This window comes from Somniosus microcephalus, chromosome 10 (assembly GCF_052327205.1).
Source record: "Somniosus microcephalus isolate GS21.2 chromosome 10, FLI_Smic_1.0, whole genome shotgun sequence".
Taxonomy (NCBI): domain Eukaryota; kingdom Metazoa; phylum Chordata; class Chondrichthyes; order Squaliformes; family Somniosidae; genus Somniosus; species Somniosus microcephalus.
In genome coordinates, this window is record NC_140996.1 from 30,364,656 (window position 1) to 30,436,744 (window position 72,089).

Here is a 72,089-nt window from a genome sequence, read left to right on the forward strand (position 1 = left end):
AGACTCAGACCCAAACAACCAGGAGCTGGGTAGTCTGAGAATCCACAATGTGGGTAAAGAAACGGATCTACAGGCCATCTGGGTCATACTAAAAATAGCTGGAGTCCAAGTAAGAATGGAGCGGGACACTGGATCAGCTCTATCAGTCATCAACCGAAGGGACTACCACCGGCTATTCTCTCACATACCTTTAAGAAATACCAAGTTCGTATTACAGACATACACGGGGCATAACGTATACCCCGTGGGGAAAATAAGAGTCAAGGTGAGAGATAGGGGTAAAGAACACCCAAGAATGGACTTGTATGTATTATCTGAGGGAGGACCACCACTTCTAGGACGGGAGTGGATTAAGAAAATAGACATGGAATGGCATTACCTAAAAGCCATAATGAGGGAGGACTCGGTGCAAGCTATTAGCTCAGATTCTGAAATGGATGATGATAAGACCAAGTCGGAAATGGAAGACAAGGCTAAAAGGGACTTGCCGACGATGGGAAAGAAAACGAAGACATGCAGAAGGACTTATGGTACCAAGAAGAATAAAGCTGCAGAGCAGAACTCCAGGTTGACAGAGAATTCTGAGCCTGTTCAAGGAAAGGATTCATCCATGACGGAAGAACACCGAGCTCGGACGCAAACTTATGTCAAAGTACAACAACAATTAGAACAGTTGAGTGACCGTCTCGTACAGGAGATGAAAAATATGGAAAAGTTCTGGGACACCGAATGGGGGAACCTGGAAAGACTACAGAGACAGCTAGCTCAAGCAGAGAGCGACCATAGAGCCATCGTGGTCAAATACCAATCACATTCCCCTGATGCTGTTCAGGAACTAGAATATTTACAGAATGAACCAAAGAAAGAGGAATCTTCAGGGAGCCAGGATTTTATTCCAGTTCTTCTCTACGACTCCTTACAAGCAGAGTGTGAGAAGTTGAAAGAACAGTATGAACAGGCCCAGGCTACAATTCTGGAGGGGGTTAACTCGGCAGCCTCCGAAAAGCTAGTTTCAGTAGAAGCATATGAACAACTAAAGGTTGAACATGAGCAAGAAGTCCAAAGGCTGCAGGAAATTCTTGATGAACTCAAGGCCAAGACAGACTCATCGATAGAAGCTCCATCCATAGATGAGCAATTAGAGGTGAAAATCATGGCAGAGCATGAAAGACAGGATGTCCAAGAACTTATAAAAACATTGAAGGACACCCAAGACAAGTATGAGGCGGCAATGACCGAGGTTCAACAACTTGAAGAACAGATTCAACTGGGAATCCTTTCAGTGGAAGGACAGGACACTGTAAGAATGGTCCCTGAACATGAACTAGAGAGCATCAGGGCGCAACTTTGCCGAGCGCTGAAAGCCAAAGTTCAAGAGGAACGTAAGGTGGAAGTATTGGAGAAAGAGGTGGATGAAATGGAGAAGACTCTGATCCACCGTGTTCCCAGGGAAGAGTTAACGGTCGGCCAACTCCTTCATATGCTGAAGGACAAGACTCGGCAAGGGGAACAATCTGAACATGAGCTTCAATCTTCAGGGGGAACGAGTTCGGAGCTCTCAAAAGTCACGGAGATAGCTGAGGTGGCAACACAAATTTTACAAGGATGCCAAAAGTACATTGAATCACGTCAAGGTGAACAGAAGAATGTGGAAACCGTTATTTCAGTAGAAGGGTTAAATAGCCTGATAACGCAATTACCGATGGAAAGGAAGGTATTGAACTCACAAATGAGGTCCGTCGTGAAGGAATGGCAGATAACCCAGGAAGAGCGGGATGAATATGAATGCATGAAGAAGGCTTTTCAAGAAAGATGTTTAGGGAAGGAACCACCGTCAGCTAACATCCAGACGGGTGAGGAGGAAGAAGAAGTCTCTCTCGCTGGCCTAACTCAGGATGGACCTGAATATTACCATGACCTGTTGAGTGACACTGAATATTACGAGGATGTGGTCTGCCCAGCTTGTGATGAAAACTCTCAAAGTGCTGAAATCCGGATGAAGCACTTAAGGTCTAAGGAACATAGAGAGTTGGTGGCGCTACAGCTGGCAGCCGAGAAAGGAGCTCCGAGAGTTTCAAAAAGGCAGAAAAGAAAAAGAAGAAGCAGAAGATAATAACTGTCTAAAATATTAGCACTTCTACCATTCCAGGCGGGACATTACGAAAGGAGCTAAATTAATTGAAAAACTGGAAAATGTCAAGACAGCCAGTTGGTTGTAAAAGTCTGCACTGCTGGTTCAACAGGACGAAAGTTCAAGCTGTTACGTCAAGAAAAAGGCTATGGAGGAGTCACGCTAGCCAGGTGAACCGGCTACACCAAAGAAATGTTGTTCGGAACGAGTCAAGATCAGAGACTGAATCTATGAACTGTTTCCGCAGAGACTGAACCTGTGAACTGTTTCAACCGAGATTATATTTGTAAATTGTTTTATATGACATTGACTCCACCGAGATTATATCTGTAATTTGTTTTATAGGAATATGAAGATATGTATGTTTAACGGGGACTCTGTAAGTAATAAGCTAAAAAGGGAGGATTGTAGTGTATGTACCTGTCTATCTTTAAGGGAACTATTGAATGTAACCGTTCACCTTTAAGGGAACTACTTTAGGTGTGGCACTATTTGTTTGGCTTCTGTATACTGTAATACCGATAGTGACCACACCAGTATATAAGTGTTGTGGCATGATTGCTGGGACAGGTTCGCCCGGACCTTCGAATAGTAAAGACCTGTTTGTTTGTTACTTCTGAAGTCTGTATATTTATTAACTGCACAACCCACAGACTTTACAGCCTGCAGTAAAACCTGCAGTAAAGTAGAGGCTTCAGGCCTCATTATAATATTTAAATTGCCAACCCGCCTCCTGGCAGCGGGTTGGCAGGCCGCCCCCCACGCCCGTCCTACCTGAGTGAAAGGGGAATGTGGGTGGGTTGGGGTCGAGTTTTACATTTTTACAACTTTCACTCCCCCCCCACGCCTCCAACCCACCCGTTCTTACCTCTGAAAATTCCGACCTGCTTCTCTCTCCACGGATGCTGCCTGACCTGCTGAGTATTTCCAGCATTTTCTGTTTTTATTTCAGATTTCCAGCATCCGCAGTATTTTGCTTTTGTACCATCCCTGCTTTTGTTCAAAATAGTGCCATGGGATCTTATACGTCCTCCTGAGCGGGCAGACAGTGCCTCGGTTTAATGTCTCATCCGAAAGATGCGCAGCACTCCCCCAGTACTGCCCTAGAGTATCAGCCTAGGTTTTTTTGCTCAAATCGCTGGAGTGGGAACCCACAATCTTCTTGAATGCACAATCTTCTGACTCAGAGGCGAGAATGCTACCACAAAGCCACGGCTGACTCACAATCTAAGTATTGTTCTTGTTCTACAGCTCATTAACAATTGTGCCAGAGATGATTAGACCATCTCCAGGCATGTTATAATAATGAAGCAGGGCCAGATGTGAATCCTGACCGTTAACAATCTTCAACAAGTGTTGTGCAATTTTGAAGCATTATCTCAGCTTTTCCTCAGGAATTTTTGGTACTCAGGTTACAAGACTACAGTCCTGATTTTTCAGGGTACGGGACATAAGAACATAAGAACACAAGAAGTAAGAGCAGGAGTAGGCCATACGGCCCCTCGAGCCTGCTCCGCCATTCAATACAATCATGGCTGATCATCGACCTCAACTTCACTTTGCCGCCCGATCTCCATATCCCTTGATTCCCCTAGAGTCCAAAAATCTCTCTATCTCAGCCTTGAATATACTCAAAGACTCAGCATTCACAGCCCTCTGGGGCAGAGAATTCCAAAGATTCACAACCCACTGAGTGAAGAGATTCCTCCTCATCTCAGTCTTAAATGGCCTACCCCTTATCCTGAGACTATGCCCCCTAGTTCTAGACACTACAGTCAGGGGAAACAACCTCTCAGCATCTACCCTGTCAATCCCCTTCCGAATCTTGTATGTTTCAATTAGATCACCTCTCATTCTTCTAAATGCCAGAGAGTCAGGAATCCTCCACAGAGAGGTCAGCATGAGCCCCAGGCAATTTTAACTCCTGGTCCTTAGCTGTACTGCTTCCCGCTCAAAGTCGATGGGAATGACATCAGAGCCGGCGAGTGGAATTGGGAAATTGGGCAGGAGGCCGATGCTGCTGGGGACTCAAGGGAACAGTCTCCAGCATAAGGATAGTGCTGGAAGAGGAACTTGCTGGTGATGGGAGGGAGCGGGAAGGCTGGGGTTGTGGAGGCCCGATGATTCCTTGTGGGGCCCAGATAGCCTCCTGCTCCTCCCAGCCCACAAGGAATCCTCACTAAAAAAATGTTGTAAATACTTATCTTGACCTCTTCTGGCCACTCTGCTGCTTCCCGCTAGGTTTCACTGGCGGGGTTGGTTCCATGCAGACCTCCCGGGATTCAAATTAAAATTGTGGCATTGATGAGATCATCGGGCCTCATTTTCAGACTGCCCTCCTGTGCCTGAAATATTCCTGGTTAAAATGGAGGTGGTTGGGAACACATCGGGACTGCACCGTTGAAATGCAGGAGAGACAGGAAGGGGAAAAATTGGTAGGATTTATGGATGAATCCGATGCCCATCATCGTCACAGAGTCATTGAGTCATAACGGCACAGAAGGAGGCCATTCGGCCCATTGAGTCCATGCCAGCTCTCTGTAGAGCAATGTCAGTCCCATTCCCCCCGTTCTATCCCCGTAGCCCTGCAAGTTTATTTCCCTCAAGTGCCTATCCAGCCTCCCCTCGAAAACATTGAGTGTCTCCGCTTCCACCACTTCCGTCGGCAGTGAGTTCCAGGTTCTCACCAATCGCTGCGTAAAAAAGTTTTTCCTCACGTCCCCCCTGTATCTCTTGCCCAAAACCTTAAATCTGTGTCCCCTAAGTCCTTGTACCATCAACTAGTGGGAATAGATTTTCCTCATCTAGCCTATCCAAACCCGTCATAATCTTGTACACCTCTATCAAATCACCGCTCAACCTCCTTTGCTCTAATGAAAACAAATCCAGCTTCTCCAACCTGTCCTTGTAGCTAAGATCCCCCCATCCCCAGAACCATTCTGGTAAATCTCCTCTGCACCATCTAATGTGTCTTCACATCCTTTCTAAAGTGTGGTGACCAGAACTGGATGCAATACTCCAGTTGTGGCCTAACCAGCACTTTATAAAGGTTCAGCATAACTTCTCTACTTTTGTACTTAACACCTCTATTTATGAAGTCCAAGATCCCATCAGTTCTATCTACAAATGTGACATCATGACTGAGGAGGTGCAACTGGAAGAAGTGCCTACACGCCCCTCCCCAGTGGAATTTGTCAGCGTTTACGCTGTTTTTCCAGGTTTCTAGCACCCTTCTGACAAAGTTACAAAGGCCAAGCGGGAGAACCCCCTCCCCCCAGAAATTCACCCCCATTGTTTTCCTCCCAATTCTATCCAATTCTCTCCTAAGGATTGTGACTCATGTTGGGACTGTTTCGTAGTTATTGGCTGCCCAAACATTGATTCTTCATGTATGAGACAAATGGATTGTGGAGAACATCATAGCTGTGCCCAATGTTGTCCTCACACCAACACCACTGAGCAAGAATAACAACAACACTTTACGTAGTTCCTTTAATGTAGAAAAATGTCCCAAGATGCGTCAGAGGCATGTACACTTTTCAGCAGAGATCACTTGATAGCCATCAGAGCATAAAGCCTGCCTGATTTTCTTCTCCCTATTTCAGAGACTGAGGCGAATTGTAGTGCCTTCATCTCCAGTCAGCTGAGATCAGACAAATGAACAAAGGTCAAAGATCGAACCTGTTGCCTCCCTGGCATACATGGCTCATGTGCTGCATTGTGTGGTGCATTTACCTCCTAAGATATTGAGAAAGCAAAGGCTTGTAAAGCAGGGAAGCCTTCCAAGCATTAAAACACAAACACAGTTGGTGACTGTGTTACTCCAGGTGTAGTCACTCAACCTGGAAATGGTAATAGAAAGTCAGGAGGGTGCTTGCGTGAAACTTCTGTCCCTTCCCCCAATGTGTCCATATCACTAGTTCACCCTCTTTAATGTAGCTAAGATGCAGTTGATGGGGCCCAAGAAAGCTAACAAGAAGGATCGGCCTTCGTCTTAACCTCTTTGTAGCAGTGAAACCTGAAGTGAAATTAGCAGCATCAAGTGGATTCAGCTGGTGTGCTCAGGCCAAATCCTTTGAATTGCCCTAAGGGCAAAACAGAGCACACAGCTAAGTAATTCCTGCGTAGATTTTAGATAGGGAATGGGGAGAAGAGTAACAGAGGCTTAGTGTAGGATTAGAACTGTAGTATGGCGCTGTTCACTACCTATGCTGAATGACATCAGAGAGGGAATGGCCATTATATCACATACTGGTAAATTGTTTGCCATTTTTACTTCTGATTCTGTCCATCATTCAGTTTTTTGATTTAATATGGCACCACTTTGCAACTTCTATGACCTAGGGAAATGGCATATATAACCACCGCAGGGGTTCCAGCTGTGCCTGGATTTTATTGTTAGTTGCAGCAACGGTTTCACAATTACCTTTACTGTACACAATGGAAGGACCCAAAACGATTCCTATTTGTTTGCTTGGACAAGAATGCTCTGGGCAGATTTCAAATAGCCATTTGGATGTTGTTCCTTATGATCACAACCCTCTTTCAGCATTGCCATCTTCTCAACTTTGTAAGTGTTAATTCACTTGTTTAATGGATTTAAATCATCTAACAAACATCTATCACCTCTCAGTGCAAAATGTGGCTGTCTTTCTCTGTCACCAAAGGTTTGGAATCCTGGCATGGATTTCTCAGCCACGGCACATCTTAGTGCAGCTTCTGGGTTTTTGCCCATCAGTTGTGAGCCGCACTCTGACTTCATCAGAATGATTGCTGAGAATATTGACTCACACAATGAGATGCACCAGACCTGCCCCGCTCTCCATCCAGGACGCAGTTTGGAAACTGTTTGCCCTTTTCCCTGACGTGTCCTGCTGGAGCTGCTCGTTATTGGTTGGACTTGCTTTCTTCTGGCCTGGAGCAGTTATTCCGATTGGTCCATCTCCATACAATGTTGCTGGTGCTTCCATGGTGCAGAAATCTGGCGTTTTCACCCATGTTACACACCATTTTAGCAGATAACCAATAAGCAGTAACCAAGGAAGGAAAGCGCGCACAACAATCAAAAATCACTCGGACACTCGGCTTTACATCTTGTCATTTTGCCAACAAACGCATAAATAGATTAAAGTTCACATGCATCATGTCGTGTGAATATGATTATTGAGATCATATGCCCAACAATACTGTCTAATCATCATTTTTTATTTACTAATCAAAAATTCAATTAGCTACATGTGGCTAATGGTGAATGTAACAGACATCACTCTTCTAAAGTGCCAATCCCTGAAACTTGCTATAAGAGCATCAGACAGAGTGTGTGACTGACTCACGTTGGAATGTGGCCTGATGTGCTCTCAGAGACAGGTATACTTACATGAACTTCCACTAGTCTCTATCTGCCTCTTTTATTAGTGCCTAAATACTTCTTTCGCCTATACTGCAAATAATGGGGACGATGTAATAACTGAATCTTAAATAAGGAAGTATTGAACAGACAGGTTGTAAAAAAAAACAGCAATCTCCTGAACAGTAGAACAAGGTTGGGGGTCAAGTGCAGTTATATATCCAATCATAATTGTTTATTTTAGTGGCAATGACTGTCTGAAACCATTGTACTCATGGCTTCAAAGAAGTATTGGATAATGATTTGTTTTCTTTTCACTATGTGTGTCTGTTTGTGCATGATTCAAGCTAGAATTTAACAGATTAACCAGGAATAGAAAGTTGTTAGACAGTGAAGCTCGATTACTGCTCTGTTTCATTATACAGATGCACTTTGCCTTCCAATGTCACCATTCTCAGACTACAATACGGTTGCTGTCACTACATCTTTTAAATTGCATGGGGACATATTGAACATGTCATATAATAATATTGCATACATTTTAAATAGTTTATTCAAACAATTGTTTGAGTATTTTTGTCTGTTCTAATTTCTCACAGAGCATCGACTTTGCTTTAAATGAATTCTCTTGATGTACTGGTGGATTTTCTTATGTTGTTGCTAATATAATTGAGGGGCCTGCCTCTCCCTTATCTGTCTCTGTGTTGTTACTTCTCTCTTTCTCTCCTCTTCTGCTTGTCTTTATTCATTTCCATTTCTCTCTTCATCTTTTCTCTCTCTCTCTCCCTTCAGTCCTTCTAGGAGGGAGGTGATGGATGGTGTGGCGGGAAAGGCAGTATAAGAACATAAGGACATAAGAAATAGGAGCAGGAGCAGGCCATTTGGCCCTTCGAGCCTGCTCCGCCATTCAATAAGATCATTGCTGATCTTCTACCTCATCTCCACTTTCCTGCATTATCCCCATATCCCTTGATTTCCTTAATATTCAAAAATCTATCGATCTCTGTCTGGAATATACTCAACAACTGAGTCTCCACAGCCCTCTGGGGTAGAGAATTCCAAAGATTCACCACCCACTGAGTGAAGAAATTTCTCCTCATCTCTGTCCTAAATGGCCGACCCCTTATTCTGAGATTGTGACCCCTGGTTCTAGACTCCCCAGCCAGGGGAAACATCCTCCCTACATATACCCTGTCAAGCCCTGTAAGAATTTTGTATGTTTCAATGAGATCACATCTCATTCTTCTAAATTCTAGAGTTTAGTGGTGCTGGCTGCAGGTGGGTGAGTGATCCGTCCAGCACTGCAGGGCATGTGTCACGGTTGGGGGGAGGAATCCATATAGGCTGCATATTTTGGTGACAAATGTGAGGTACCATTCAGGAATAATTCTGGCCAGCGATGGAAGACTGTACAAGAAACAGGAATGTGTCAATAATGGGCTTTTTAATTGCAGTCTGTGACAGACAGGGGAGAAGGCATAGAGCTGGAGGCTTTGAGAGCCCGCAGTCCATTGGAAAAATGAGAAGTGTGGTGGAAGGGAGCCAAGGAGTGGGTGAAGGTGAGTAAGTGGAGTTGAGGTAGCAGAACAGGCTCGAGGGGCTGAATGGCCTACTCCTGCTCCTAATGTTCCTATGTTCCTAAGAAATTGGCCATATGCTGAGGATGACAAAGAGTGGAAGAACTGGGAGATGGGAATGAGAAGGTGCCACAATAGCACCAGTGGTGGGTTGCCTGCAACTATTGTGTGACAGGCCATTGTTCATATTGGAAATTCCCATAGACAATTTCTATTGTCAGTGTTGCAGAAACAGTGATGTCAATAAGCTGGCTAAGCAGCCAATCATATTGAAGAATTCTCACAGACAGCAAACCAGGAAGTAAAAAGCAGGTTTTATCCTTCATTTTACAGAAAGCAAAATAAAGATTGGGACATACACATGGGATTAAGGTAAAAACTGAAATATCATAAACAAACTTAAAAAAAATAAATTATAAAAAACCATGGCATTTTTATCATAATGGAAAAAAATTGACATTCCACAAATATAAAATTAGTTTTTCAGGGCCAGAACGGTTGTTGAACAGTAATTATGACTCAATATTAAAACTCAGCTACAACTCATTCAACAAGACTTACCTTTTTCAGGGGTTTTTAAGCACGATATTCCAGTGTAAAAGCTTACATTCTCGTCAATTCAGTGATTTCAATTGATTGCCGGTTCCGGGGAGTTCAACAGCGCACCCTGTGGAGGAGCAGAGAATGACTGACAGCAACTTCTGTATTTCTGCATTTAACTGCGTACGTCAGTACTCCAGAAATTGCTGTCAGATTCACAGAGGCAATGACGCTGAACGCTAACAGTTATGCTGTCATCACAACCGCAAATTCCAGGCCATAGCGTTAAGTGGTAACTATAAGGACGGTATTTCTCAGGGAGAGCAGCAAGAGTTGTTACACCAGAGGTAACTGTTATGTTATATACTGTAGGTTAACAATGGAGAAGGTACATATCTGCCCCCATTTTAAAAGTTATGTCCCATGCTCCATGCTTTCCAATTCCAGTAATCTAGAATTTATAATTTGCTAAACACTTTTTGATCAACCTAAACCATTTCTTGGGGAGCAGCAGTTAGACCAGTTTGAAACTGATGTGGTTGGTTCCAATCTGAATTAGATTCTTAAATTCTAAAACAAACATTAAGGCCGGGATTTTGCTCACCTCGGCGGGTGATGGTGGGTCCTGACCCCACTGCTGGCCCCATTCCGCTCTGGGAAATGAATTTCCCTTGATTGGGCTTGTTAAGCCCGCCCAGTGCATTTCCCAGCCAATTAGAGGAAATGCGGTCTGATGACGTCACTCGATGATGCGTCATTAGCCGGTTTCCTTAAAGGGACCATGCCCAAATTAATTTTGACATTTGACAGCATTAAGGTGCTGCAAACACTGACAAGCACCGCACAAAGGCACAGGGCTGCAGCCAGGCTCTCCCATGACTCCCTCCATATGCTTATGGAGGGAGTCACAGCATGTGGGCAGGTAATCTTCCCATCCCATGGGCGGAAGAGACCTCCCCAGGAGATCAGCACAGTCTGGTTGCACATTGTAGAGGAGGGCACAAGCAGGGATGTGGTCAGGAGAACTTGGGTGCAGTGTCATAAATGTTTCAATGATCTCAGTAGATCACAAAACATTAGTACAAAGCCACGCTCAACCTCATCCTGCTGCGCCTCTCATCACACCCCCATCACTCTGCCTTCCCTACCCTACTCCTGCACATCATTACTCACACCAACTTACCTTGCACCTCCACCTATCCCTCTTTATCTATATTATCACACCCCTATCTCACTAGCCACCCCTCACACTCACCCTCACCCTAGTGCAATTATACCAACTAACAACACCCAAGGGTAGCCGCTTGGATGTTTTATCCAATGTTCATGTCAAGTTTCTGTTAATGTGGTGTCAAACATTGAAATCTTTATTTTCAGCACTTTGCGTTCTTGGACAGATTTGTGTGTACCTTTGCAAGTGGCTTAGTGAGTTGCAGTGAATGGTGAGACATAATGGTACCCCTCGCAATGGTGATGAGTGTGAAAAGAATGGCTTGGTTATTGTAGGGATGTTTTTTGGTGTGGGGTGGTGCCAACCTGGCGCATCATGTGGCAGTCAGGGTGTACAGCGTCAAGTGAAAAAAATCTGGCCATGCTGAAGCCATTTCGGGCAGCAATGTGGTCAGGTGCTGATGCCCTCTATCCTGTGCAGCATCAGGTGATTGCGGTGAAGGTTGGTGATGCTTGTGTGCCTGGTGATGCTGGTGTTGGGTCAGAACATGGTGGGATTCTGAGGACCAAGGTGAGAGAGTATAAAGGGCACCCATGCTGATGGAATGCATGGCAGGTGAACTCGAGATGACAGAAGTGATCTGTCAATGGTGAGAGAAGTTGTTCCATTGAGGTGACACTGGATAGAGAGTTTGCTTCAAACACTTGCAACCTGCATAAAGCTCAATCTGTGTTCCAAATGCAGTAAGCAACAGCTTCTGAGCTTGGTAAGTGCAAGCTTTTATAGCAAATTTCAAGCTGCCAAGTAATCAACTGATTCAATGGCCATTCATCTCCCACCTCAGCTTAACAGGCGTGATCCCCGAGCAGCAAGGACCTCATGGGCTAGCACATAAAGTCAAAAGGTAAGCTAAAATGTTTTCTTAATGATGTCTAAACAAGGTCATAATGAGTTTAATTGGGTCTCCCGTCGCTGCGCGTCAGGTCTGCTCAGCGCTGACAGACCCGACATTGGGAATGGCGCGTGATGGCAGGTTCACGGCGGGGTCCCAACCCGCTGTGAAAAAAAAACACTTTCCCACCTGACCCGTCACCGATCCCACCCGCTGAACCCCCACCACCCCCCCGGAAAATTCCGGCCCAACTGTTTATTAAATAGTTCACAAGAGAGCCCTAGAACCATCAAGAAATGGGTGATAATGCATTAAAATCAGAAAAGTCGATTCTCTGGTTGATTTCCCTTCCATTAGATCACCTTTGAATGAACAGGCCAATTAGACAAGCATAGAAATGTAAGCCAGTAACACCGCTAGGCCACCAGGTAAATGTACATGGACTCAGAGAACACTAGGCAATAGTGAGCATAGTATAATATGCTTTAATATAATAATTGAGAAGGACATAGGAATGACAAAGACCAGGGCAATGGATTGGAGAAAAGCTGATTTTGAGGGGCTGAGAATAGAACTTGGGAAAATAAAATGGACGACAGTATTGGCAAAAAATGATGTAGAACAGCAATGGGAAACATTTAAAATGATGTTCAACAGAGTCCGTGAAAAATATATTCTGCTAATAAACAAGAACAAGCTAAACACTACTGAGACACCATGGATGAATAAAGCCGTAAGAGAAAAATTGAGGGGAAGGAAAGAGGCATACATTAATACATGGACAGCAGGGGAGAGCATGATATGGGAGAATATGAAGAGATTAGGAGAGAAGTAAAAAAAAACAATTAGGAAGCCAAAGAGGAACTATGAAATTAAATTATCAAGGAACAAAAAACAAAATAGTAAAATATTTTACAGGCACATAAATAACAAAAAGGAAGGTCGGGATGGGAATGGGGCTACTAGAGATGGCGAGGATAATACCATAGGTAGCAATAGAGAGTTGGCAGAGATATTAAATAGTCACTTTGCTTCAGTATTTATCAGGGAGATAGAGCAGGTGGAGATGACATCAGATGACAAGATTAGTAATGAGTTAACTGCATTTAAAATAAAATGAGGAGATATACTAAATAAACTAATGAAACTCAAAGAGGATAAAACCCTTGGTCCGGACAGATTACAATCATGCATTTTAAAAGAATCTAGGGAAGAAATAGCAGAGGCATTACTACACATATTTAGTAATTCTTTAGAAAAAGGTGTAGCGCCAGAGGACTGGGGGATAGCTAATGTAATACCTATATTTAAGAAGGGAGATAGAACATGTCCACGGAACTATAGGCCAGTCAGCTTAACATCGGTGCTAGGAAAAATAATGGAATCCCTACTAAAGGAGAAAAAAGAAGAACATCTAGAAACAAAAAATATAATAATAAATAGTCAGCAAGGATTTCAAAAGGGAACGTCTTGCTTGACCAACCTAATTGAACTTTTTGAAGAGGTAACAGAGAGAGTAGACAAGGGTAATGCAGTAGATGTAATTTATCTAGATTTTCAAAAGGCCTTTGATAAGCTACCACATAATAGACTAATGAATAAGGTCAGGGAATGCGGAGTCAGGGGATAAGTAGCAGAATGGTTAGCTAGCTGACTTCAAGACAGAAAGCTGAGAGTAAGCATAAAGGGTAGCTATTCAAAGTGGCAGAAGGTGGGTAGTGTGTTCCACAAGGATCAGTGCTGGGACCACTGTTGTTCACAATTTACATTAACGATTTAGACTTTGGAATCAAAAACACAATTTCTAAATTTGTGGATGACACCAAATTGGGGGGCATAGCCAATACTGAGGAGGACTGCAACAAATTACAAGAAGACATTAATAAACTTGCAGAATGGGCATATAATTGGCAAATTAAATTCAACAAAGATAAATGTGAGGTAACATTTTGGTAAGAAAAATAAGGAGGTTACATATTACTTGGAAAATAAGAATCTAATTGGGGTAGAGGAACAAAGGGATCTAGGAGTACAAATACACAAATCACTAAAAGTATCGACACAGGTTAACAAGGCCATAAAAAAAGCAAACCAAACACTGGGGTTTATTTCCAGAGGGATAGAATTGAAACATAGTGAAGTTATACTAAACCTGTATCGAACCCTGGTTATGTAAGATTCGAAATTTTCAGTAATAATCACGCAAGAAAATAGGGTTAATAAGACAGTTTTATTGACCAAAAGAAGCTTGTACAGAAAAACCTTTGATAAAAGGGCATACAAAATGGCCGCCGGACCTCGTGATCAGTTTCGGGGACCATTTGATTTCTGTTACTGCAAGCCAGACAGGCTTGTGGATTGAGGACAGTAAGCCCGCGAAAGCCAGTATCGGGAAAACGAAACTCAGGGAACTGAGCATACATATTAATTGGATTCTAAGTACAGGACAGTCTTGGGTTACAGGATGAGGCCCATCAAGAAATGGGCAGACAATTGAATGAACACTTAAACCCATTTACTGTACAAAGGAAAACCGTTTGACAGCCATCAAGGGCAATCTCCAGACCGATCAATATACGAACCGAGTTACGATGACAAAGTAAAAGACATTATCGGCCCAGGAAGGCCAGTTAAGCTATCACCGGCTCCCGTTACAAGACAAAGCGCCCCTGCCTGCCAGATTTCTGCCCGCCAAAAATATTACAAAGACAGGACTATGATCTGGCGGGAGATAAGACTGTCCCAAAAGGGTATAACTATGGATTTGAAAAGTCCATCAAGACACACTGGACGCTACGCTTCACTTCACGCTTCGCTTCGGAACTTCTACGACTCTTCAGTTAAGGCAGCACTTCGGTTTCGGAACGTGGTCGGTGTTCGGCCAGGCAAGGCTCGGCCACGACGGGAAGACGACGAGGGTGGCCCGGGTACTTTTGTCGGGAGATCATCGACGACCCAGGCCGAAGGAGAAGACACCCTCCAGCTCTGTTTCAAAGGATAACAATGACTGCATAAAGAAAGCAATTCAGTATCAGTGTCCCGTCCCGGGGAAGACCCTCAGAAGGACAATCATTATGATTGTATGAAAGGACACTCCAGGCCTAGCACTCCAGTGCCTCAACATCCCATTCGGTAACGGACCTTCCATGTGCAATTCTACAACATCACATCGGTAGCAGAGTCTACATGTGCATCCAGTTCTTCGGCAGCCTTTCAGTAAAGGTAACACAGGTTTAACGGATTTTCGTTCATGACGAGCGCTCATCAAGGCTGTATCTGCTGCTGCATCGCGTAAGAAAACAAACTGCGCCAGAAGTTTCCAAATCCACGTGACGACGGAAAGCTGTGCCAAAAAAGGCTGCGAACCCCCTTTTCACGAATCTGAAAGTGGTGAGCATGATCCCGAGTTCCTCAAGTCGAAACTTAGTTTAGGTCTAGGGGAGGGGGTTAAGGGTAATCGTAATGTGTTTCCCCTTTTACGATGCGCCGTGTGTTCCCCATTTCCATAGAGTTAAGTTTATAGATATGTGCATACTTGTAGTTACTTTAATCTGTGCTTATGACATGTATTTTATAATGCTGCAAACTGTTTAATAATAAAAGCATCCATTTCGTGCTATTCAACCTGGTCTATTGAGTTTTTCTCTGCACTACAGTTCCCTGCACCTAAGTCCAAGGTCTAGAACCGTAGGGAAGAGTGGGTCGAACCACTCAAGGGTAATTATTGCATGAAGCCTGGTAGGAGACCAGAACAAGCAAGAGAAATCCCCTACAGAGATGGCGACCGCGGCAGGACCTTGGCAGCAGGAATGTAGTGTGTTAGATCAAGGTCTGAATAAACGAAATGTGATGGATGAGAGAATAACAGATTATGTTTTTGGGAAGGTAAACCTTACAAAACAATGGATATCTGACCTATTAAGGGATAGGCGCCCGCTAGACGCAGCCATCAAGTGGACAGAAAGCAAAGAGCATAAGAAATCGGTAGAAAAGTCGGTTTGGCTGATGTGCTACAAGAAGCAAGTCCAGCTTTTGGACCAGGTCGTTGTAGCACAGACAGCCCAGATCAAAGGGCTACTAACAGAAGTAGAGGAAAAGGTTGCGGGAGGCCAGAAACTGATTCAATCGCTTAACGCGCTGAATCAGGAACGCCAATCCGTAACTCACCGCCATGAGACCAGGATAGATTACTTGGAGTGTCAGGTCGTTGAGGCCAAGGCCAGTGAAGGTAGAATGAGAGAGAGGTGTTTCCGCCTAGCTCAGCAGATAGCGGCACAGGAGGAAAGTATTTTGCGGGCTAGGGCAGCATATAAGATGGCCATGGAGGATAGGTCTGTGAACACCAACCATAGCGCTTGCCACAGGGAGCTAGAGGACCTGAGAGCGGCCCTAGCAAAGGCAAACGGCTTGGTGTGTCTCATAAACCCACCAGCGAGCCAGCTACTGTTAGCCAAGGAATCCAAAAGACCGATTCCACAAGAGGCAGTTGGGGTACCAACCCCCGAGCCCTCGGCACCTCCTGCCTATACTGAGTCTTGGACCCCGGGGAAGGAAACGGAGAAGTCAGACACAGAGGTTCTTGAGGTAGAGCAACACCAGGTAGTAGAGTCGGGACCGGCACCGATGTGTCCCACGCGACACCGGAGGCTCGGTCCAGGCGCCAATGATGGCGAGGACAGACCCCTTGTGAACCAGATCATAATGCCCCATAGCGCACGGCAGCTAAGGGAAATGATCAGTCACATCCCAAAACTCTCCGAGTCAGGAGATCCCTCCGTCCATTTTAGGGACGTGGAGCAGACCGCAGCAGTTAATGACTGTGACGGGGTTGAACAGTCCAAAATGCTGCTGTTCTCCCTGGACAGCTCGCTCCTCCAGTGTCTCCCTGACGAGAGCAAGAGAGGGCGCAAGACGTATGAGGAGTTACGGGACGAGATCCTGGAGATTATAGGGGAGAGTGACAGAACTCCGTTCCTCCGATTGGAAAGGACGGTACAGCTAGAGGGAGAACCCCCACGGGTTTTTGCCGGAAGGTTGTGGCTAGTGTATCAGCGCAGCTGTCTGGGCGGGCCGGACCGGAACGGGCTGAATAATGACCAAAGGGCTCATTGGCTCCGGTGTCTGGTCGCCAATTGCTTGCCACCGGTGAGGGAGCAGGCCAAAGCATGGTTTAACCCCACTAACCCCCGCTCCACGGAGGACGTAGTACTTGATCAGCTCACGATAAGTTACAGGAACAACAAGAGTAGGGGTGTGCCTTCCTCAAAGGGAAAGGTGCATGAGGCGAGGCCGGCAGCTCCTGCTAAAAAGGAATGGCATCAGGAGGGGAATCGCCCTCCCCAAGCCAAGAGCAGTTGTTACGGGTGTGGGAAGGAGGGTCATTGGCGCCGAGACTGTAAAAATCCCTGGAAGGATTTAAAGGGAAAAACTTCCCCAGCCCCAGCCCAAACACCCATCCGGGAGAAAGGAGCCGAGGGGTCGATACATCCCGATGCGATCGAGTCAATCATACGGACAATGCGGTCTCTGATGACCTCGCAGGGGAAAATAGCTGTCACCACCGGCCTTGGCGCTCCCGAAACTCCGATCGCTGTACCCAAGTGACTAGAGCCGGCGCAGCCTGTCTACCTGTGTCCGCTCCGCTATGATGCATGGAGACGACCCCTCGTAGAGATGGAGGTAGAGGAAGTGAAGGAAACCTATCTGTTGGACACGGGAGCATCGTGCACCGTAATCCACGCAGATAACCCCACCGCCTCGCCTCTGTCCACCGGGGTCCCATATCGTCTGTTGGGCTTCACGGGCGAAGAACAGGCTGGCGCACATTCCCTTCCCCTCTCCATTCGTTTAGGACCGCTCCGCACCACGTGGAAGTGTATCCTGATGAAGTGGGAGGTGGGAGGTGGAACGGGAGTCCTGGGGTCTGATTTCTTGGTAGCCCACGGGATCCATGTGGACCTGAGAAATCATTGTCTCTGGGGAGAGGGTACGAGTGTGAGGGAGATAGAAAGTGTTAAGGAAACCCCTACGAAGGCGCGGGTTGGCCGGCGAGAAGTAAAATTCTTGGGTCTAACCCTATGCGCTGGTGAGAGAACCATAGACCAGGAGGATGAGCCGGAATCGGTGCAAAATCCGCCGGTCTGCACCACTCACACAGTAGAGGTGTCCCGACGCAAAAGGTGGTTTAACATGAAGCGGTGTAAGCTGTTCAAGCCGGGTGCACAAGGGCCAACAACAGGGGCCAAGTCTGAGGACAAAAATCCTCAGCCTGTGACAGAGTCACAGACCACACAGGCTGGAACTGTAGCCTGCGTGAAGGGAGGAGTCATCCCAATGGAGTGGGAGGTCTCCCCTCTAATTTGGGATTCGGACGAGGAAGAGCCCGAATAGCTCGACCCCGCCCTTAACCCGATCACGGAGGAGGAAGAGTCAGAGGACGAAGAGCCCGCCCTCGACTCAAGCTTAGGGGAGGTAGGGATTGGGGGCGAAGACTCACCACCTGTAGGGGCAGGTGAGGTGGAGCCGGATGCCACAAATCCCAGCCCCGGGGGGGGCGGAGCCAGAGGGAAGGGAGCTGGAGCCGGCAGCTGTGGTGGAACCACAGGCTGTGACGGTGAAAGTCCTGACCCCCGGTCCGTCAGCCCTGGGAGCCTCGCCCAAGGCATCCCCTCGTAGGTCGACTCGAACGCCTCAGCCCAGAAAGCATTGGCCAAATTCTCCTTATCTTCCCCAACCTCGGTCCAGAGCAGCCCAGGAAAGGCACGGTTCCCGTTCAGCAGCGACAGGCTGCGGGGGATCAAAGCCGAAGGTCAGTGCAGCCCCGCCACAGGGAGCGGCACGCTGCAGCCCTCACAGGAATTAAGTAGGCCGCCCGAAGGAGGGCGGCACTGTACATAGGTTTAAGTAATGATAAGTTAAGCTAGGTAATTATAATGATAGTTTAAGGTATGTAAAGTTTAAGATGATGGGGATGTTTTAAAAGGTAGTTTTCGAAGTCTGCCCAGGATGTGTGGTTGTTTGGAAGCGGGGTCAAGGGACCCGCGCGTCCATTTAATTAAGCCAGCACCTATTGGGAGCCTGGCTACATCATCTTATCGATTACAGAAACCAGGGATACAATGGAAAGGATTCTCGTAGCGCTCGCGGTGATCGGGTGCGGGCTGGCCTACCGAGGCCGCACCAAGGACGTCATCGTGTTCGGATGCTCCGGGGACACAGCCCCCATCGCGATGGATGGGATGGGGAAGCGAGAGGTTGAGGAAACCGCCACCTACTGCCACCAAGGGAGATGGCCAGGATGGCTGGGGACGAATTCTATGGAATACTCCAGCAATTTCGGTTTTGCCTACCAAGAGACTTCGTTATCGTGCCCTCGGGTGAGGATCCTTGCACCCAGAGTCAGCGTTACCATGGGAAAGAGGATCTGTTTGGTGTGTAATGGGAATGTACCGCTAAGTAGATGGTGGTGGCTGCAAAAGCTGGGAAAGGACATGAAGAACTCTACTATCGAGTGGGAAAGACTGGGTAACAATACCCATCGGACAATTACGGGGACTCACGGACAATTACGTGTGTGTTGGGACAAATGGTGGGAACCAGATGAAGGGATATATGTCTGTATGTGGGGTTCAAAACGCGTTTGCCCCAAGGGCGTATCCATCTTTTTCCAGAGGCAGTGGCAGGATGAAGGGAAAGGGATGAGATGGGATGTCAGCACTCGGGCGTGCGGAGCCCCATTCTCCCCGATTCCGGTAAACGCCACTGAACTCATCACCCACCCATGCAAGCCCCTGCCCACGATTCCGGTAGCACTAGCCCAGAAGGAAGGGTGCCCCACCACCACAAAGGGACCCGGGAACGGTTTAGTATTGGTACCCACCGGTCAGGTGCTGTACCAAGGGGTACACTACGCGGTGGCCTCAGTGATTTTAAACCTCACTGAGGTACGATTGCCAGAGTGGTGTCCCAAGGAGACGGAACAGTTGTACCAGGTCCTGTTAACCCGAATGTTCAGACAATTTTACGAGTTTGACTTTGCCGATATCGGCAAGGCCCAATTATACACCACACCACAGGAAGTTTTGGATCGGGTAGGGGGGCAAAGAAGGGGTACTGTAAATGACATTTTCACTGCTTTTAACACCGGGACGTCTGTTGTCAACGCTCTAGACAACGTGGAGCTGCAGACACAGATCAATGGTTTAAAAACCCAGTTAAGGAACATACTGACTGACGAAAATAAGGTAGTGGGTTCTGAGCTACATGAGGACCAGGCCATGACACTACACTTAAAAGAAATAATTGCTGAGCTGGAGAAGCACGCTAGAACGGTAAATGCACTCATTAAGGAGGATCGGAATGCGTCCGATCAGGCTGCGCAGAACGAGGCCTGTGTGCTATACGGGGCGTGGTTACTGGGCGAGGGCCGCAGTAATCTGGAGGATTCAAAACAAGGTTTGGTCCCGTCCTGGATCAGCAACAAGCACTTGCAAGCACTCCACCCTTTTGAGAACGCATTAAGCCCGTGCCAGCTCAGACTAGCTGCAGAGGCATACCCAGTCCCAGTGGACTGCGAACGCTCAAATCACACTATCATGGGAATAGTGGTAAGGGTGCCGGTGTTGGGTCCTGCAGCAAAGCCCGCCCCGGTATACAGGGTGGAGAACATTGGAGTCATTCAGGGGGGTGCGCACATTCATTACGCAGTGGTCCCGCCTTATGTCATCAGATGGGAGCGTACGATGACAGGCACCGACCTCTCGGGGTGTCGTAGCCGGGGAGCACACATCATCCTGTGTCCCCAGCACTTGAATGCCTTTTTGAAACCACAGTGCGGGTTCAGAGCCGCTAGCGCGAAGCCGATGATTTGCACCATGGAGGCAATGGCAAAGGACCATGTGCCCCCACAGGTGGCATATATCGGAGGTGGGACATACTGTGTCACCACTGCAGCGCCTCACTACCGCCACGGACAGCACGAGTGGTGTCCGGTCAGTGACAGCAGTTTCTGTTTCAAACCCAGGGCTGAAGTTCAAGTGGCACAACAATGAATTGTCCCCATTCCTGCACCTTCCACCGTTCACCTAACTGTAAAAGAGAATTTCACGGACTTCTAGCGATTTGTCGCGCATTTTGGTTATGTCATTCCCCCTCTCCCCGAACACCTCACCAAGATTTTAAAAGCCGTTATAGTTTCACAGAAGCATTTCTACACACTGAAGCAGAAGACTTAAGAGATAGGGAAAGACATATTGGACATAGTCACCCCACCATGGTGGGACCTGTTCACTAATATAGAGATCCCGGCCTGGATTAGAATAGCATCCCACATCCTAGTGGTGTGTCAGGTTTTAATTGTAATATTCCTACTGTTCGTGCATTGCAAGAGAGGCAAACGCCTCCAGAGGCACGAGAACACAGGAGAATGGAGAGAACGCTATGTACGAGTGGGGGAAGAGGACACCCCAGTTTAAGCTGCTAAGTATTAAAAGTTAAAGCGTCCCTCCACTCTTGATTTTAGCCACTGCATGATTTAAGTGTGTGAATACTGTTGTGTTATGGCCGTTGATAAAATTTTCGGTTTTTGATTAATAAAAGGTGTATGCAGGTGGTGCAAGGGGTATTGGCCCCCTTCACATCTGAAAGATGAATGTGTTATAGTTTAAGATAATACTGTCTATGATTGTCCAATTGTACACAGGTAATTTTTCTGAAATGGGAACTGCATGTGTCGTGAGGGTCATAGATAGTTAATTACCAGGAATGTTTGGATGTGAGGAATCAGGGAAAATTTGCTCACCAAGGATTGTTGATACTTTAAGCAAGCTATCAGTATCACAGGGGGGACTATAAGATTCGAAATTTTCAGCAATAATCACGCAAGAAAATAGGGTTAATAAGACAGTTTTATTGACCAAAAGAAGCTTGTACAGAAAAACCTTTGATAAAAGGGCATACAAAATGGCCGCCGGACCTCGTGATCAGTTTCGGGGACCATTTGATTTCTGTTACTGCAAGCCAGACAGGCTTGTGGATTGAGGACAGTAAGCCCGCGAAAGCCAGTATCGGGAAAACGAAACTCAGGGAACTGAGCATACATATTAATTGGATTCTAAGTACAGGACAGTCTTGGGTTACAGGATGAGGCCCATCAAGAAATGGGCAGACAATTGAATGAACACTTAAACCCATTTACTGTACAAAGGAAAACCGTTTGACAGCCATCAAGGGCAATCTCCAGACCGATCAATATACGAACCGAGTTACGATGACAAAGTAAAAGACATTATCGGCCCAGGAAGGCCAGTTAAGCTATCACCGGCTCCCGTTACAAGACAAAGCGCCCCTGCCTGCCAGATTTCTGCCCGCCAAAAATATTACAAAGACAGGACTATGATCTGGCGGGAGATAAGACTGTCCCAAAAGGGTATAACTATGGATTTGAAAAGTCCATCAAGACACACTGGACGCTACGCTTCACTTCACGCTTCGCTTCGGAACTTCTACGACTCTTCAGTTAAGGCAGCACTTCGGTTTCGGAACGTGGTCGGTGTTCGGCCAGGCAAGGCTCGGCCACGACGGGAAGACGACGAGGGTGGCCCGGGTACTTTTGTCGGGAGATCATCGACGACCCAGGCCGAAGGAGAAGACACCCTCCAGCTCTGTTTCAAAGGATAACAATGACTGCATAAAGAAAGCAATTCAGTATCAGTGTCCCGTCCCGGGGAAGACCCTCAGAAGGACAATCATTATGATTGTATGAAAGGACACTCCAGGCCTAGCACTCCAGTGCCTCAACATCCCATTCGGTAACGGACCTTCCATGTGCAATTCTACAACATCACATCGGTAGCAGAGTCTACATGTGCATCCAGTTCTTCGGCAGCCTTTCAGTAAAGGTAACACAGGTTTAACGGATTTTCGTTCATGACGAGCGCTCATCAAGGCTGTATCTGCTGCTGCATCGCGTAAGAAAACAAACTGCGCCAGAAGTTTCCAAATCCACGTGACGACGGAAAGCTGTGCCAAAAAAGGCTGCGAACCCCCTTTTCACGAATCTGAAAGTGGTGAGCATGATCCCGAGTTCCTCAAGTCGAAACTTAGTTTAGGTCTAGGGGAGGGGGTTAAGGGTAATCGTAATGTGTTTCCCCTTTTACGATGCGCCGTGTGTTCCCCATTTCCATAGAGTTAAGTTTATAGATATGTGCATACTTGTAGTTACTTTAATCTGTGCTTATGACATGTATTTTATAATGCTGCAAACTGTTTAATAATAAAAGCATCCATTTCGTGCTATTCAACCTGGTCTATTGAGTTTTTCTCTGCACTACAGTTCCCTGCACCTAAGTCCAAGGTCTAGAACCGTAGGGAAGAGTGGGTCGAACCACTCAAGGGTAATTATTGCACGAAGCCTGGTAGGAGACCAGAACGAGCAAGAGAAACCCCCTACAGTTAGACCACACTTGGAGTACTGTGTGTAATTCAGTTCACCATATTATAAAAAGGATATAGAGGCACTGGAGAGGGTGCAGAGAAGATTTACAAGGATGATACCAGAAATACAAGGGTACACCTATCAGGAAATGATGAACAAGCTGGGTCTCTTTTCTCTTGAAAAGAGAAGGCTAAGGGGTGACCTAATAGAGGTCTTTAAAATCATTAAAGATTTTGATAGAGTAGATACAGAGAGAGCGTTTCCACTTGTGGGGAAGAGCAAAGCTAGAGGCCATCAATATAAGATAGTCACCAAAAATAAAATTCAGAAGAAAGTTCTTTACCCAGAGAGTGGTGAGAATGTGGAACTTGCTACCACAGGGGGTGGTTGAAGCGAATAGTATAGAAGCATTTAAGGGTCGATTAGATAAGCATATGAGGGAGAAGGGAATAGAGGGTTATGCTGATAGATTTAGATGAGGAAAGACGGGAGGAGGCTCGAGTGGAGCATAAATGCCGGCATGGACTGGTTGGGCCGAATGGCCTGTTTCTGTGCCGTATATCCTATGTAACCATGGAAATCAACTAAATTAGTCAAGTCAGAATGATACAAAATAAAATGTGAATCAAAATGTGCCATAACTGTCACTTACTCCCTGCCAACACTAGGGTTTTTAAAACATGGAAGTGGAATAAACACTGGGCGGAATCATTCTAATGTGCTATCATGTGTGTAGAATGGACAGAAATCATCAAGGTGTCCCACAAAACTTGCACATACTTTACAAAAATAAGGTTAAATGTTTTTGAACCCAAATCAGCTCAATTTAGGTAGATATGAATTTGAAATTTCTTTTACATCTCACTTTAACTTCCTCTCCCCCTGGAACCTTATGCACTCCTTCAAATTACCTCCAACTTAGCTGGTCAAAAAAGTTTGTTCATTTTTAGTCCTCTCACTCCACTCTAGGAGGTTATGTCCTGCCCTATCTGCAACACTGCTCCAGGCAAAGGCCAACACCTCTGAATAACTCCCAGGGACAGTAGTAGGTCTCCTTAATCCTTCAAATATAGGTCTTATTTATTTTGAATTTCATAACGGATCATATGTGAACCTGGTAAAAATCACACTACAATCATCCTTCATAATGTCTGCCTAAAACAACACCATCAATTTCTAAAACTTATGTAGCCAGATCTTTAAAAAAATAAGTCTGAACAGCTTTACTCTTGAGTTTGACCTCAATTTATTCTTACAACACAGATCATATTTCATGGAATAAAAACAGAAAATGCTGGAGAAACTCAGCAGGTCAGGCAGCATCTGTGAAGAGAGAAACAGAGTTAACGTTTCAGGTCGATGACCTGTCGTCAGAACTCATAATTCATGGTCTGCATCCGTTAAGTCTGCTCTTCCTTATCCTCCACTATTGCCTAAAATGCACCAGTGTTCTCAAATCTTTTCCATTGAGACAGATACTCAATCTCTGACAGCATTTCCCATCTTCTGATAACATCATTAAAGATAAGAATTTATTCATGATGTTGAACACAAACTCTTTCACAAGATGACATGTCAATTCAGCAAAATTAAATATAAGGCAATCAAAATTCACTTCCATTCACTAAGCAGGTAGGAAAATATTACTAATCAACAATACCAAACCATCACAACACAACACAAAGCAAGTCACACATTTATTTTTCTAACCCAGCAATTTTTCAAACTAATTTCAACTGCCATTTTCCTTCTTCACCGAGGTCATATTCTTATTCTGGCAGAAACCGGGCCTAGGGGACATGGGGGGGGGGCGGGTGCGGTCGGGGGTGTGGGTGGGTAGTTAAAATGAGACCAGTCATTTAACCCCCTCTAGTCCCATTGCCTTCCCGGCGTGTCCCAATCTTAAGCTACTGTTTTCAGCAGGCAAGTGGGACACCTGCGGGAAGGCAGCGGGGTCCTTTAAATATAGGAGGATGCCAAGAAACTCCAGTACGATTTGGACAGGTTGGGTGATTGGGCAGATGCATGGCAGATGCAGTATAATGTGGATAAATGTGAGGTTATCCACTTTGGTGGCAAAAACAGGGAGGCAGATTATTATCTGAACGGCAATAGATTGGGAGAAGGGGAAGTGCAATGAGACCTGGGTGTCCTTGTGCACCAGTCACTGAAGGTAAGCATGCAAGTGCAGCAGACGGTTAAGAAGGCAAATGGTATATTGGCCTTCGTAGTGAGAGGGTTCGAGTACAGGAACAAGGATGTCTTGCTGCAGTTGTACAGGGCCTTGGTGAGACCACATCTCGAGTATTGTGTGCAGTTTTGGTCGCCTTATCTGAGGAAAGATGTTCTTGCCATAGAAGAAGTGCAGCAAAGATTCACCAGACTGATACCTGGGATGGCAGGAATGACATATGAGGAGAGATTGTGTCGATTGGGCTTATACTCGCTGGAGTTTAGAAGAATGAGAGGGGATCTCATTATAAAATTCTAACAGGACTAGGCAGACTTGATGCAGGAAGGATGTTCCCAATGGCTGGGGAGTCCAGAACCAAGGGTCACAGTCTAAGGATAAGGGGTAAGCCATTTAGGACAGAGATGAGGAGGAATTTATTCACCCAAAGAGTGGTGAACCTGTGGAATTCTCTACCACACAAGGCAGTTGAGGCCAATTCATTAAATATATTCAAGAAGGAGTTAGATATATTTCTTAAGGCTAAAGGAATCAAGGGATATGGGGAGAAGGCAGGGACAGGGTACTGAATTTGGATGATCAGCCATGATCGCATTGAATGGCGGAGCAGGCTCGAGGGGCCGAATGGCCTACTCCTGCTCCTATCGTCTATGTTTCTATGGATCAGGTCCGATGATGACGTTGGGACTCGATCTGCCATTTTAGTTGAAGGCCTCAGCAGGAAGGGGGTAATGGCAGTGACGCCTAAAAAAACAGGCCCCAACAAATATAGCAGAAAGTTCAATGCCTGCGCCGATTGGGCGCAGGCAGTTCCAGTGCTAAATTGGTATGAAAGCACTAAGCTTTTGTGAAAAAGAAAGACTTGCCTTTATATAGCGCCTTTCATGACCTCATGGTACCAATGAAATCCTTTTGAAATGTAGTCACTGTTATAATGTAGGAAACGTAGCAACAAATTTGCACACAGCAAGCTCCCACAAAGAGAAAGGTGCTAATGACCAGATAATCTGTTTTTTTAGTGATGTTGAGTGAGGGATAAATATTGGCAAGGACACCAGGGATAACACCGCTGCTTTTTAAAATAGTGCCTTGGGATCTTTTATGTCTATCTGAGAGAGCAGACAGGGCCTTGGTTTAACGTCTCATTTGAAAGACGACACCTCCAACAGTGCAACACTCCCTCAGTACTACACTGGAGGGTCAGCCTAGATTTTGTGATCAAGTTTCTGGAGTGGGGCTTAAACTCACAACCTTTTTGAGTCAGAGGTGAGAGAGTTACCTGCTGAGCCACGGCTGGCACCACAGAATAACATTGCTGAGAATAAGATCTACCCTTCGATGTCATTTATCCAAGAGACATGTGTTGAATCCGTGATTCTTCAAGTATGATGTTTTCCAATAACTACACGGAGGCTGTAACTTAACAATCAACAGGTGTTTACTGGAGGAGGGAAGTCTAAAGACTGACTGTACAGAGGCATGCTCAAGGCTTATATACAGGTGTGGTCACTGCCGGTACTACAGTATACAGGAGCTGTAAAAGTAGTTCTCTCTTAAAGGTACATACACTACAATTCCTCCCCTTTTAGATTAGCAGTACCCATAATGTTCAACTAACAATTAACACTTTAACATGCACATTAAACTGAAATAGTCCATTTATAGATTCAGTCTTTGGGGCGGCTTCCTGATCCTTTCTGGATAGTGCCTTTCCTGAGGATCTTGTTCTTGGTGCGGAGGCGATTCTGGCCCCTTTTCGTCGGTTATTTCATCAGTTTCCACTGCAACTGTTTCTGAGGTAGATGCTACCGGTATGTCAGGTTCATCCCCAGGGACGCGAGACATGGGGTTGACTCGTCCCTGTGATGCTAAGATCTGGTCGACGTGGCGTCTCACAATGTTCTCCCCGACATCCACTGTGTACATTAATGGCCCCTGCCGTGTGCATATCGTTCCGGGTTGCCATTTCTCTGTTCGGTAGTCACGGGCCAAGACTGGTTGTCCTACATTGAAGCTCCTTGTCGGCTTCTCATTGATGTGCTGGAATTGTTTTTCCTTAACATTTCTTCGCACATTTGGTCTGAGCAAATCCAGACGAGATCTCAACCTTCGGTTAAAGAACATTATGGCCGGGGTCTGGTTGGTAACTGCATGTGTCGCATTTCTGTAGGCTAACAGGAAATTGTCCACCTTATGCTGTCGTGGAATTTCATCGTCGCATATGGCTTTTATCGCCTTTTTAAAGGTTTGTACGAACCTCTCAGCCAATCCATTTGTGGCTGGATGATACGGGGCGGATGTGTAATGCCTTACCCCATTCCTTCTCATAAATTTCCAAAACTCTTCGGACACAAACTGTGGTCCATTATCAGAGCAAATCTGCTCTGGCAAGCCGTTCCTGGCAAATATGGTCCGTAGGACTGCAATCGTTTTCTCTGTAGTGGTTGAGGACATTTATATCACCTCAGGCCATTTCGAGTGAGCATCCACTGCAATTAAGAACATTGAGTCCATGAATGGACCAGCAAAATCAATATGCACCCATTGCCATGGAGAGGAGGGCCACTCCCATGGGTGTAGAGGGGCATGTGGTGGTGCATTTTGGACCTTCTGGCATCCTGAGCAGCTCTTGGTTAGGTCCTCGATTTGTTGATCGATCCCCAGCCACCACACATAAGCCCTAGCAAGGCTTTTCATTTTCACCCCTCCCAGATGACCTTCGTGAAGCTCATTGAGCACTCTCTCCCTTAACTTGGGTGGAATTACCACTCGGGATCCACACATCACTGTCCCCTGGCATACTGACAGCTGTTCTCTTCTGGATGAGAATGCTGGCAACAGTGAGTCGCCATGTGTTGGCCATCCCCTCACCGTCAAATCATATACCCGAGACAGTGTCGGTTCATTGCGGGTCTCCTTCTCTATATCCGCGTTAGTTACTGGCAATCGTTCAATTATTGACGAATAAAATATCTCGATAGGGTCCACTGCTGGTGCTTCCTCCACAGTAGGCAGTGGCAGGCGTGATAGCCCATCAGCGTTTCCATGCTGTTTCGTGCCCTTATATTCTATTTCATATTGCTTCGCCCCTAGAAAAAGGGACCATCTTTGTAACCGTTGTGCAGTCATCACCGGAAAGCCCTTCTTTGGATTGAAGATGGAGACAAGTGGTTGGTGGTCAGTCAGCAAGGTGAACTTCTGCCCATGCAGATAGTGGTTGAATTTTTTTACTCCCCATACAAGGCTGAAGGCCTCCCTGTCAATCAGGGTGTAGTTGCGCTCGGCTGAGGTTAGTGACCGAGACGCAAAGGCTACTGGCCTCTCCAACCCGTCTGTGAATTTGTGCGACAGCACTGCGCCAATACCATAGGGTGATGCATCACATGCCAACCGAATTGGTAGTGCTGGGTTGAAATGGGCCAACACCTCTTTTGATGTGATCAATTCTTTGCACTTCTGGAAAGCTCATTTACATTTGTCATTCCACTTCCATGGTACCCCCGTTTGCAGTAGGGTGTTCAGTGGGTGTAATACTGTAGACAAATTTGGTAAGAACTTATGGTAGTTGTTGTGTATGTACCTTTAAGGGAATAACTGGTCTCAGACTGCAGTACCGGCAGTGACCACCCCTGTATAAAAGGCCCTAGCAGGCTTCTGTAGTTTCAGTTTCCAGGTTGTCTCCATTCAGTAAAGACTTGTTATAATCAACTCCTGCAGTCCGTGTCTCAATTATACACGGACATAATACTGGCGACGAGCAGATACGAACTTACCTACAATCTGCATCACCTCATGGGGATCCATCCCTGAAGCGAAGTTATCAGAGGTCGAGGCCAGAAGGAAAAAAGAAGCAGTAGAAACGGACGTCAACCGTGGGCATCCGCCTCTGAGTCAGCGGAGTTGAAGATTTGCAGGAGAGGCTGTCAAGAGCGGGGCTTGGTTATCCTGTCGATGGTGCTTCAGCTAATCGGGCTGGTGGCAGGTAGTACACTGATCCTTCCTGGGCTGCGGCAGTCTGGAGTTCGAGCGGGTGGCTTGCAACGGGGCCGAGCAGCGTTGTCGGGAAGAGGAGAGAGAGAGAGGGTGGAGCACACTGGGCGCGGCCGGTGCTACGAAGCCGGGCAGCGTACAGACCCGAGAAGAGGGAGGCAAGAGTCCCGCAGGGTTGTTCCGACGACGGGGAAATAAAAAAAAAATTAAAATTAAACGCGCAAAAAGCCGCGAGGAGCTGCAGTTTGCCACGGAAACCGCGGAGAGCGGTGTTAGCAGCAGCGCGGGGGGAAGTGCGCGAAGACCATAGGGCGTCGCCATCAAGGCATAAAAAGCCAGCAACAGCGCTAGCAACAGCGGAGAAGACAAAAGCGCGGGAGGCGCCATTTTGTTAAATCGGGGAAGAAGGCAAAGCGCGGGAGGCGCCATCTTAGATTTTCAAGATGCCAAAGACTGGTGATATCACTGCCTTCGATAATGCAATAGAAGACTGGACCACGTATGTGGAAAGAGTCGAGGTATATTGCGAAGCAAACGAAATAGCCGATGAGAAAAAGGCATCGGTATTGCTAAATATAATGGGCGCGAGAACGTATGGCCTATTGCGGGATCTGATTACTCCAGCCAAACCGAAGGCGAAGAGTTTTAACGAAATTGTTGATATCCTACAGGAACACCTAAATCCTACACCGCTGCTGATAGCAGAAAGATTTAAATTCCACAGGAGAAGTCAGCATAAAAATGAGAGCAATGCTGATTACCTTACGGAACTACGCAAGCTATCAAAGCACTGCCAGTTCGGAGCAGGACTGGCAGATACCCTACGGGACAAATTTGTCTGTGGACTCCTGAGTGAAGGAACCCAGAAGAGGTTACTCTCAGAGAAAGAGCTGACGCTAGATAAGGCTTTCAGCGTGGCAGTATCGTACGAAGCAGCAGCAAGGGGAGCTGCGGAAATACAACAAAAGCCACAGGAATACGGCACCCACGAAATGACACGGGGATTTGCAATATGTTATCACTGCGGCAGAACAACCCATGACCAGAAGGACTGCTGGTCCAAGGACAAAATATGCAGGCAATGCGGAAAGATGGGACACATTGCACGAGTTTGCAGGTCTGGGAAGAAGACCAACGACAACAAAAAGGCTAACAAGGAACCGTACAGGAAAGTTCAAAAGATGACGGACAGTAGTTCCGAAGACCAGATGAGCGATAGTGAATCCGGGAACAAGAGACTAAGCTGTCTCAAACTTCACAACGTAATCGCAAAAGAGGATCACCGAACCATTTGGGTCACCCTCACGATAGCAGGGTCCCAAGTCAAAATGTAATTGGATACAGGATCAGCTCTAACTGTCATGAATCGACGAGACTACGAGTGGCTATTCTCACACATACCCTTGAGAGAGACATCCATTGTCTTGAGGACGTATACGGGGCAAAAAGTATACCCCAGAGGAAAAATAAGGGTGCCTGTCGAACACAACGGCAAGGAAATACAGAAATTGTATCTCTACATTCTGCAAGATGGTGGACCACCGTTATTGGGGCGTGAATGGATCAGAAAGATAAGTTTAGACTGGCACTCCATTCAGGCACTGACGGTGGCAGGTAAAAAGGATGACGACGTCACTCTTGGACGATTGTCAACAATCTCAGCTGACGCCAAAGAGGTATTTCAACAAGAACTGGGCACTCTTAAAGACGTAACCGCCTTGATAAAAATAGAGGAGAATGCAATTCCCAAGTTTTTCAAAGCAAGACCGGTACCATATGCAATTCGCCCAGCCGTCGAGGCAGAGCTGGAGAATCTGGAGAATGCAGGCATGTTATCTAAGGTAGACTGGAGCGAGTGGGCGACACCCATCGTCCCTGTCATGAAGAAAACGTTAAACAATAAGTCTGAGGAGCCAAGGAAGGTTCGCATCTGTGGGGACTTCAAGGTGACGGTGAACCCAGACCTTCACACAGTACAATATCCTCTTCCAAGGATAGAAGATATCTTCGCCTCACTATCTGGAGGGAAGCGTTTTACAAAAATTGACCTAGCACAAGCATATTTGCAGATGGAGGTTGAAGAATCCTCTAGGAAGTATCTCACGATAAACACTCACAAAGGTCTTTACCAGTATAATCGACTGGTATTCGGAGTAGCATCAGCTCCGGCGATATGGCAAAGAGCGATGGAACATGTCCTGCAAGGGATTCCGGGGACTCAGTGTTACTTGGACGACATCCTAGTGACAGGTGAAGATGACAGTGAAAACCTTGCCAACCTAGAGCAGGTGCTCACTAGACTACGTGAACATGGGCTACGAGCCAATCGCCCCAAGTGCGAGTTTTTTAAGAAATAGATATCGTATTGTGGCCACGTGATTGATGAAGAGGGGTTGCATAAGTCCCCTGACAAAATTGAAACGGTAGTTAAGGCTCCAACGCCTGAAAATGTGTCGCAACTGAGGTCATTCCTCGGATTGGTGAATTACTACCATAAGTTTTTGCCAAATTTGTCCACAATTCTGCACCCATTGAACGCCCTACTACGAACGGGAGTAGCATGGAAGTGGAGCGATGAATGTAAGTGGGCCTTTCAGAAGAGTAAGGACCTAATCACTTCAAGAGAAGTATTGGCTCACTACAACCCATCACTACCGATAAGACTGGCGTGTGATGCGTCTCCCTACGGCATTGGGGCGGTACTGTCACATAAATTCCTTGATGGTTCAGAGAGGCCGATAGCTTTTGCGTCACGCTCGTTAACTTCAGCCGAGCGTAACTACGCCCAGATTGACAGAGAGGCCCTCAGCCTGGTGTGGGGGGTGAAGAAGTTCAATCACTACCTGCACGGTCAGAAATTTACTCTACGAACTGATCATCAACCTCTCGTCTCCATTTTCAACCCTCAGAAGGGCGTACCGATAATGACGGCACAACGACTACAGAGGTGGTCCCTTTTCCTAGGGGCACACCAATATGACATTGAGTACAAAGGAACTAAACAGCATGGGAATGCTGATGGATTGTCGCGCCGACCGTTGCCGACGGTGGAAGAAGAACTGGCAGTGGATCCAGTGGAGTTATTCCACTCGACCATAGTCGAATGTCTCCCGGTGATGAATGCAAACATAGAAAAGGAAACACGAAATGACCCGACACTCTCCTGGGTCTATGATTTAACGGTGAAGGGATGGCCAGCACATGGCGAACCACTGCTGCCAGCATTCTCGCCGAGAAGAGAACAGCTGTCAGTGTGCAGAGGAACCTTGATGTGTGGATCCAGAGTAGTAATTCCACCCAATTTGAAGGATAGAGTGCTCAATGAGCTACATGAGGGTCATCTGGGAGGGGTAAAAATGAAGAACTTAGCCAGAGCGTTTGTGTGGTGGCCGGGAATCGATAGAGAAATCGAAGAGATGACCAAGAGCTGTACAGGATGCCAGAAGGTCCAAAACGCCCCACCACAAGCCCCACTACATCCATGGGAGTGGCCCTCATCTCCATGGCAAAGGGTGCACATTGATTTTGCTGGTACCTTTATGGACTCGATGTTTTTAATTGCGGCGGATGCACATTCAAAGTGGCCAGAGGTAATAAAAATGTCCTCAGCCACCACAGAAAAAACTATCACAGTCTTACGAACCATATTCGCCAGGAATGGGCTGCCTGAACAGATTTGCACTGGCAATGGACCATAGTTTGTGTCTGAAGAGTTCCGGAGGTTCTTAAAGAACAATGGTGTTAAGCATTACACATCCGCCCCATATCATCCAGCCACTAATTGATTGGCCGAGAGGTTTGTTCAAACATTCAAGAAGGCTATCAAGGCAATGTGTAATGAAGATATACCCCTACAACACAAGGTGGATAACTTTTTGTTTGCCTACCGGAATGCGACACATGCGGTTACCAACCAAACTCCAGCCATGATGTTCTTCAATCGAAGACTACGATGCCGCTTGGATTTGGTTAAGCCAAACGTCAGAAGAGATGTGGAGAACAGGCAGCTTCAGAATATGAATGAAAGGCCGACCAGGAGTTTTAAGATAGGTCAACCAGTTTTGGCCCAGGACTACCGCACAGAGAAATGGCAGCCAGGAATGATCTGTACACGGCAAGGACCTCTAATGTATACCGTGGACGTTGGAGAGAGCATTGTAAGACGCCATGCTGACCAGATTCTAGAGTCACTGGAAAACGTCAACTCCACACCACGATCTGATACACCTGGCGATGAAACCGAAGTACCAATGGCATCTACCGAAGAATCGGTGATATTGGAAGCAGACGAACCAAACAACGACATTGATCCCGACTCAACCTTGCCTGAAGAACCTGATACCCCAAAGAGGCATTATCCAGACAGAATCAGGAAGCCTCCTCAAAGACTGAACTTATAATTGCTTAACTTCAACCAATGTATCTAGCAACCGTAATTGTAATTGTAATTAGTTATTATTCAGTTGTTAAATGAATGTTATGTACTGTTTATCTAAAAGGGGAGGAATTGTTGTGTATGTACCTTTAAGGGAATAACTGGTCTCAGACTGCAGTACCGGCAATGACCACCCCTGTATAAAAGGCCCTAGCAGGCTTCTGCAGTTTCAGTTTCCAGATTGTCTCCATTCAATAAAGACTTGTTATAATCAACTCCTGCAGTCCGTGCCTCAATTATACACGGACATAATAGTAGTAGTTTACCAGCCCGAGGAACGACCTCAGTTGTGACACATTTTCCGGTGCTGGAGCCTTGACTACTGCCTCAATCTTTTCAGGGGACTTATGTAACCCCTCTTCATCAATAACGTGGCCACAATACGAGATCTGCTTCTGGAAAAACTCGCACTTGTGGCGATTAGCTTGTAGCCCATATTCCTTTAATCTAGTGAGCACCTTCTCCAGGTTGGTGAGGTGATCACTGTCATTTTCGCCCGTGACCAGGATGTCGTCCAAATAACACTGGGTCCCTGGAATCCCTTGCAGGACTTGATCCATTGCCCTTTGCCAAATAGCCGGAGCCGATGCTCCCCAGAACATCAGCCGGTTGTATTGGTAGAGACCTTTATGAGTGTTGATCGTGAGGTATTGTTTCGAGGCTTCTTCTACCTCCATTTACAAGTACGCCTGGGCCAGATCAATTTTGGTGAAGCGTTTACCTCCAGATAACGAGGCGAAAATATCCTCAATCCGTGGAAGCGGATATTGTACTGTGTGAAGGACTGGGTTCACTGTCACCTTAAAATCTCCACAGATGCGGACCTTCTTTGGTTCCCCAGGCATATTACTCAACGACCTCTTCATTACAGGAATGATGGGTGTAGCCCACTCGCTCCAGTCTACTTTGGACAGTACTCCTGAACGTTCCAACCCTTCCAGCTCTGCTTCGACGGCTGGTCGGATCGCATAAGGCACCGGTCTGGCCGTAAAAAACTTTGGCCTTGCATTTTCCTCTATTTCAATCATTGCTGTTATGCCTTTTAATGTTCCGAGTCCCTCCTGGAACACTTCTTGTGCGTCAGTTAGCATTTTTGACAGTCGTCCATATTATGTCCGTGTGTAATTGAGACACGGACTGCAGGAGTTGGTTATAACAGGTCTTTACTGAGTGGAGACAACCTGGAACTACTATGCAAAAGTTACTACACAGGCTTATATACAGGGGTGGTCACTACTGGTGCTGCAGTATACAGGGGCTGCAGAGTATAATTCCTTCTGCAAAGTAAATACACTACAATTCCTCCCCTTTTAGCTAAAGAGTACATAACATTCGATTAATAATTAAATAACATATTTACAATTACAGTTGCTAGATACATTAGTTGAAGTTAAGCAATTATAAGTTCAGTCTTTGAGGAGGCTTCCTGATTCTGTCTGGATAACGCCTCTTTGGGGTATCAGGTTCTTCTGGCAAAGTTGATTCGGGATCAATGTCGTTGTTTGGTTCGTCTGCTTCCAATATCACCGATTATGAGGTAGGTGCAATTGGTACATCGGTTTCATCGCCAGGTGTATCGGATCGTGGTATGGAATTGACGTTTTCCAGTGACTCTAGAATCTGGTCAGCATGGCGTCTTACAATGCTCTCTCCAACGTCCACGGTATACATTAGAGGTCCTTGCCGTGTGCAGATCGTTCCTGGCTGCCATTTCTCTGTGCGGTAGTCCCGGGCCAAAACTGGTTGACCTATCTTAAAACTCCTGGTCGGCCTTTCATTCATATTCTGAAACTGCCTGTTCTCCACATCTCTTCTGATGTTTGGCTTAACCAAATCCAAGCGGCATCGTAGTCTTCGATTGAAGAACATCATGGCTGGAGTTTGGTTGGTAACCGCATGTGTCGCATTCCGGTAGGCAAACAAGAAGTTATCCACCTTGTGTTGTAGAGGTATGTCTTCATTACACATTGCCTTGATAGCCTTCTTGAATGTTTGAATGAACCTCTCAGCCAATCCATTGGTGGCTGGATGATATGGGGTGGATGTGTAATGCTTAACACCATTGTTCTTTAAGAACCTCCGGAACTCTTCAGACACAAACTGTGGTCCATTGTCGGAGCAAATCTGTTCAGGCAGCCCATTTCTGGCGAATATGGTTCGTAAGACTGTGATAGTTTTTTCTGTGGTGATTGAGGACATTTTTATTACCTCTGGCCACTTTGAATGTGCATCCACCGCAATTAAAAACATCAAGTCCATAAATGGACCAGCAAAATCAATGTGCACCCTTTGCCATGGAGATGAGGGCCACTCCCATGGATGTAGAGGGGCTTGTGGTGGGGCGTTTTGGACCTTCTGGCATCCTGTACAGCTCTTGGTCATCTCTTTGATTTCTCTATCGATTCCCGGCCACCACACAAACGCTTTGGCTAAGTTCTTCATTTTTACCCCTCCCAGATGACTCTCATGAAGCTCATTGAGCACTCTATCCTTCAATTTGGGTGGAATTACTACTCTGGATCCACACATCAAGGTTCCTCTGCACACTGACAGCTGTTCTCTTCTCGGCGAGAATGCTGGCAGCAGTGGTTCGCCATGTGCTGGCCATCCCTTCACCGTTAAATCATAGACCCAGGAGAGTGTCGGGTCATTTCGTGTTTCCTTTTCTATGTTTGCATTCATCACAGGGAGACATTCGACTATGGTCGAGTGGAATATCTCCACTGGATCCACTGCAGGTGCTTCTTCCACCGTCGGCAACGGTAGGCACGACAATCCATCAGCATTCCCATGCTGTTTAGTTCCTTTGTACTCGATGTCATATTGGTGTGCCCCTAGGAAAAGGGACCACCTCTGTAGCCGTTGTGCCGTCATTATCGGTACGCCCTTCTGAGGGTTGAAAATGGAGACAAGAGGTTGATGATCAGTTAGTAGAGTAAATTTCTGACCGTGCAGGGAGTGATTGAACTTCTTCACCCCCCACACCAGGCTGAGGGCCTCTCTGTCAATCTGGGCGTAGTTACGCTCGGCTAAAGTTAACGAGCGTGACGCAAAAGCTATCGGCCTCTCTGAACCATCAAGGAATTTATGTGACAGTACCGCTCCAATGCCGTAGGGAGACGCATCACACGCCAGTCTTATCGGTAGTGATGGGTTGTAGTGAGCCAATACTTCTCTTGAAGTGATTAGGTCCTTACTCTTCTGAAAGGCCCGCTTACATTCATCACTCCATTTCCATGCTACTCCAGTTTGTAGTAGGGCGTTCAGTGGGTGCAGAATTGTGGACAAATTCGGCAAAAACTTATGGTAGTAATTCACCAATCCGAGGAATGACCTCAGTTGTGACACATTTTCAGGCGCTGGAGCCTTAACTACCGCTTCAATTTTGTCAGGGGACTTATGTAACCCCTCTTCATCAATCACGTGGCCACAATACGATATCTGTTTCTTAAAAAACTCGCACTTGGGGTGATTGGCTCGTAGCCCATGTTCACGTAGTCTAGTGAGCACCTGCTCTAGGTTGGCAAGGTGTTCACTGTCATCTTCACCTGTCACTGGGATGTCATCCAAGTAACACTGAGTCCCCGGAATCTGTTGCAGGACATGTTCCATCGCTCTTTGCCATATCGCCGGAGCTGATTCTACTCCGAATACCAGTCGATTATACTGTGAGTGTTTATCGTGAGATACTTCCTAGAGGATTCTTCAACCTCCATCTGCAAATATGCTTGTGCTAGGTCAATTTTTGTAAAACGCTTCCCTCCAGATAGTGAGGGGAAAATATCTTCCATCCTCGGAAGAGGATATTGTACTGTGTGAAGGACAGGGTTCACCGTCACCTTGAAGTCCCCACAGATGCGAACATTCCTTGGCTCCTCAGACTTATTGTTTAACGTTTTCTTCATGACAGGAACGATGGGTGTCGCCCACTCGCTCCAGTCTACCTTAGATAACACGCCTGCATTCTCCAGATTCTCCAGCTCTGCCTCGACGGCTGGGCGAATTGCATATGGTACCGGTCTTGCTTTGAAAAACTTGGGAATTGCATTCCCTTCTATTGTTATCGAGGCAGTTACGCCTTTAAGAGTTCCCAGTTCTTGTTGAAATACCTCTTTGGCGTTAGCTAAGATTGTTGACAATCGTCCAGGAGTGACGTTGTCATCCTTTTTACCAGCCACCGTCAGTGCCTGAATGGAGTGCCAGTCTAAACTTATCTTTCTGATCCATTCGCGTCCTAATAACGGTGGTCCACCTTCTTGCAGTATGTACAGATACAATTTCTGTATTTCCTTGCCGTTGTATTCGACAGGCACCCTTATTTTTCCTCTGGGGTATACTTTTTGCCCCGTATACGTCTTCAAGACAATGGATGTCTCTTTCAAGGGTATGTGTGAGAATAGCCGCTCGTAGTCTCGTCGATTCATGACGGTCAGAGCTGATCCTGTATCCAATTCCATTTTGACTTGGGACCCTGCTATCATGAGGGCAACCCAAATGGTTCGGTGATCCTCTTTTGCGATTACGTTGTGAAGTTTGAGACAGCTTAGTCTCTTGTTCCCGGATTCACTATCGCTCATCTGGTCTTCGGAACGACTGTCCGTCATCTTTTGTACTTTCCTGTACTGTTCCTTAGTAGCCTTTTTGTTGTCGTTAGTCTTCTTCCCAGACCTGCAAACTCGTGCGATGTGTCCCATCTTTCTGCATTGCCTGCATATTTTGTCCTTGGACCAGCAGTCTTCTGGTCATGGGTTGTTCTGCCACAGTGATAACATTTTTCGAATCCCCGTGTCATTTCGTGGGTGCCGTATTCCTGTGGCTTTTGCTGTATTTCTGCAGCTCCCCTTGCTGCTGCTTCGTATGATACTGCCATGCTGAAAGTCTTATCTAGCGTCAGCTCTTTCTCTGAGAGTAACCTCTTCTGGGTTCCTTCACTCAGGAGTCCACAGACAAATTTGTCCCGTAGGGTATCTGCCAGTCCTGCTCCGAACTGGCAGTGCTTTGATAGCTTGCGTAGTTCCGTAAGGTAATCAGCATTGCTCTCATCTTTATGCTGATTTCTCCTGTGGAATTTAAATCTTTCTGCTATCAGCAGCGGTGTAGGATTTAGGTGTTCCTGTAGGATATCAACAATTTCGTTAAAACTCTTCGCCTTCGGTTTGGCTGGAGTAATCAGATCCCGCAATAGGCCATACGTTCTCGCGCCCATTATATTTAGCAATACCGATGCCTTTTTCTCATCGGCTATTTCGTTTGCCTCGCAATATACCTCGAGTCTTTCCACATACGTGGTCCAGTCTTCTATTGCAATATCGAAGGCAGTGATATTGCCAATCTTCAGCATCTTGGAAATCTAAGATGGCGCCTCCCGTGCTTTGCCTTCTTCCCCGGTTTAACAAAATGGCGCCTCCCGCGCTTTGCCTTCTTCCCCGCTGGATTAAGATGGCGCCTCCCGCGCTTTCTGTCTCCTCCGCTGCTGCTAGCGCTGTTGCTGGCGTTTTATGCTTTGATGGTGACGCCCTATGGTCTTCGCGCACTTCCCCCGCGCTGCTGCTAATGCTGCTCTCCGCGGTTCCCGTGGCAAACTGCAGCTCCTCGCGGCTTTCTGCGCTTCTAATTTTTATTATTTCCCCGTCGTCGGAGCAATCTGCGGGACACTTGCCTCCCTCTTCTCGGGTCTGTACGCTGCCTGGCTTCGTAGCACTGGCCGCGCCCTGTGTGCTCCACCCTCTCTCTCTCGCCTCTTCCCAACAACGCTGCTCGGCCCCGTTGAAAAGCCACCCGATTGAGCTCTAGACCGCCGCAGCCCAGGAAGCACCAGTGTACTACCTGCCACCAGCCCGATTAGCTGAAACACCATCGACAGGATAACCAAGCCCCGCTCTCGACAGCCTCACCTGCAAATCTTCAACTCCGATGAATCAGAGGCGGATGCCCATGGTCAACGCCCGTTCCTTCTGTTCGTTTTATTATTTTTTTCTTTCTTCCTTCTGGCCTCGACCTCTGATAACTTCGCTTCAGGGATCGATCCCCATGAGGTGGTGCAGACTGTAGGTAAGTTCGGATCTGCTCGTTGCCAGTATTATGTCCGTGTGTAATTGAGACACGGACTGCAGGAGTTGGTTATAACAGGTCTTTACTGAGTGGAGACAACCTGGAACTACTATGCAAAAGTTACTACACAGGCTTATATACAGGGGTGGTCACTACTTGTACTGCAGTATACAGGGCTGCAGAATATAGTTCCTTCTGCAAAGTACATACACTACAGTCCAGGTGTGACGTCATCATCCTTTTTGGCCTCAACCTTCAGTGCCTGTATGGAATGCCAATCTAATTGTATCTTCCGGATCCATTCACATCCTAGCAGTGGTGGTCCTCCATCTGGCAGTACATATAGGTCCATTTTAGGTATTTTCTGGCCTTTGTATATCACTTTCACCCTTATTTTTCCTTTGGGGTAGACTTTTTGCCCCATGTACGTCTTCAAGACAATCTCTGCAGCTTTCAAGGGTATATGTGAAAATAGCCGCTTGTTGTCCCTTTGGTTTATGACTGTTAGGGCTGATCCTGTGTCCAATTCCATTTTCACTTGGACTCCGTCTATCTTGAGCGTGACCCAGATAGTCTGGTGATCCTCCATTTTGGTTACCTTATGTAGTTTCAGACAACCCAGCTCCTTGCTTCCGGAGTCTGTATCACTTTTCTGTTCGTCTGAACTACTGTCCATCACCTTATGTACCTTTTTGTACTTCTCCTGTAGAGATTTCTTGCTGTTGGTTTTCTTCCCTGACCTGCAGACTCTTGCTGTGTGTCCTGCTTTTCCACACTGTCTGCACACTTGGTCCTTGAACCAACAATCCTTCTGGTCATGTGTTGTTCTGCCGCAGCGATAACACTTCCCTGCTCCATATGACATTTCATTGGTGCCATATTCTTGCAGTCTCCGTTGTATCTCTGCAGCGCCCCGTGCAGCTGCTTCGTGTGATACTGCCATGCTGAAAGCCTTGTCCAGTGTAAGATCCTTTTCTGATAGAATCCGTTTCTGGGTTCCTTCACTTTGAAGCCCACACACAAACTTGCCCCTTAACGTATCTGCTAGTCCCACTCCAAACTGGCAGTGTTTCGATAGCTTGCGCAGTTCCGTTAATTACTCAGCATTACTTTCGTCTTTATGCTGGTTCCTTTTGTGGAACTTAAATCTTTCTGCTATCAGCAGCGGTATGGGGTTTAAGTGGTCCTGTAGGATTTCTACTATGCTTTCGAAATTCTTATCCACGGGCTTCTCTGGGGTTATTAGGTTTCGCAGTAAGCCATAAGTTTTTGCACTCATGGAATTTAACAAAACCAGTGCTTTCCTAGCATCTGGCACTTCATTCGCCCTGCAGTACACCTCAATGCGTTCCACATATGTCGCCCAATCTTCGACTTCATTGTCGAACGCAGTGATACTGCCACTCTTCGGCATCCCTGGGTGTGATTTAACTGTCTAAAATGGCGTCTCCCGCACTCTCCCTTCTTCTCCGCTGTCACAAAATGGCATCTCCCGCGCTTTCCTTTCTTCCTGCGCTCGCCCTTCTTCTCCGCTGCGGCTTCTAAAATGGCATCTCCCGCACTCTCCCTTCTTCTCCGTGGCTCAATGGCGTCTCCCGTGCTCTCCCTTCTTCTCCCCGCGGACGTGGTTCAGCCCTTGAGCCCTGGCTGTGCTCTGCGCGTTCTCCTGTGCGCCTTTCCCGTTGCCGTCTCTCGGTCCTGAACCCGGCTGCTGCTTTACCCTCTCTCTCTCTGTTTTGTTTTTCCTCGACGCCACTCGGTTTTCAACCCCCGGCTGCGCCCTGTGCGCTTCACCCTCTCTCTTACCCCGTCGACGCTGCTCGGCTTTTTCTCTGCCGTCGGTCGGCTCCAGCCGCCGCTGTCCGGGAAGGGTCTGCGCTGTACCTGTTGCCAGTCTGTTGCTGGATCGTCATGGCTGGGGAACCAAGCCCGGCTCTCAACAGCCTCCCCTGTGAAGTTCACTCTCTGCCGGATGACTGGGCGGTTGCTCGTGGTCAACGCCCGTGCTTCTGGCCTCGACTTTCTTCCACCGCCCTCCCGGAACGAATCCTTGAAGGGAAATGCAGAGTTGCAGGTAGATTCAAATCAACCTCGTCGCCACTGTTGAATCCGTGATTCTTAAAGTATGATGTTTTCCAATAACTACACGGAGGCTGTAACTTAACAATCAACAGGTGTTTACTGGAGGAGGGTAGTCTAAAGACTGACTGTACAGAGGCATGCTCAAGGCTTATATACAGGTGTGGCCACATCTGGTACTACAGTATACAGGAGTTGTAAAAGTAGTTCTCTCTTAAAGGTACATACTCTACAACATGGATAAAATTTAAAGTTGCTTAATAGATGTAGAAGTCACATGTGTGCTAATAGTGATAAACCTGTTCTCTTAAATTCTGCCAAATGTACAGAATAATGATAATCTTGGTACTGAAGTGTGATGACCCAACAAAATACCTGTGACCCAAATTTGACTGTTACACTTGAGATGACAGCTGTTGGGAAGAAATATTACTCTACAGGGGTAGCCTGAATGCATTTTGAATCCTGCTTCCAATTAACATACATAACTATCAGTCCCCTAGGCTTTGTCCAGGCTAATGTGTTTTTGATGAAACCCAGAGATGCTCATCTTTCACATGATGCTCTTATTTTTATTTCCTATTTTGTTCGCTGCTAAGCAGGTGGTGACATTTATCACTATGTCCAGTACTAGGATCCGGTGGGATGGAATATATTCAGTGGGAACTGAATAGATCTGTGTAATGTTTTGAGTTTCATTCATTACTTCATGTGAACTTTTCACTCGCAATAAATATTTATTACCTTATTTACGTGCTCCTATACCTACAGCAGAGGTTAAACAAACTGCAGGCATTTATGACACAGCTGAACCATCAATATTTTAATGCATTTCCTGCATTTCCTGATCTTCAGAAGTGACGCTAGTGCTCCCTTAGCCTGTTTTCTAGGCTACAGTGACAATGTAACAAAACATATTTTGATTGTGACATTATGGGCTCCTCACTAGCACAGAAACAGCAAAAAAAAAATTGCTTTCCAAGGATTATCACAAATGGCTCTTTTACTTTGAGAAAGTCTGTGTGTTGCTTCTACCTGTGTCTATTTTTCTATCAGTTTAATCGCCAATGGTTGCTTGCACCAGACTAAATACTTCTCCTGGAGCATTTGATCATCCGTCACTTTGGAATATGTGCTACAAAAAACACTGATGCCCTGCTAAAAAAAATAGCAATGTTGATCATGTTAGAAAGTAAGATTATTAGGAAAACATATCAAGGTGCTTCAGAGGAGCATTATCAGACAAACTTTGACACCGAGCCACAAAGAGATATTAGGATAGGTGACCAAAAGCTTAGTCAGAAAGGTAGATTTTAATGAGCGTCTTAAAGAAGGAGAGAGAGGTAGAGAGGCAGAGAGGTTTAGGGAAGGAATTCCAGAGCTTAGGGCCTAGACAGGTGAAGGCACGGCCGCCAATGGAAGGGTAAAGCAAATCAGGGATGCACTAATGGCCAGAATTGGAGGAATGTGGAGTTCTCAAAGGGTTGTAGAGCTGGAGGAGGTTACAGAGATAGGGAGGGGTGAGGCCATGGAGGGTTTTGAAAGCAAGAATGAGTATTTTAAATCTGAAGCGTTGCTGGACCGGGAGCCAATATAGATCAGCGAGCACAGGAGTGATGGTACAATCATGGTACTTAATGGAACGAGTCGAGGAGCAGATAAATAGTCTGTTAGATAGTTATGAAGGGAGGTTTTAGAGGGTATTGGAATTGATTGAAAGTTCACTTGTAATAAAGAAAGCTGGACTGCTCATCTCATAGCTATGTGTGCTTGACATTTCTATTCTGGTACCTTCTCCATAAGATAAGACAATAGTAATTAATGATAATAATTATTAATAGAATATATGCTGCAAAATATTTTCATTTGCTTACAAAATAAGAAACTAATTGAGGATTTCCTCATTCAAAACACAACCATACTTTGAGGATATGCAACTTTTATCACCCTGATTTATGTTGTATCAAGGCTTACCCTGGATATGATTACTGAATTAAAAAAATATATATTTTAGAATTTACAAATGTTTTTAAGAAGTTTAAAATCTATATATATAAAGCGGCTCTTCTGCCTGTCTGTCCCGATGTCTGTCTGTCTGTCCGTGTTCTATACGTTTGAAAGTTATAGAGCGTACCGACGCGCGCGTCGCCTCAAAAGAAAGCTTGCGATTCCGGACCAGTCATAGGCGTTTTTACGTTTCGGCTGGACAAAAATCCCGCCCGCGGTATCCGAAAAACGTTCAGCGTTCCGCTCATTAGCATCTCATTAGCGACCGTGTGACGTCGAGGTCGACCAATCGGACGGCGGGTTCCTGGCGCGTGCCATCCTACAGTTGAGTGTCGAGTGACTCGACGATTGACCAATCCTACGCTTCGGTGATTTGACCGGTCGACCAATCGGTGCGTGTGTGGGCGGGCCTTATCCTTCTGAACCGAGGTGAGTGGCCGCCATCTTGATTTTTCACCATTTTTCCCCCCACACTTTCTGTGTGTTAGGGAACTAAGGTAAATATTTTAATGATGTGTTAGGGAATTAAATAACAATTTATTTGTGTTTTAAATTGTGTTTAGCAAATGCGCACGCGGTGGGCGGGGCAGTTGGCTCCTCGTTCGAGACCAGGCCTGCGTCCGACCCGAGGGGCCACTTAGTTAACCGGCAGCCGAGCCCTGCCTCCTATTCACATCTACCGTCCTTCTTGCATGGGCCTACCGAGCGACTCCTACTCCCTCCTCCTCTTTTGCTGCTCTCTATTTATTTAATCTCCTCTTACTCGGCGAAAGATGAGTTTAATAAAAAAAGAAGAGGCCTCCAGTTGCACGGCCGCCTTGACGACGGCACGCATTCGCACGGCCCCCGTTACCCCGGCAACAGGGCACGCCGGCGGTCTTGAAACCACGCATGCGCACGGCCCGCCACCCCGTGACGCCAGCACGCATCAGTTTTAAAAAAATGAAGAGGCCGCCAGTTGCGCAGCCGCCTTGACGCCGGCACGCATGCGCACGGCCCCCGTGACGCCAGCACACAGCCTCGGGAGATCGCGGGGGGGGCGAGCCTCGGGAAATCGCGGGGGGGGAGAGCCTCGGGAAATCGCGGGGGGGGGGGAGAGCCTCGGGAAATCGCGGGGGGGGGGGAGAGCCTCGGGAAATCGCGGGGGGGGAGAGCCTCGGGAAATCGCGGGGGGGGGGAGAGCCTCGGGAAATCGCGGGGGGGGGAGAGCCTCGGGAAATCGCGGGGGGGGGGAGCTTCTCTGTTCCCCCCCCCCAGTCTCTCTCTGTTCCCCCCCCGTCTCTCTCTGTTCCCCCCTCCCCCCAGTCTCTCTCTGTTCTCCCCCCCCAGTCTCTCTCTGTTTCCCCCCCCCCCAGTCTCTCTCTGTTCCCCCCCCCAGTCTCTCTCTGCCGCCCCCCCACCCCCCCAGTCGCTCTCTCTCTCTCTTCCAACAACAACATGCCCTCGAAAAAGCCTCGGCAACGCCGGGCTCACCCCAGCTAGTAACTAATGTAACAGCAATGCAGCCTTTGACTACTCATCTAGTTTGTATGTAACATACAGCACTTCTGGATGTCCTTCCAGGTTCCTCTGTAATGTGTTATTCCTGTGTTAAGTCTACGAAGAGTTATTAGCACTATCTGAGGAGATGACCTCTTTCCTCCCTGCCATTCCTATAGAGTGGAAATGGTCATTCTTGATTAACCCTAGGATTCCAAATGTCCTTTTAGAATTTTTTTGTCTGAAATATGGTTCAAACTCAGTCCATGTCTCTTTCCCACATTTAATTCCTCGGATCAACATTTCTTTTAACAAGCCAAAATGAGACTAATGTCTAACAGATTGAATTTCACTTTTAGGAACAGCAATTACTATAACGAGGAGCACTTGGGACTCATTCAGATTGAAGATAAAGATTTGGATACGAACCACACCCCACGCCAAAGAAAATCAATTTTCACTGTCCAAAAGCAAAAGGGATCCGCACTTGAACCTGAAGAGTCTCTGCTAACTGGCAGGAGGCGCACGTGCATCCTGACTCTCCCACGTTTTATTCTTATATAAAGACCTTGATACAGGGGGGAAAAAGGAAAAGGTTAAAAATAATGCTACCCAGAAAGTTGAATTTATTTAAATTAATTATTTAAGTTGGTCTAACCAATAACCTTAACTGGAGGAATCTGCAAGAAAGCAATGTGTGACATTAGCAGCAAGTTGTCACTGGGAGGTGTACACTCCAGGTAATAGGTTCCAGAGTTGGTGTCATTGTTCAGATTTATTTTAGTAATCAAATAAGGGGAAAGGTTTCCTCTCTATATACTTGGTAGCTAAATCATAAACACATTCTTTATGCTCACATTTCCAATTTTGCTACAAATTGAGAACAAGGAATATCTTCCTCCCGGAAGGGCAGTAAAACAAGTAAAGAAATCTATAATTGCACATATATAGGGGGAATTTGAATTCCCCCGCCACCCAGCAGAAACAGGGAGTTAAAATGGAGTGGATCAATTCTCACCCTGCAGTGATTTCAACACTGCTGTTTTTTTGGGTGGCCTGAATCAGGCGGAAGCCTCATAAATTGATGCCAAACCGGGTCATTACATAGATAAGACCCCAATGGCATTTTAACTGCCGAATGAACTGAGTGCCCAGTGCAGCCGCCCCGCTCAGTGAAACTTGACCTGTGGGAAGAAGAGCCCCTCTAAAATGTGTGTTAAACTTTCCTGTGTGGGGTCAGCAGGATTAGGAATGCTTCTCTGGGCCCCAGAGGGAAAGTCTCTTATGCCTTACCCTTCCCACCCATGTAACCCTGCTCAAAACACCGCCGTGCCTTTGCCTGAATGTCGGCTGGTAACCTCTTCAACCGCCCAATCTTCAATGGCCAACAGCTGGCCAGCTGCTTCTTCCCGCCTGTTTCTGGTGGCAGCTGGTCAGCGGAATATAAATGAGGCTCGGCCGGGTCTCCTGTTGCCACTCCCAGGCCACCACCCGTTTGCCCAGCGGGCTTCCCGCCCGGGAGTTAAAATCTCCCCGATAGTTTCAAGGAAAAACTAGTACACGAAAAGTGAGAAAATTCATTTAAAACATTAACTGAATGAGGTTTATTTTTCCCCCAGTGGTCGTGATTGTTGGCATTGTATATACCATTAATTCACTGCATACGAAGGACTGCTCTGCAGCAGACTCGTATACAGGCTGATACAAGAGGGAAAACGAGTACAGCCCACCCAATCCATGCACCACCGGAATAGTAACTGAGCTCGATGGGAATACCTGTGCATTCCAGCACTGCTGCTCTCATCAACAAAAACTCCCTGGTCCAAAAATTGGTAGCATCACTATTTACAACTTCAGCAAGAGATTCCTCACCTTTTGTACAATGCTCTATTATCGTTCTGTTATTGTCCGTGAGAGAGAGCTAACTAGGGTCTCTTTGGTGTTGAGGTGACTCCAATATGACATGTCTTATGATGGAAGATCAGAACCAAGTCAGTCGTCTGTGGCAGACCGGGTAATGAGCCAAATAGGCACATGGTAGACCAAGGCACAGCTGATGATTATCCAACCAGCATCGCTCAGTAGTGGAACCTGATAAAGGGTAGGCCTGTCATTGGTATTCTTTCCACTCAACTCCATAAATCCCTGCATGCCAATGCCCTAAGGGGTTAGAGTGGTCCTGCTTAGGAAAGTGATGGGAAGCTTACCAGTTCTCTGTGCTGTTAGGCTGTATGGTTTAAGCTGGTTAAACTCCAGCAGTTCCCCCATGCTTACTTGGCTTGCTAGCCTGTGCCTAATCTTTCTGGACTTAAGCAAGTGCGGAGTGTCCCTATGGAGCGAGTTGGAGATGGTAGAACAGGTTAACGAAGCAGTTAATGAAGCATATGGGATCCGTGGCTTTATAAACAGAGGCATAGGGCAGGATTTTCATTGGGCCGTGGAGTCGAGATTGGAGGCGTGCGGGGGGTTAAAATCCCAAAATCGAGGGTCACGACACCATCCCGCCCCAACCCGCCTCCATGCCAGTTTCAAAGGAGGCAGGTACCCGCCCCACACTGGGACCCGCCTACCCAAGGCGGGAAGGGATTAGTGCCAATTAACTGCCTGTTAACAGGTAGTTAACAGACAGTTTTTAGCCTAATCCCTATTTTGAAGGTTGAAGTGTGGGATTCCCGACGGCTCCAAACCACGCCAGGTTAGAGGAGTTGGGCCTTCGGGTTGAAGGACTTGGAGGGGTCGAGATGTCGGTGTTCAGGTGAGTGATGTATGCATGAGTGCAAAGGTAAGTGTGTTTGGTGTGTCTAAAGTGATTAAAGAGGTGTAAATTACCTTTTCTTACCTTTACAGCCTTCCTTCCTTTAGGTCCCGGGATTCCGTCATTTCACCGGCACAGAAAGCAGAATGGCTGCGAACTGTCAAAAGTGACAGCCTGCAGCTTTCTGTGCAGGAGAGATTTCTGAGTCTGTGGAGAATGACTCAGGTTAGAAGTAAGACTGTCAGTGTTTGACAACTTCAAACAGCTGTGAAACACTAATATTTCATCTGTCAGAATTTCTTGACAGATGAAATTTCAGTCTGTGACGTCACCTGTTGCAGGGGTGGCCCTTAATTGGCCTGCTGAGCCCGCTGGGTGGGCTCAACAAGGTCAATCAAGTTAAAATCGCGTGGATTGGCCACATCTCGATGGAGGCGGGACTACAACCCTGAAAGTTGTAGTCCTGCCTCCAACCCGACGCCTCAATGAAAATCCAGCCCATAGAGTACAAAAGCCAGGAAGTTGTGCTAAACCTTTATAAAACACTAGTTCGGCCCCAGCTGGAGGATTGTGTCCAATTCTGGGCACCACACTTTAGGAAGAACATGAAGGCTTTGGAGAAGTTACAGAAAAGATTCACTAGCATGGTTCCAGGGATGAGGGATTACACTTACGTGGATAGGCTACAGAAGCTGGGGTTGTTCTCCTTGGAGTACTGAAGGCTAAGAGGAGATTTGATAGAGGTGTTTAAAATCATGAAGGATTTAGATAAATTAAAGAGAAAGTGTTTCCAATGGCTGAAGGGTCAATAACCAGAAGGCACAGATTTAAGATGATTGGTAAAAGAACCAGAGGTAACATGAGGGAGAACTTTTTTACACAACGAGTGGTTCGGATTTGAAAGGGTGCCTGATTTGCCTGATAGGGCGGTGGATACAGATTCAATAGTAGCCTTCAAAAGGGAATTGGATAAATACTTGAAGGAGAAAACATTTCAGGTAAATGGGAAAGAGCAGGGGAATGGGATTAACTGGATTGCTCTTCGAAAGATCTGGCGCAGACTCATAAGAACATAAGAAATAGGAGCAGGAGTCGGCGCATTTGGCCCCTCGAGCCTGCTTCGCCATTCAATGAGATCATGGCTGATCTTAACTTGATGGCCGAATGGCCTCCTTCTGTGCTGTACTATTCTATGATTCTAAATTCTACCTATGTAACCAAAGAAATATGTTTTCTATACACGGTGTGCTATATAAAAAAAAAATTATTGTTCTATACTGATGCAAATGGCAACTAAGTAAAATGTAACAAAACTGCACCAATAAGTAAACCAATAAAAAATTCAGAAAAAAGCTCCACAGGGCCAATTTTCACCAAACATCGAACAGGTGGTGAGCAGAGCAAACATGACAGTCTGCCTGATTTTGTTGGCGAGAGGCCCGAACCATTTTGATGGTCATTTACATTCTATTGGCGAGCTGCCCGTGCATTTCCAGCACTGATAGGCAGCTCCTTGTTCGGGAGGCTGGGATATCTGGTGGGCCTGGTGTGCATTTAAACAGAGCTTGCCCCTCTTAAAGGGGAGGTGCCTTTTCACTCTTGCTTTGCAAGAGGCGTGATATTTAAAACTGCTGAGAAGAATGTCAAATCCCAGGGCTCCCTTTTTTTTCTGATGCAGCTGTGGAGGTGCGACTGGACCAAATGAGGGCCAGGAAGGAGGTCCTCTTCCCTCCTGCTGCCAGGCAGGTGCCCCGGTAAACTAGTCAGCAGACATGGAGAGAGAGTGCAGAGCCTATCATTACACCCAGGACCTGGCTGCAGTGTAGGAAGCAGTTCAATGATTAGTCCAGGCCAGCTAAGGTGAAAATTTTATCTTCATCTGTCTTTTTCTCTTAAAGAAGCGTTGCAACACCACATTTTCCTTCCAGCACTCCTGATCCTTCCCTCAAATGCTTCTTCTCCAATCACAACATCGTACCCAGCTCCTTCTGCTTACAAACCACACACTCAACCCCTGCTGCTACCCTCAGCACATTCTGCTGCTATCTGGTTACAACTATAGTGCATTTCACTGTTCTGAAAACTGCTTTCATGCTTCAAACTGGAGGCACTTTCTCGCACACCGCCACTTCCCCCAATTGCTTAAAACTTGCTGCTTCTCCTTTTCAGCGGGCCCATTATCTGAAGCTGTGGCACAAATCTGTGCAACCCTTTCAAAGGCCACGCACTAACCCACTCCCTCTCTCCTGGCAGGACAAGCTGGTGAGCAACAGAAGGGAGGGGACCAGAAATGGAGGAGGTCCAGCAACAGCAACCATTCAAGCACTCATTCAAATGGAGGATGTTGCCATGGAGATTATTGGCACATGGAGGGTGCAGAGTGTCAGAGAGGCCAAGTGCAGCAGGATGTTAGGCTATTTCCATTACCTTTTCTCTGTCCTCAAAAAAAGAAATACACATACAGAGAGCCCGATGCTGCATTGAGCTGCCACTCATCTGCTGCTGCTTACCCTTCCCATGACATGCTGATCCTTGTTCCTCTTCTCTAGGCCCATCCCATGACTCGGCCTCTGCAGCCACACAACTGGAGGGAGACAACCTTCCAGAAGATGCACCAGCATTTGCTCTTACTCTTCCTAGCACAGAAATCAACACCCCGACAGGATAGTAGTGAATTAGAGGATCCGCACAGGGTGATTCACAGTGCACGAGTGAGCAGGCGCAGTTGCTAGTGGAAAGGACAGCCAGTAGATGGTTCGCCGGAAGGCAAGCCAGCGTTTGAGCTCTGCTGAAGCGGGCAGAGACGCAGGTTTCAGGGGCCTAGCCTTTAAAAGTAAGATTTTCATTGTGCACCTGCAATTGTTCGAGGCATCGACTGCCTGCCCATGAGCTGCTGAACTATGTCGGAAAGCATGGAGGAGTCTGCTTGTGTGGGATTCTGATGCATAGCATCAACATTTTGCAGTCTACCATGGAAAGTGTGGCCGTCTCAGGCCAAACTCCTACAGGTTGCTCATAAGCATCGCAAAGGCCCTCATCTAAGCCTTTCACCTCTAATGGTGCAGTCACTGGGAGAGCAACAGTAGATTAGCAAAGGGATCACTTAAGGAAGGCATATATGCTAATACCCGGGTGATAATTTTATTTCATGCTATTTGCATCAGTCATTAAAATGTAATAGAGTTTGGAATTAATGATTTGTCGGCAGAGTGCTCACCCTGCAAACTCAGATGTCATGGATATCAATGTTGGGCTGTGGTTAGAAGTATTTTATTGCCGGGTGGAAGGACTGGCAGAGATGTTGTTCAGGACTGTTATTGTGGGGAGGGGGCAAGATTAGTTTAGCTGAAGCACTGGTCAATTAGCTATTGCCAAAGAGCTCTGGCTGCTGCCTGGTGTTGGTGCCCTCCCACTTCTGTGCCATCCTCGCTGTCATCAGAGTCTTCCTCATCAGGTGGTGGAAAGTCTTCATTCAGTCTTGGCTCCATTTGTTGTCCCTGTTGTAAGTTGTGCAGAATGCAGCAGTCAACCAGGTTCTGGGACCTGGAATTGAAGGAAGCCACTAGACCTACCCAGGCAGCAGAAATGTTGTTTGTGCAGTCCAATGTTCTGCTTAATGGTGGTTCTAGTGGGCCCATTGCTCATGTCGCATCGCAGTTCAGCAGGTGAGCATGGGTTTCGGAGAGGTGTTAGTAAAAAGGATAACCCTTGTCGTTAATCAGTGAGCCTCTGGCGCACTGTGCTGAGTCAAAGAGTAGGAGGATGGAGGACTGGCACAGTATAAAGGTAGCATGACAGCTGCCAGGAAAGTAGGCACAGGCCTGCATGATGCACTGGTGGTCATCACTCTCTAGCTGAACATTAAGGGAGTGAGAGACTTTACAGTTCGTGAAGGCTGCCTACTCCTTGGCAAGAATCCCGATGGTTATATAGGTTGCACACCCTGTACTTGGGAGAAGCTTTCTACTTTAGCAAAACCTACAGCCCTTTCCTAGTTCCTGAGGAATGTAACAGGCTGGTTGGCTTTGCAAAGTGGGTGTCAGCCACCTGCTCGATGCAGGTATGAACTGCAGATTGACTAATGTTACTAGTGTCACGTGCTGCAGCCTGGAACGAGCGAGCCCAAGGTGAAACAATTGAGGGCTGTAGTGGTTTTCACTGCTAGAGGCATGCATTAACAACTGTGTCAGTGCATTGCAGGTCTTACTGTAAGAGTTACTGCGGGTCTGTGACATCCTCTGGAGAAACGCAGCCTTCTTGTGTGTCAAGGACCCCAGCGAGCAGCCCTCCTCCTTTGTGGACCCTTAGCAGCCCCAACTGCAGCTCCCTGAAGTTCCACCACCAGAATGAAGTGGCCAAGGTGAAGTCCATAGTCTGCAGTAGCCAATACCTACCTGATTTTCCTAAAGGATCTGAAGCAGATTTAAGCAGAAATGCAGGGATTTCCAAGTCCAGGGTCTATATAAATGAACCAGGGCTATTCCCAAACAGATATCAAGTACTTGCAGCTAAATGCCCCTTTATAAAGCAATGGGAATGACTGTTTCCAGCCTGTACCACACAGTACTACTGTCCAGCGCTGGATGTTCCTCTCACTAATTTGTCCAAAATTGGTATTGAAATATACATCATAGGACCCCGATTTGCATACTGTAACAAAGCTGCTGCGTCTGAAGGTCACCTGGTCAGCCATCATGAGGCTCCCACCAAAATGGTAGCGGCTAGAGCGGCAGTAGGAATGAGGCAGTGAGTGCTACACCACACTTTTCAGTGCACTATCACCCCATCCCATCCCAGCCACAAATAGGCTTCCCTATCATTTGCAGAAATGTTTTGACTTGTACATTAAGAGTTAATGAACTTGCATGAAAACTACAACAATCACATCTGGTATATTGATACCATGGCTTCCTGGAGGTTAACTCTCAGGGGTATATAGTATTAGAACTAATACACGGCCTTGAACTCGAGACTTTGTAGGGAAAAAAAAGAGAACTTCAATTCACCTACATTTGCAGTCTAATGAGTTCTCCCTCCTGCTAATATAAAGTAAAATGAGAACCACGGGAATGAGATTTGAAATCATGAAAAGACATTTCAGGGATTTTATTGTTCAAGAAAAACAAACAAAAATGTACCCATTTTATTATTTAACTAATTTCAATTAGTTATTTAGCTGTGGCTAGGTCAGCTGTGGCTCAGTGGGTAGCATTCCCGCTTCTGAGTCAGAAAGTTGTGGGTTCATAGTCACACTCCAGGGACTTGAGCACATAAATCTAGGCTGACGTGCCAGTGCAGTGCTGAGGGAGTGCTGCACTATCGGAGGTGCCGTCTTTCGGATGAGACGTTAAACTGAGGCCCCGTCTGCTCTCTCAGGTGGACGTAAAAGATCCTATGGCATTATTTTGAAGAAGAGCAGGGGAGTTATCCCCAGTGTCCTGGCCAATATTTATCCCTCAATCCACTTAACAAAAACAGATTATCTGGTCCTTATCACATTGCTGTTTGTGGGAGCTTGCTGTGTGCAAACTGGCTGCCGCGTTTCCCACATTACAACAGTGACTACACTCCAAAAGTACTTCATTGGCTGTAAAGCACTTTGAGACGTCTGGTGGTCGTGAAAGGCACTATATAAATGCAAGTCTTTCTTTCTTATGTTGTTTTAGTCATTTATTTATTGGCACATTTCATTCTCTGTTTAATCCACAGATGCCGATCTGAAGATGAAAAAGTAAAGCATTGAAAAGTGGATACCATACCATTCGTACTGTCGGATTACCACAATTTTACACCTCTTCCTTGAAGTGACATGGAAAACCTTAGCTGCCTATGCTATGGCCCTAAAAATTGATAAGATTTTACCCCAAATCATTCCTTGCTCTCATTTGTTTTCTGTTCCCTTTGGAGCCTTCACATCATTACTTTAGTTGATATGAGATTTTTTATCAGCCCTCAACCGGTGAAGGGGAGTTTGACAACTGAAGCTGATTTAGTAGCCATGGTGGCCTGCTGAACGGGCTGTGACTTGATGTAATTTCCGTGAGAGGTTATTACTAGGATAAAGGATGACATTGTGCAATGAAGTCATTACAGCTCAATGGAGCTGCTGGTAACAATTACTGATCCTCAAAAACAATTTCTATTATCAAGACCACCAACAAGATAAAAAAAAAACAGGCTTCCTCTTTCCCTTATGCTTTCCTTCATAGATCTGGGGCTGGAGTCCCAAACCCATCTGTGATCACTTTTGCCATTGTAATTGCTCATTCCAATTGGTAACAATGGATATCTTGGCTGTGATCTTATCCTGAGAACTGTTCTTTCATTCTCTGCTTCTATTTTTTCTTATTTGTTAATGAAAGAGACAAACCCACCCTTTCTACTGCTATTTCACCTGTTCTTCTCTTAATTCCATATTGTAATGCCCAGCATATTATTAATGTCACTCTAAATTTTTCCAAACTCCTTCAACATGTTCAGGCACATAATAGATGTTAGGCAAAGGGAAACTATGTTACTGTAGGAGCATGAATGAAAACTACAAAACTTATAGCCTCAATGTTGGTTATCATTATTTTACCTTAAATTATACAACCTAAGAGACATTACATTCGCTGTCTTCCAGAAAGGTTATGGTACTCTGGTTGATGTCAATGGTCCACAGGAGGTGTAATCTGTGGGAATAGGTCTGTTCCCCATGTTGATTTTCTTATGACTAACACAAGACATATTTTATAGTGAACGCCCATTGCCCCTGTTAATTCCCATTGTTCCCCTCAGATGGGAGATGCATTGCCACATTTAACAACCCAGATGAGACCTGACTAAACTTGCTCATTGGGCTCAGCTGAGTGTAAACATCAATCAAGGCGCAAATTTGAATGGGCAAGGGGTGATTTTCATGACCCTACTGCCCTGGATGCACTTAAAAATGGGGCTGTAGTGAGACCAAAATGGTACGGGAAATGGAAGTGTTGACCTGCCGCCGACCTCTCGCCCATACCGATTTTCTGGCCGACCTCGATCTAGGTGGCAAGAGCGACCGCCAAAAACAGGCCGGAGACTCGTGAATATATGCTGTACATCAGATGATGTAGTTACGACCCCCAATCCCTGTTGGTGGATCACTGCCAGTTCCTGCTCCTACCCACAAAACATGGGTGGCACAAGTAAGGAGGCAGCCATTTTGATCACCTATTAAAGGGGACCTCAGCTGCAATCAGGGAGAGCCGAGCGCTGGTTTAGCACACTTTATTATGTCAGTCACCCAGGGGTTTTGAGGCTTAAAAGCTTCCATGTTTAACGATCTTGTTGCTGTAGGTGTTGCGACAGTTTGGCCTGCTGTTCTAAACTGGTGCCTCCTATCGCTCCCAACCTGCCCCTTTAAGGTGTCATCGGAAGCCCTTCACATTCAACTGCCCTGCCGGATTTCCCATCTTCTTAATCAGCGAGCTGCCACTGGGAGTGTGTTTTGTGCTGGCAGCTTACCAAATTCATTTAAATGAGGCCTGACCACAAAACCGGCATGGATCCCAAGGCCGACACCTTCAAGTGGAGACAGTGCACCCCCCGCCCATTGCCCAGCAGATATGCCCTACAGATGAAAATTGCCCCTCTGTCTGTAGCACAGGAAACAGGAGCCCTACATTATGTTGCTGTGCTCCATGGAAACAATACTTGTATATAAAAACAATATTGTGTTAATTGACGGTAATCAATTTCTTTGACAATGACATTTATTTCAGTACATTACAACAGTGAGTATGCTTCACAAAATTTCTTAATTGACTGTCAAGTGCTTTGGGAAGTCCTGAGGTCATGAAAGGCACTATATAAATGCAAGTTCTTTCTTTTCTTTTTCACAGAATCACAGAAACCCCACAGTGCAGATAGAGGCCATTTCGGCCCATCGAGCCTGCACCGACACATATCCCACCCAATCCCCGTAACCCCTACACCAACACATATCCCACCCTATCCCCGTAACCCCACGTATTTAATCCCCCTAACACTAAGGGTCAATTTATCATAGTCAATCAACCTAACTCGCACATCTTTGGACTGTGGGAGGAAACCGGAGCACCCGGAGGAAACCCACGCAAACACGGGGAGAATGTGCAAACTCCACACAGACAGTCGCCCGCTAGAAATATAAATTTATGAGGTAAGGTTTCTTAAGTAATTTGAATTTAACAATACCCCCCCACCCCCCACAACATCTTAATGTGTACAACTTTTGCTCAGCATTGACTATTTATTTTGCATAGTGAATTACAGAAAAATAATGAATATGTTATTCGGTACACTTTAAGATAATTGTTACGCAAGGTGGATTGATCATGGACAATGGATAAAAGGTCAAAAACATCATGCATGATTATTTTAAACCTTATTTCAGATTTTAGGACAGAACTACAGCTTTAAAGATAACAATGAAAAGACGTGGCCATGCATTTCCATTGGTTGTATGCATTTTGAGGAAGGATGCCAGCCTGCTTGATACATCATGCTATCTTTCTCTTTCATATGCTTACTGATCTGCTGAGCATTCCCAACATTTTTTTTCCTACTTTGTTTACCCCTGTTCACACTAAGTATGCAATAAGCTGATTTAATTGAAAAGCTATATTATGTACAGCATACGACTTCTGGTATTGAAATGTTTAAATTTAGTGTAATTGTGTTAATCCAGGAGTATACATAGAAAGGATAGGTAAGCATACTTTTAGTTTGGTAAACTGGGTCTACAAGCTTGCCACCAGAATAAGAGAACTGAATTTAGTAGTGCAAATGTCAGGAGCTATTTCATGGAATCGGATCTAAAACAGCAGCAATAAGAAAGCAACATGAAAGAGTTGGCTGCTGTATTGGTCTTGACTGTAACATTCAAATGGTGCCTGCAATCTAAATAACAGACCATAGAATCATAGAACGATTGTGCCTGTACCGGCTCTTTGAAACAGCTGCCAATTAGTGCCACTTCCCTGCTCTTTCCCCATAGCCCTGCAGATGGTCTGGTTAATTTAATTAGCAGGGGCTATGATGTAAAGAATTGACTTATTCAATGGTGAAGACATTGGGGGTGAAATCCAACTTCATAGATCGGCCGCATGTTATATACCCCACCTGATGGGCTTCAATGGAAAGGAAAATGGGGAAGGTTGTGTAATGGGTGGCCAATCTGATGTTGCCCATTTTGCACCCCTGCTGAAGTTGAATTTTACCCCCCGCACCTCCACTGTCTTCAATTGGCTTGTTTGATTTGGGACTGAGATTGAATATGTAGCTTTTAACGTAGTCAGCTGTGGCGCAGTTGGTAGCACCCTCGCCTCCGAGTCAGAAGGCTGTGGGTTTAACATACCACTCCAGAGACTTGAGCACAAAAATCTAGGCTGACAGTCCAGTGCAGAGCTGAGCAAGTGCCGTGACACTATTTTGAAGAAGACCAGGGGATTTATCCCCGGTGTCCTGGCCAATATTTATCCCTTAAGCAACATCACTAAAACAGATTATCTGGTTATTATCACATTGCTGTGTGTGGGAGCTTGCTGTGTGCAAATTGGCTGCTGCGTTTCCTACATTACAACAGTGACTACACTTCAAAAAGTACTTCATTGCCTGGAAAGTGCTTTGGGACATTCAGAGGCCGTGCAAAGCGCTATATAAATGCAAGTCTTTCTATCTTTCTTTAAGAAAATGCGGCAGAGATTGGGTGACTAGCAAATCACCAAGCCTTTAAACTTGTCACATTTTGCCAACTTTTTCTACCAAATTTGAATTTATCCACAACCGCTAGGAGCCTGCACTATAATTCCTGCTCTCTGACACAGCAGGCTCAGCACCGATGGTCTCAGGTTAAGTGCGGGAGAGAAGATTGTTCTTCATTAACCATGCTGATTCACACAGACTTCTAAAATCTGTTCTATTACTGGTTCGTTTTACACTATGTTGTGTATTCATTTATTTTGGATGGTGAAAATTGTACAATAATTATCTACCTTCCAAATAAATAAATAAATATCTATTTTTATATATATATATATATATACATCTGTATGTGCATTTCATTTGTTCCATTTCTAGTTGCCCTGGGAAGATGAAGGTGCACCGACTTTTTCAAATGTTGCAGTCCTAATGGTGATGGTACTCCCATGATACTGCTGGGCCAGGAATTGCTGGATTGTGACCTAGTAACAATAAAGGAACGGCAATATATGTCTAAGCCAGGATGGCGTGTGACTTGGAATCGAACTTGTGTGCGATGGTGTTCCCATGATATTGCAACTCTTGTCCTTGGTGGTAAAGGTCGTGGGGCTGGAAGGTGCTGTCGAAGTAAACTTAGCGAGGTCCTGTAGTGCAATCTGTCGATAGTATTTACAGCAGCAATGGCGCGCTGGTGGTGGAGGAGATACGCATTGAATCCAATGGCAGGAGCATTGATCAAGTGGTTTGCTTTGTCCTAGATGATGTCAAGCTTCTGGCGTGTTTTTGGAGATTCACCCATCAAGCGAGTGTTGGGTATTACATCACTTAGGCCTTGTAGATGACGGAGATGCTTTCAGGGGTCAAGAGGCGAGACATTCATCACAGACTACCCTGCCTTTTCCTTGTGCTTGTAGTCATGCTGTCCAGTTAAATGTCTGGTCACTTATGATCTGCAAGATATTGATGACGGGGGTCTCGACAATGGTGGTGGTATTGAAGATCGGGGAAATGGCTGGGTTTTTATTGTTTGAAATGGTCATCATCAGGCATTCATGTGACACAATTGTTACCTGTACTTGTCGGCCCAAGCCTGTCCAAGTTTTGCTGTAAGCTGGTATGGGCTGCTTATCAGAGGATTTGTGAATGGAGCTAAACAGCTTCACTCTTGGCTTTTCAATAGAGGAATAGTCATTGATGAAGCAGCTAAAGATGGTTGGACTGAGCACGATTTCCTGAGGAGCTCCTGCAATAATGTCATACATTACTCCAGCCACTGCAGGGTTTTCCATTTGAGCTCATTGACCTCAATTTTGCTTTGGCTCTTTCATGTCAAACAGCTACCCTTATGTGGAGGGTAGCGACTCTCACCTCTCCTCAGGCATTCAACTGTTGCGTCCATGTTTGATCCAGGCTGATGGCCCAAGCTTTTTTGCTGAAACTTAAACATGGAGTCCATGAGCCAGTGACTCATGATTGGTGACATGACATCATCAATTCTTTTATTTGCTCAGTTGTTTTTCCCTTTTGATAGAGCAAATAAGGAGAAACTGTTTCCAGTGGCAGAGGAGTCAGTAACCAGAGGACACAGATTTAAGAAAATTGGCAAAAGAACCAGAGACGACATGAGGAAAAAAAAGTTACGTTGCAAGTTGCCATGATCTGGAATGCACTGCGTGAAAGGGCGGTGGAAGCAGATTCAATAGTAACTTTCAAAAGGGAGTTGGATAAATACTTGAAGGGGTAAAATTTGCAAAGCTAAGGGGAAAGAGCAGGGGAGTGGGATTAGTTGGCGAGCACTTTCAAAGATCTGGCACTGCCACGATGCGCCAAATGGTCTCCTTCTGTGCCATATCATTCTATGGCTCTATGAATAAGTACCATACTCTCTGCAGTGCAAATCTACCTGACTGTCAGTGCAGTGGCGCAACAGATAAGTTTCTGGAGCAGCTTGCTTACGGATGTGAGCCAATAAAGCTTCCCTTGGCCATGGTGATACCGCTTTAATTAATGTGAAACAGCTTTATGACTTCAGCTACATCTGTTATATATACTAAAAGGCAAACCCTGGATCTTTGAAATCCAGCACACCTTTGATGACACATTTTATTATCTAGTGATCTACAGCTGCATTCCTCTTGACTGCTGCAGCATAAATTATTGGAAGATAGAATGCTTATTTAAACAGGCATTTCAAAATGAAAAATTCCAAGCAGTGAGTGAAACTGGAAATGTGTTTAGTGTTTAACCATTCATAAACCCCCAAAGGCCAAGATGGACAGTTATAATAGCGGCAGCCTCCAAACAAATGAGAGTAAGGCTAAGGGTAAGTAAGGTAAGTAAAAGAGACCTACTAGTTGGAGGTTTCATTGTGAGACATGATGGTAGGCTAATGGGCAATGCGAAGTTGTTGAGCAGGGTAGTTTTGTGTTTTCTAGGAGATAGGGTTAAGGAACCAGATAATAGGGTGAATGGTTGAATGAAGGAAGAAAGTTGAAAAATTGCTTAACAAAACCCGCTGCCTCCTCACACGGACCTGCGTGCGCTGACATCAGCAGCCTTGCGAACCAAGAAAAACGCATACGGACATCAAAAGGGAAATCGCAAGGGAAATGGGGGGAGGCTGCATGTGCGTCACTGGCTTACATATTCAATAGCTTTATGAGGTCTGGGCTAGCCCCCAGGGATTGGAGGCAGGCTCATGTGGTGTCATTATTTAAGAAAGGGAAGAAATTGGTCCCTGGTAATTATAGGCCTGTGAGCTTGACATTGGTTGTAGGGGAGCTGTTGAAAAGCTTTATGAGGGATGTGAAATATGATTACAACAACAACTAATATTTATATAGTGCCTTTAACGTAGTAAAACGCCCCAAGGTGCATCTCAGGAGTGTTTCACACCGAGCCACAGAAGGGGAAATTAGGACAGATGAAGTAGGTTTTAAGGAGCATCTAAAAGGAGGAAAGAGAGGTAGAGAAGGGGAAGGTTGAGGGAGGGAATTCCAGAGCTTAGTGCCTAGGCAGCTGAAGGCACGGCCACCAATGGTACAGCGATTAAAATTAGGGATGCTCAAGAGGCCAGAATTAGAGGAGCACAGATATCTCGGACGTTGTGAGGCTAGAGGAGATTACAGAGATAGGGAGGGGCGAGGCCTTGGAAGGATTTGAAAACAAGGATGAGAATTTTAAAATCGAGGCATTGCTTAACTGGGAGCCAATGTAGGTTAGTGAGCATGGGGGTGATGGGTGAACGGGCAGCTGAATTTTGGATGACCTCAAGTTTAAGTAGGGTAGAACGTGGGAGGCCAGCCAGAAGTGCATCGGAATAGTCAAGTCTAGAGGTAACAAAGGCATGGATGAGGGTTTCAGCAGCAGATGGCCTGAGGCAGGGGCAGAGATGGGCAATGTTATGGAGGTGGAAATAGGCGGTCTTTGTTATGCCGCGGATATGTGGTCGGAAGCTCATTTCTGGGTCAAATATGACACCAAGGTTGCAAACAGTGTGGTTCAACCTCTGACAGATGTTAGGGAGTGGGATGGAGTCGATGGCTAGGGAACGGAGTTTGTGGCAGGGACCGAAAACAATGGCTTCGGTCTTCCCAATATTTAATTAGAGAAAATTTCTGCTCATCCAGTACTGGATGTCGGACAAGCAGCCTGGCAATTTAGAGACAGTGGAGGGGTCGAGAGAAGTGGTGGTGAGGTAGAGCTGGGAGTCGTCAGTGCACGTGTGGAAACCAACGCTGTGTTTTAGGATGGTGTCGTCGAGGAGCAGCATATAGATGAGAATTTTTTTTCATTTGTTTGTGGGATGTGGGTGTCGCTGGCAAGGCCAGCATTTATTGCCCATCCCTAAATGCCCTTGAGAAGGTGGTGGTGAGATGTCTTCTCGAACCGCTGCAGTCCGTGTGGTGAAGGTACTCCCATGGTGCTGTTAGGTAGGGAGTGCCAGGATTTTGACCCAGTGACGGTGAAGGATCGGCGATATACTTCTAAATCAGAATGGTGTGTGACTTGGAGGGGAACTTGGTGGTGGTGGTGTTCCCATGTGCCTGCTGCCCTTGTCCTTCTAGGTGGAAGAGGTCACGGATTGAGGGGCGTTGGAGGAGGATGGAGTGGTCAACCGTGTCAAAGGCTGCAGAATGGTCGAGAAGGATGAGGAGGGATAGTTTACTTTTGTTACAGTCACATAGGATGTCATTTGTGTCTTTGATGAGAGCCGTTTCGGTATTGTGGCGGGGCGGATACCTGATTGGAGGGACTCAAGCATGGAGTTCCGGTAAAGATGGGCATGGATTTGGGAGGTGACAACACGTTCAAGGACTTTGGAGAGGAAAGGGAAGTTGGAGATGGGGCGGTAATTTGCAAGGACAGAGGGGTCAATGGTTGTTTTTTGGGGAGAGGAGTGATGATGGCAGATTTGCAGGACAGTGCCTGAGGAGAGAAAACCCCGGGACCCGCCTCCCGGGAAGATGGCACAGGGGCGGGTTAGGAGCGGGTTCGGTACCCGCTCCCAGTTTCTGCCATTTTCCAGGCAGTCCCACCTCCATACCCACCTCCCCAGGGCTGGGAAAATTCCCCCCTATGACTCGGAGGCGAGAGCGCTACCAACTTAGCCACAGCTCACACAGTTAAGGGTATTGAGTGACAACCACACAGTGTCAGACCGGAATCACAAATATACCAGACTGGGTAGAAGTGACAGGTTCCTTTCCCTGCAGGACATTAGTGATCCAGTTGCATTTTTATGATAATCTGGCAACTTTCACTGTCGTTTTCTGGTGCTAGCCCACAAATTACCAAATTTATTGAATTCAATTTCACAACTTGCCATCGTGGGATCAAAAGTCACATCTTCCAAGGTGTTTATCCAGTAGGCTGCTGTTCCCTGTTTGGTTGTAAAGGTTGCTAGTTGAAATCACTTACGCTGAGAGCTGTTCTAAATGGGAGTGGGTCTGACTGGGGCCTGGTTACGAGTTGCATTCTACTGTCTGGATAGGCCTGATGGCCTTTACTCTCCCTTGTTGTATGTTTGCTTGTTTGATTTCTTTTTTTGCTTCCTGAATATAAAAGGAGTGTTATTTTAGTTTATTTTCCCTTGTGTAAACATAATGATGCTATATGTGTAACATGCTATCTCAATTGTACTTAAAGGAAGCTTATTGTGAACACTATCAGCTATTCCCATTCATGTGAGGGCTGAAAATAAATATGACAGAGGGCATAGGTAATGACCAAATGCAACGTTATTTTCATTGGATTACAATCCAAAGAATGCTGGCATGCAAGCTGGTCTCTGGTACAGAACAGATGGTATTTAGGAAGGAGTTGTTAGTGATAACGTGCAGCTTTTACAGAATTTATTAGCTTACTGACAGATAGCTTGAGGTATGGATCAGTGGTTAAACCTGAATGAGCTGTGCAACTTTATGTATCAATATTTACCTTAAATTAATCTTTATAATGTATAGTGGGGCAATCCAGCTCTGTGAAACAAAATTAAAGAAGTATTTACATAGTGCCTTCCGATGATGTTGAAACATCTCAAGATACTTCACACGATGGTTTACTTCTGGAGCACCCTGGCTGTTGTTAAAAATGCATTATTTCTCAATATAGCCTCCTTTTCCAATCAGTGAAGCCTATTATAACCTTGGTCTATCATCGTGATATTGCAAAAATACCTTTTTACTGTCACGTAAGATAAAGATGTAGAGAAAACATGAGCCTTCAGATTACACTTGGGGCACTAGCATGAATATTTAACATGCTCTTCTGACATTTCGCTCTTCCCTATTTTCATTTGAAACAGATTAACACTTCCTCTAGAATAGCACAGGGAGGAATTCCGGATGAATACTTTAAACATTTGCTCACTAGAATTCCACTGAATAATCTCAGGGTTATGGTTGAGATTAGTAGCACTAAAGGAAGAAAAATGCAAAGTTCTACGTTAGAATTCTCGTGAGCAGATTCCTAAAAAGTAAACAAAACAAAATTACGTGCATTGGTAAAAAAAAAAATGGCTCATTATACATTTCCTATGTTCTAACCTGTTGTTGTTTGTATTTGTGCTCACCAAAGAATATGATGACTGTTTGGGAAATGGGGCATTACCTCACATTGTATCAATAGCACTAATTGTGTAAATGTCATTGCCTTAGTCTCTTTAGGGGTGAGACTCAACTTCAGTGGGAGCACAGAAAGTGGGGTAGCGGATCGAACCTGGGTCATACACCCCCGCCCAACTTTCCTATCCATAAAAGTCAATGAAACAGAAAATCAGCCGGTATGTGTAGCAGGTACCTCTGCTAAGTGGCTATCTGCTGTGTGGCTTGGCGTCCAATTTTGTTTGATAATACTCCTGTGAAGTGTCTTGGGACATTTTACTATTTTAAAGGTGCTACATAAATGCATGTTGTTGTTGTTGTTTTTAGCGCCCATTTTGAGTCCCGGTGAAGTTGAATTTCACCCCCCTTCTTTCTGTGATTCTCACAGCAAAACCTCAGTAAGAATGTCAGTTCAGGCTGACATTCAAATTTGGCAATCTTAGTGGAGAGACGAACATTCCAGTACTGTGCTTAGCAGGCGCGGTGTTAACTTGATATACCCACAATAAGCGGTGGCCGGTAAAGCCAATCTCCAATTCATTATATAAAAACTGATGACCAGTGCCTCATGTTTCAGCCCAACAGCAGAACATGTACAGTTTAAACCAAACATACTTAAAACACTAATGTATTTTCATGCATCTTACTATGGCCAGATCAAGTAACGTCAGGATATGTGCTACTGTCTACAGTTACGGTCTGGCTTTTGTAACGTGTGAGGTTCTAGTGATTCTTTTAGATATTTTATCCCTGATACCTTTGTTTCTGCAATCATGCAAGTCCAGTTAACTCGAACCAGTTTGTCACAGAAATCCCCAGTGTATAAAAAATGAACATTGCACAGATAGATTGTGAAGTGGTGTGTAACTCGGTAAATAAAGGGGATTAACGAGCACCAAAGAACTTTTTGAACTACCCGAAATAGTTGATGTGCTTAACACATAGGATTACATGGGATTACATAGGATATATGGCACAGAAACAGGCCATTCGGCCCAACCAGTCCATGCCTGCGTTTATGCTCCACTCGAGCCTCCTCCTGTCTTTCCTCATCTAAATCTATCAGCATAACCCTCAATTCCCTTCACCCTCATATGTTTGTCCAGCCTCCCCTTAAATACATCTATACTATTCACTTCAACCAGTCCCTGTGGTAGCGAGTTCCACATCCTCACCACTCTCTGAGTAAAGAAGTTCCTTCTGAATTCCCTATTGGATTTTTTGGTGATTATCTTAATTTGATGGCCTCCAGTTATGTTCTTCGCCACAAGTGGAAACATTCTCTGTATCCACTTTATCAAAATTTTTCATTATTTTAAAGACCTCTATTAGGTCACCCCTCAGCCTTCCCTTTTCAAGACAAAAGAGACCGTTTTAAGTTTTAAGTGGCACCTTTATAATTGACTCCCGTGGTACTAGCAAATGGTTAGTGCTAGTTGTCCGATATAGGTGACTGCCCATGATAAGCATAGACGGTGTAAGTGGTGAGAACTGTATCCAGTTTTGAAAAGGAAGAAATAGCTAATTTTGGTAATTACAGGCCAGATAGATTAACATCTGAGGTGGGGGAAGTTGTAGAGTCTTCCATTAATAATGTGATTACCACATACCTAGATAAAGAGATATATGTAGCCAGTATAGATTTCAAAGGGAATGATTGTGCTTGGCAAAACTTGTAGAATTCTTTGAGGAGGTAACAGATAGCAGATGGGGGAAATGCAGTGGATGTAGCGTGCATGGACTTTAAGAAAACTTTTCACAAAGTTCGACATGGGGGAGTATTGGAGAAGATTAAGGGGTATGGTGTAATGGCAAGTGGATAATCCTAGTGGGCCTATTCCAGAGGTCTCCACCATTATAGGTGCCTGTGTATAGCCAATCCAATTCATTCTGCATTACAGTAAGAAGCACCTGAGTGCACTGGAAACAGTAAAGACTATGGGGGAGAAATTCGGTATCGCCCCGTTTGGGGTGCAATTATCGGCCAGGCACAAAGTTTAGCACCTGGCACTAATTATCGTCTCCGACTGCAAACTTGGCTTCTATCGCCCCTGGAGGTGATTGGAGCACTAAATCAGGCGCTACACACCTCTCTTAAGGTGCTAATGCCGAAATGCGAGGCGTTAACTCAGAGCGCTGGCGAAGCTCATGTGATGTCAGTCAGCAATGGAACACAGACCCACTGGCGCCAGCCAGTTCTTAAAGGGGAGGGTCGATCTTGCTCTCCATCCATATCCTGCTCATTGCAGCCTTGAATCTCGGCCTGGAGCGACCTATACATCAAATCTGCTGGAAAGAACAATGGAGAGGCCCAGGGAAAGAGCTCAGAGTGCAGCCCCCATAGTCTCTTCTAAATCAATGCAAGGAAGGAAAAATCAAAATGAACCTGCAAAGTGCTGCTCAGCACCCAAAACTCCTCAACACAGTGTTGAATCTCTCCAGAAGTCTCTCTCTCTCTCAGAATGCGTGGTGCAAAAATGTGGCCGACAAAAAACATCAGGAAGTGATCGCCTTTAAATAGCGCTCCCCCAGTCCCTTCCCGACTGCAAAACGTTCCCCTGAACCTGTCGTTGCTAGCAGCAGGCGGTCAGGCAGGGGGTGCCACTCAATATCCAGTCTGGGGTACTACCGGGGTGTTGCATGCTCGACTGACGTCATGATCTGTGGGCGTAGGAGATCGTGGCGGTAGTGTTTAGCACTGCTGCAAAATGTCTGGTTAATTTCGCGAGCGGTGCAAACATCGCTGCGCCCAGGCGCTAGTTGCTTTGCAACTCCCATTAGCGCCCTCTTAGGGCGCTAATGGGAGGTGCAAAGCAACTGAATTTTCCCCCCCATTATAGGTGTTGACAACATACCAGTTATATTGCTGAAGAAGCTGTGCCTCCCCAGCAAAGTTGTTCTAGTGCAGCTATGGCACTGGCAACTACCCAATAATATGCTAAATTGCACAGGTATGTTCTAGCCACAAAAAACAGGATGAATCAAACCCGACCAATTACCACCCTATCAGCCTACGCTCAGTCATCAGGAAAGTGAAGGAAGGCATTGTCAATAGTGCCAATTCACTAATAACTTGCTCACTGACACTCAGATCCACTCAACTCCAGACATCATCACAGACCTGATCCAGACATGGATGCAAGAGCCAAATGTCAGGGGAAAGGTGAGAGTCACTGCAGTCAACATCAAGGCAGCTTTTGACCAGGTATGGCATGCACCAGAAATGCATACCGGGAAAATCTGTACCCTCAACATGTGATTTTCTTATCATTTAAATTAATAGCTAAAAAAATCATGGGCTGGTGATACTGCTTTTCTTGATACTGTATGTACTTGCAGCGTCTGTTAGGAGCAGTACAGCAAAATAATCTCAGCCAGGATCTTCCACCAATCATGTTTTTAAATTCTAATTGTGCAACATATCAGTCAACATTGAGTGGCTATGAGGACTCACAAAGACAGTCATTTTGATTATGGCTTACCTGTTTCCTTAAATTGCGTGTGTTAAAAACAAAGTCTGTTGCTTACGTACTGAACCTATCTGCCGTACCTACCTCATTCTGTTTACACTGAAACTACTGTTTGTGTATTCTGGGGGGCTTTCAGGAACTCTGAAGCTTCCTAAAGTTTAGTCTATGAAGATTCATCCATAAACAGTGGACAAGTTAAAGTAACTTGTTTTACCTAGGAATGCAACTCTGTGGGCGGATGTGGTCATTCAGCTTTAAACATATCTTCTCCTGAATTCAACCGTTTTATATATGTGTACAAAAATAAGTTCCACTAAAACATGAGAGTGTCTCCTTATGCAGAAATATAATATCCTCTGCAGCTGGTAAGAAACTAATATCTTCGTCTTAACCAGTAGGACATTTACATGGCTTGTTAATAAATTGCTCTGAAAGAAATAAATATATGCATTCATAAACTATCATCACATTTCCCAGAGAAGTCCCAAAGGATGGCCTAGGCAAGCATGGCAGCCATTTTGCACATGGCAAGATGCTACAACCAGCAATGAAATTAACAGCCAGTTAATCTGTTTTTGGTTGTGTTGATTGAGGGGAAATGTTGTCCAGGATGCCAAGAAAACGATGTAATCATTTCCCTTCTTCTTAGGCAGTCCCTCGGGAACCGAGGATGACTTGTTTCCACATTAAAAATGAGTTCGCAGGTGACTGATTAGTCCAATGCGGGACCTACAGTCTCTGTCACAGGTGGGGCAGACTGTGGTTGAAAGGGTGGGTGGGTAGGGTGCTTGGGTTGACAAGCGTTCCTTCCGCTGCCTGCGCTTGGCTTCCATTTGCTCCCGGCGAAGAGACTCGAGGTGTTCGGTGCTTCTCCACTTTGTGCGGTCTTGGGCCAGGGATTCCCAGGTGTCGGTCGGGATGTTACACTTTTTCAAGGAGGCTTTGAGGGTGTCCTTGAAGCGTTTCCTCTGCCCACCTGGGGCTCTCTTGCCGTGCCGGAGCTCCGAGTAGAGCGCTTGTTTTGGGAGTCTCGTATCGGGCATGCGGACAATGTGACCCGTCCATCGGAGCTGATTGAGCATGGTCAAAGCTTCGATGCTGGGGATGTTGGCCTGAGCAAGAACACTGACGTTGGTGCGCCTATCCTGCCAATGGATTTGCAGGATCTTGCGGAGGCAGCATTGGTGGTACCTCTCCAGTGCTTTGAGGTGCCTGCTGTACATGGTCTATGTCTCTGAGGCATACAGCAGCACTGCCTTCAGTGTGCCAGTGCAGCCTTCGGTCACCTGAGGAAGAGAGTGTTTGAAGACCAAGACCTCAAACCCGGCACTAAGCTCATGGTCTACAGGGCAGCAGTGATGTAATCGTTAACGTTTACCTGAACCACAAAAAAAGGCAGATATAGGGTCTCATTTTAACATCTCATCCAGGAATCCAGCAGCCCTTCAGTATTATTTGAACATCAACTAAGATGTGCTCAAGGCCTTAAATCCACAAACCTCTGATCAGAAGCAAGAGTGATATCATCGGAGTCAAGTTAACACCTGAGCTACAATGCAATGTACATTTTAGAACCAAGCTGATTGGGAAAGGGGGGGGGGTGAAGCCAGAGGACGCAAACACAGTTATAATTCACATATTCAAAATGGTGGCCATTCTGAGATAGCAGGAGTGCTACCCTACTTGTAAATAACTTGATTTGCACATAGATTTATTTGTCAGACTTTAGTGATTCTGTCACCAACACGAGCAAATTAAGGACTTCAGATACTTTCAAAGCACAGTGCCCGCCCCCCCCTCCCCGTGCCCCCCACCAATAGTTTCTATCTTATGCTGTTTAGAAATGCTCAATAAATGTTTCATAAACAATGTCGGGGTTGAAATTCCATAGCCGGCGCAAAATGGCCGAATTTCAGGGCCAACATTTTTTGACAATCGGAAATCTTGGGGTAAAGTTTCCACTTTGGCGCAATCGGTGATCCGGGCACAAATTGTGCCCAAAATTGCTCTAGTTTTGAAAAGTGTTTTTTCCCCCATCAATTTTCGGCTTAAACTCATTTGCATATCGCCGAATGCAAAATCTGCCATGAACCAGCGGGCAGAGCTTTAGAACGTAATTTTAAAAATGTTTTTTTTTGCTTTTAAAAATATTCCTTGATGCAAGTAAGAGTGGTAACTTGGTGCAGTTTTATTAATACAGCTGAAAATGGGTTTATCACCAAAAACAACCTTTTTTAATCAGAGTGACTAGTCCACCACCTGTGATTAATCCGATTTTAAATAATTGAAATTTGCTTTAAAAAAAACTATACAGAACTATATAGTTACATTGGTGTACAGTCATCAATGATATTCAAAAGCTTTTAAAATGTGCCTATAAGTGTTCTTGCGCCTAAAAAAAAAGCTTCATTTTAAGCGCCTCCTCAAAGACCTGCAAACGAGCGCAATTAGCGGAAACTTGCAATAGTGATTAATTCGATCTGGGGGCATGGCCACTTTTATGGGCGGGGCCAGCTTTTAGCTCGACACCATCCAGGACAAAGCAGCCCGCTTGATTGGCACCCCATCCACCACCTTAAACATCCACTCCCTCCACCACCGGCGTACCGTGTCTGCAGTGTGTACCATCTACAAGATGCACTGCAGCAACTCGCCAAGGCTTCTTCGACAGCACTTTCCAAACCTGCGACCTCTACCACCTAGAAAGACAAGAGCAGCAGACACATGGGAACACCGCCACCTCCAAGTTCCCCTCCAAGTCACACACCATCCTGACTTTAAAGTATATCACCATTCATTCATCGTTGCTGGGTCAAAATCCTGCAATTCCCTCCCTAACAGCACTGTGGGAGTACCTTCACCACACGGACTGCAGCAGTTCAAGAAGGCAGCTCACCACCACCTTCTCAAGGGCAATTAGGGATGGGCAATAAATGCTGGCCTTGCCAGCAATGCCACATCCCATTAAAACAAATTTTAAAAAAATCGAAGTTTTTAAAAGTAGCGCAAAAGATCGCAGAATTCACATTTGCGCTGAACATAAATTGCGCTGAACATAAATTGCGTTTAAATTTCCGTAATCTTTTGCGCTGGTTTCGCCGATTTCTGGCGAATTGCGCCGAAAGAAGTCACGCAGCCTAACAGAAACTCCAGGCCCTTCTGCCTGGGCACACCTCCTGTCTACAAAACCTTAACCTTCTGTTGTCAACTTTTTCCATGATAACTTCCTATGTGCACATTTATATTGGAAACTGCTTATGCACTCATCATGCTATAATTATACCCTCCTGCTGTAAAGCCCTAGCTCTGCATTTCCTAGCTCCTCAACACACACTGCAAAGAAACTCCTAAGCTCTAACCAACTCTATTTCTCAGCTTTCAAAATTTCAGTTAGTTTTACTATTTAATTATAAATTATCTTATCAAATCAACATTTTATACAAAAGTAAGGACAGAATTTATGACTTCAAAATGGATGAGTTATATGGGTGTGCTCTGGTCCAATTAGTGTCCCCCCACTCCCCATGAACCCTACTTCACCTGAAGACTACACTTGGTCTTGAATCTTGTACAAAGCCAAGGGACGTTGTTTTGCATTAATAGAGCAGTCTTGGCACATGACATGCAATTCCTGTTTTCAAAGCTTGCTTCTCATTGCCATGGTCAATAAGGTAACATGTTTATGTCAATATTTACATTACAAAATGCGTTTTAAATATCTATGATTGAAATTTCAATGTAAACACTTCTAATGGAAATTGCTATGTAAACAGTTACCTATCACGGTGCAGCTACAAGCCTCCTACCACTGGTGGAGCTGTGGTGTGAGTCACTCGGCTCCATCCATTTTGTTCAAGTCCACATTTACTTTTGCTTCTCTCCGCTCCTTCAACCACTCTCTTCAGCTTGGCCTCCAATTTCTCCTCCGACCTAGGAAGCTTCTTGACCTGTCAACACAAAAGTAAGTTTCCATTTGCTTCAACCTGCTTGCCCCACCTTGGCTCCAATTTCTCTCATCTTCTGAGGTTCCCTGCTATAGCTCCTGATCCTGAAATGTACTTTTGTTTCTTCCTATTTTTTGCTGCCAGTTGAAAGTTTGTCTCTTCCACTTGCTTCCTTTGTTTTTTGTTACCAGTGAAATCTCTAAATTCACTGCTCATTTGCATTTATTGCTGCCTGATGCACTAATTCATGGTTCCAATCTCCTTTCTTGCACGTCAGCTCTGGCACCTCTCTCATCTTACCAGCAATTGTCATCTGATAGGCCTTCGCCTTGTCCTGTTCCATCTCTCACCCCTGCTCTGCTGCTTCTCACACTTTACACCATTCTTCATTGTTACCTGATGCATTTATAAATTCATTGCTCACCATTCTTCACAGCTGCCAAATCATTCATAAACTCATTACTCTGCATTCAACTAATTTACTTAAGAAATATGCATCTTCAATCTCTTTTGATGATTGGCTTATGATAGATTATGCATCCATATGCACAGAACCTCCCACCCACCAATAAGGCAAATGTGATGCCTTCCATTTGCTTTGAACTATGATTGCTTATAATGTGCTTGTAAGATTCGCAAAATTTCTACATTTCCCCAAAGGTTATTATTAATAAAAGGGACCCTGCGTGGACATTTAAAAAAAAAGGGTACCCAAGATGGCGTCTGCACCTCGTGGCCGAAAGCCTGTAAGATTTTAAAAGCTTGGACTCTGCGGCACAAGCAGCTT

General features: G+C 45.8%; 1 protein-coding gene across 1 annotated transcript; it reads left to right on the plus strand.

Annotated features, from left to right (window-relative positions):
- The first annotated feature begins 13,130 nt into the window (after window positions 1-13,130).
- LOC147111487 (uncharacterized) lies at window positions 13,131-22,827 on the plus strand. The gene is made up of 2 exons (XM_085998551.1): window positions 13,131-15,048; window positions 18,763-22,827. The coding sequence occupies exon 2, from the start codon at window positions 18,777-18,779 to the stop codon at window positions 20,706-20,708; it is 1,932 nt and encodes a 643-aa protein (XP_085854677.1). The 5' UTR covers window positions 13,131-15,048; window positions 18,763-18,776; the 3' UTR covers window positions 20,709-22,827.
- The last annotated feature ends 49,262 nt before the right edge of the window (window positions 22,828-72,089 follow it).

Coding starts and splice junctions, on each gene's coding strand:
- LOC147111487 (XM_085998551.1), top strand. CDS start 18,777: ATGGAAAGGATTCTCGTAGCGCTCGCGGTGATCGGGTGCGGGCTGGCC.